Here is a 72,089-nt window from a genome sequence, read left to right as displayed (position 1 = left end):
GGGACGGGTACCGGTCTTGGCATATGTGTGGATGATGCAGGATATGGAACATAACCGGGCATAGGTCCACTCGGATAAGGGCTAGGGAGCGGCACGCGAGGAGCATAAACAAGTGGTACAATTGGAGGTGTGGGGGCCATGTGTGCATAAGGGGCTAGAGGCACATACGGTCGAGGCCCCATATTAGGTACTACAACACTAGGTAGTGGCACTGCGCTAACCGTAGATGTCATCGGTACATTCTCTGTCAGGTCTATCCCTGGAGTGAGCACTACGTTTTCCTTAATAGAGGGTTGAGCCAAGTTAGGGAAGCTAAAGTTGTCGCTCGGAGGCTCAAATTGCATAGAGACCCCAGGTGAAATGACGTAAGATGGGTCCATGGGACTCATTAGAGGAGTCTCCATTTGTGATAGAGTAGGCTGTTGAGCCTTGCTCGTATCCAGAAATCTCATGGGGCCAGTTGAGAGTATATTTACCCCTCGGTTTTGCCTTTCTGATTGAATAATGCCATGGATAACATTACAGATCATTTTCTGTTGATCTTCGATGCTCGTGGCACTAGAGGTGGATTGTACAATCTCTATCCATCCTACATGGTAGGTGTGGCCAGAGTGTAGATCCGTCAACACCTCAGTGTGGAGGTCGTATGTCCAATGATCATTAATGAACAATCCTTCTAGAGTCGACGTGTTAACGGTTTCTTGTGAGGTAGAAGCAATGTTGCTCCCCGTGGTTTTACTTGTCACCAACTGTACTCTAGAGGGAACTTCTGAAGGAGGCAGCTCAACAGGTCCTTCTTGGTAAGAAGTTGGCAGGATATCCACATGGACACTCTTTGGGGGTGTGGGGTCCACGTGCGATGTGAAAGGAGAGTCCACTTCCCCACCCCCTTCGTGTGCTTCATTTGCATCAGGTTCCGAGCGAGTAGCTCTACCTAATGTTTCCATGAAACGGCTAATCATACTAGTGCTAGGCTGTGGAGCTTCGGGAGGTGCATGGCCTTCTCTCTCAGTGTTTTGGGTAGGGTATGCTTCCATGATTTCTGAGTCGGAGGAGGAATCACTAGCGGCTATTTTAGGGTCTTGGGTGGTGCTACCTTGTGTCCCCGCTGAGGGTCTAGAGCCTATCGTGGATGGGTAATGGGTGTCCGTATGAACAGAGGCACCCTCAATATGCTCGTGTTCTAGCACCCGCCCAGAGCGTAAGTGCATGTGCTTTTGATACCCTCAGGTGTCAAAAAGCTGCTCTAGGAGGCCTTGTGACTAGTTTTTTGCGTGTTTTTTGTTTGTTTTTTTGCTAGATTTTTTAGAGCGTGTCGTGGAATGGTCCGTGTGATAGCTCGAAACGAGCGTATCGCTAGGAGGGACGCGCTGTGCTTTACAGCCCACCGTTTGGTTCTATTTTACTCCAGAAAAGCCCGAAACAGTCTTTTCCTAGCTGGGGAACTAGGCTCCAAATAGCAAGTCTAAGGGTGCAAGTGGGAAGAGAAGGGAGGAGAGTGGAGGACCTGCCCCACATGCTCTCATTCCCTCTTGAGGGGGTAGGGTATATATATAAGAGTGAGTCTAGTATATATCATAAGATTGAGGACTGAGGCCTGGGCTTGGGCTTGGGCTTGGGGAAATGATCCCGAATATTTTCGATTTTTTCCCGTCCGTTTTTATAACCTCCCCCTCACTCACATTTTTATTTTTCGGATTTTTTTTTTTTTTGGATATTATTTGGTACGCGTTTTGGTGCGCGTTGACCTCACCTAACTATTTACTGTCTCACCTACCTACTGACCTGCTAATCAGTGGTTCACCTAATTACTAGCCTACTTAATTAACTAACTGTGCGCCTAACTGTGCACAAACCAGAAAACACAGAAAATGCAGAAAATTGAAACTTGACAGAACTGTGCAGTGCAAACCAAAAAATGCAGAAAACGCAGAAACGCAAGAAATGCTAACTGTGTAAGCTGAAATCTGAGCTTAATAGAACTAGCAAAACAGAGCTTAACAGAACACAGAAAACTTGAATGCAGTCAACAACATTGTGTCTTTCTCTACTGTTTTTGCATAACAACAATAATCAAACTTAAGTCGCGCCTTTCCTACATAAAAAATAGCTTCAACACAATTTACAGGTCGCCATTGGAGCTTCACGCGCAGCAGCTCCCCGGCAACGGCGCCAAAAATGTCACGGCTAGGGACTTGCTACGCGCCGTGTGCGAGCCACAAAGGCTCCTAGCACAGAGTCATACAACAGACAAGCTCACAAGGAAGAATGGTGTGTCACTCACCTTCCTGCATAGTTGCGAATGAAGGATTCCCGCGCCGCGAAGAAGAGGGAGACGCCGCTACGCCGCGCTCAACCGCCTTGCCACCGTCGTGCTGCCGCAACGCTCTCTCTCTCTCTCTCTCTCTCTCTCTCTCTCTCTCTCTCTCTCTCTCTCTCTCGCGTACACACACACACACACAAGGAGATGGTGAAGGAGAAGGTGGAGATGGAGCAAGAGCAGCTTCTATTGCACAATGAGAGAATGAGTAAAAATTAGGTTTAGTGGCTTTTATATGAGCTCACCCCATTCACACTTGGGCGCCCATACTTAGCCAACTAACTCCTTGAATATTCCAGTTAGAGTGCGCCTGTCATCGGCGATCACCCTTACCCTGCTCCTATTGGTCCGACAAGCCCGGTACCTGACTCTAAATAATACAACGTTTATAGATCATAGGGTGTCCGTGTGCCGTGAGGGTTAACAGGTGTCTTTTTAACCTCCCCACTGTACCAATGCCATACTTCAGTGAGGAAGCACTACTTTCTCTATCACCTTTCGTACAGGGCCATCCTTGCATCCAGAGGTCATTGATGATATCCTTCCACGAGTAGAAATGGACATAGATTCAACAGTAAGGCAAGAGTAAGCACAACAACACCTAATAAGATCAACAAGCCAGGGTACTTTTCTCCCACTGGATCTTTTCCCCTCGGCTATATTGAGTGGTTAGCACCAATAACAACTTTTCTTTTTGTCTCTTCTCTTTTTCATTACTAAGAAATTTTCTAGGGATCTTAGCTTAACAAGAGCATACAAACACCCTCCAGCAATCAACCAACCATACATCCGCACCAGTTTTGGAATTAGGGTTGCAGAGAAACACACACAGCTTGGAGAAGACGAAGGAAGCTCAAGGCACACAATAGAGAGTGTTTTACTTAGTGTGCAATGGAAAGATGGATAGCCCTAGAGTGATGGGCGTATATACAATGCACGGGGGAAAAAACCTCCTAAAGAGGGAAAAATGCCCCGGCGGTCCTAGTGTGTTCACACACATCACTACCACATGTATATGGTAACAAATCCCCCCTGGAGTGATGCGGTGAACGGGAGCTGGCACATGAGTAAAGGGAAGTGCCATGCCCTGAGGACAGGATCAGTCCACAAAGGGGAGTAAGCCCAAAGCTTTGCGGAAAGCTTCAAGCTTCTCACGAGACAATGCCTTTGTGAAAAGATCTGCAAGGTTGTCCTGTGTTGGCACATAAGCCAAGCTGATCTTTCCTGCTGAGAGCCTCTCCCTGACATAGTGGTAATGCACCTCAATGTTCTTTGTGCGAGCATGAAAAACTGGGTTCCTCGCAACTGCCAATGCGCTCTGACTGTTAGTGTAGATAGTGTTGGCAGTGTCCTGTCCAACACCCAAATCATCCATAAGGCGTCTGAGCCATACACACTCAACCGTAGCTGTGAAGACTGCCCTGTACTCAGCCTCACAACTCGAAGTGGCCACAGTAGGTTGCTTCTTGTTCCACCATGATATACATGAACTGCCAAGCATGAAACAAAAACCACTTGTGGACACTCGCGTGTCAAAACAAACAGCCCAATCTGAGTCTGAAAAAGCATGTAAGTCTGGCGGCAATGATCCCCCCTTGGGATAAAACAAGCCAAGATGTAAAGTGCCACTAAGGTAGCGGAAAATCCTCTTGAGAGCCTGCCAATGCTTAGACCCTGGGCTATGCATAAATCTGCTGACCTGTGAGACTGCAAACTGAATATCCAGCCTCGTGTTGCATACATAAATGAGGCAGCCAACAGCAGTTTGGTAAAGAGTGACATCAACACGATCACCAGCATCATGTAGACTCAACTTCAAACCTGTTTCCATGGGAGTGGCAATAGGTTTGCAATCCTCAAGTCCAAACTTACATAGCAATGTCTCTATGCAACTTTTCTGACACAAGGCAATACCACCATCACACTGCTTAAACTGTATACCCAAATAATGATGCAACAGCCCCAAATATTTCATCTTGAAAGTAGCATTCAAATCAGCCTTAAATTCAGCAATATGTCTCTCATTTGGTCCAGTGATCAGCAAATCATCAACATAAAGAACCACAATGAGAAGTACATCACCCTCACGCTTTACATACAATTTGCTTTCTATTGGACTGTTACGAAAGCCTTGTTTGACCAAATGAGTGTCAGCTTTCTCATACCAAGCACGAGGAGATTGCTTCAACCCATACAAAGCCTTGTTACATTTGCACACTTTGTCCTTTTATGACAAAACCGCGAGGCTGCGTTACATAAACTTCCTCAAATATGTCACCATTCAAGAAAGCAGTAACAATTCTGATTGATGTACATCCCAACCAAAATGAGCTACCAATGCACATAGAAAATGCACAGTAGTCATACAACAAGTGGGAGCAAAAGTCTCTTCATAATCTATGCCTTTTTGTTGTGCATAACCCTTTGCAACAAGTCGAGCCTTATGGCGATCGATCTCACCATCCGGCTTGCGTTTCAACTTGTAAACCCACTTCGTACCAATGGCCTTTTTGCCAGGAGGCAAATCACATAAAGTCCATGTGTCATTCTCTATAAGTGCATCATATTCTGATTGCATGGCAGCCATCCAATTTTCTGAATTCTGTGCTTCATCAAAAGATAGAGGCTCCTCAACATCATGTAAACTAGACATAGCCAACAAAGCATAACAATCTGATGCATAAGATGCATGGCAAGAGCCTGAACGAGTATGACTAGACAAAGGTGCATCCAATTTACTGTCACGCAAAGTGTGCACCAGCCATTTTGGCATACCTATAGCCTGCTCATTTTCAGCCCTTTCCTCATCAAGTACATCATGTACATTTGCATCAGTAATAGGCTGATCTAGAACATTTTCAGAAAGCCCCATAGGCTATACATTTGCCTCATTGGAACTTACATTCGTATTTCCACCACTGAAAAGAGGCAACAAAGTGTCATAAATGTTCTGTGAGCTTACATTACTGTCTCTGGTACATGACAGCAAGGGTTGAACAGAATCTTCCACAAACACTACATCCCGTGAAACCAGAATACGTTTTGTTTGCGGATGATACAACCTGTAACCTTTGCTTTCAGCACTATAACCAACAAAAATACATTTGACAGCCTTATCATCCAATTTTCTGCGCTGCACTTGTGGCACCAAAGCATATGCCAAACAGCCAAAAACACGCATGTGCTCAAAAGAAGGCTTTCTATAATGCCATGCTTCATATGGACTAATAGACTGCAAAGCTTTCGTAGGACACCTGTTAAGTACATAAGTGGCACATATAATGGCCTCAAGCCAAAAAGAATGCGGCAAAGCTTGACTTTTGACCATACATCGTGCCATTTCCGCCAGTGACCTGTTTTTCCTCTCAGCAACACCATTTTGCTGAGGTGTATAAGGCACTGTACATTGGTGTTTTATCCCACGACTAGCCAGAAATGCATTAAATTCATGAGACATATACTCCCCCCCTCGATCAAAACGGAGGGTGCCCATAGTACATTTCGAGAGATTTTCAACCATAGCCAGAAATTGTTTGAAGCACATAAAAACTTCGGACTTCGCTTTAAGCGGAAATACCCATGCATGCCTGGAGTAATCATCAATGAAAGTCACGAAGTACATGTAATTGCCCAAGGACGGAGTTTGCATGGGCCCACAAACATCACTATGCACAAGCTGCAACCTGCATCTGGCCCGAACTGAACCATCCTTTGGAAACTTAGAACGCTGCATCTTTCCCAAAATATAGCCTTCACAAACATTTTTGACAAGTGCTTCAAGAGGTGGCAAAGAAGCAACCATATCAGATTTTTGCAAACGCAGCAAACTGGCAAAATTCAGATGACCAAAACGTGCATGCCAAAGTTTTGCATCTGAAATAGCCCTTGAATCTGCAACAGCATTTGCAAAATTTTGTCCACACTTGTCATACAAAGTGAGCTTATACATCCCACGGCACAAAAAGCCAGATGCAACAATTTCATCACCAAAACTGAGATAATGAACTGTACATCTGTCATCCACAAATTTGACTACAAGGCCAAGTCTAGCAAGTGCGGATACAGACAAGAGATTCTTCTTGATCCCAGGTACATAAAGTGCATCAACAAGTGTGAAGGAACTTCCATTAGCAGCAGTGAGCACAATCTTTCCAACTCCCTGAACTGGATAAGAAGCGTTGTTGGCACAAGTGACTGAATTCCCATGAGGGACAGACTCAAGAGAGGTAAACAATTCACGATGTGAGGTAATGTGCTTTGTAGAACCACTGTTGAAATACCACACATGTGAATCTGCAGCAACTGACAAGCATGCATCATGGACAGCAGGATTGTAAGTGCACTCTGCGCTAAAAGCCCATTCTGCATCAACATCAGCATTACAGTTTCCTTTCATAGAAGACTCAACAATGGCTGCATTTGTAGTGGAACCAGCATTTGCAGTGGAACCACCCTCTTTCTTCTTAGCCTCTTTGGCCTTCAACTTAGGCCACGACTTGATCAAGTGATCATTGGCTTTACAATAATGGTGACGCATCTTCTTTTTGCCCTTATCACCAGAATTGCCAGACGAAGTACTGCCAGCAGAAGCATTAGGAACAAAATTTTTGCCACTCGCAACAGAACCATAAGAAGTGGCTGCATTACTGTTACCACCCTTTCTTTGACAAGCAATAAAAGCCTGTTCAACTGCACGCTGCCTAGTCCTGTTTTTTCTAGAAAGTGACTCTTGCAACAGCAATGTGCATAATGCATCAAACTTGACAACTTCAGGATTTCCTTGGGTCATCAGTCTCCAAGTACTAGCAAAAATCTGGTAGGAATCTGGTAAGGCATCAAGAACAGTCTGCACAAGGGAACTGTCCAAAATGACTTCACCTGCAGAAATAAGCTGCTCATTGATATCCTTGACACTAGCAAGGAAAGTGTCCATATCATCTTCCTCATGCATAATCTTCGACTCCAGCTCTTTACGCAGCAAAGCAATTTTAGCCTCATTGTGGCTTGCATAAAGACCTGCTAGAATATCCCAAGCCTGTTTTGCAGATTTTGCTGAACGGATGTGAGGAACAATGGTGCGCTTCACAGACAATGCAATCAATGCATGAGCCTGCGCATCCTTAACATCCCAACGAGCTTGTTCTGCCGTAGGCAAAACAACTCTAACAGCTGCAATCCTTGCAGCAAGACCTGCAACATCCTCAACATCGCCTACATCCTCAGAACCAGGACGTACATCAATGCCCTGCACAATGTTCCAGACACCCTTTGACACAAGAACATGTTGCATCATATAAGCCCACATAGGATAGCTGTCCCCATCCAACCTGTCCTCAGCAGCAAACATCTTGAACACATCTGTGTTGTTGTTGTCAGCCATGGTAAATGCTGCACCTGATGTGAAAACTGCTCGAAAATAGGAGAAACGGAACGGGAACAACCTGTGCTATATAGCACAAACCGTAGAAGACTATAAGGCACCTGTTATGCAGAAAACGGCACTGACATAAATTTTGCACAAAATGACGAAATAGCCTGTGCAGTACTGCCTGTAGTGGAAACGGAGGCCGAAATGAGCCCAAATCAAAATTCTGAGCATACCAAGCTCTTCGAGTTCCCCCAAAATTTTTGTCGACATGCGAACGCTCACTAAAGCTCACTGAAATCAGAGAAAGTGAGCAGGCGTGTGCTGGAGCAGGTGGCGACTAAGCCCGGGAGAGCGTGACCTGCTCTGATACCAATTGTTGGAATTAGGGTTGCAGAGAAACACACACAGCTTGGAGAAGACGAAGGAAGCTCAAGGCACACAATAGAGAGTGTGTTACTTAGTGTGCAATGGAAAGATGGATAGCCCTAGAGTGATGCACGTATATACAATGCACGGGGAAAAAAACCTCCTAAAGAGGGAAAAATGCCCCGGCGGTCCTAGTGTGTTCACACACATCACTACCACATGTATATGGTAACAACCAGGACGGGGGAGACATGAAGCGACATGAAGCGACTAAGCACTAAAAAGCTCTAGGAAACAATCAGTAGGCCAGGATTGCAACAAAACACACACATAAGGTCAACCAGTGAGAGCGGATTTTTTGAGATGGGGCTCAACTCAAGGCTCCCACCAGACAACCACTCCGTGAGACCCTACACACGCATATTTCTTAGGGGCACCACCCTCTTTTATGGAGAAAGAAGGAAACCAAAACAAACCGCACACACACACACACACACACACCTTCCTTATGTGCTTCAACACAAAATGCCCTTCAACCATTCAACACACACTCCTTAAGCAATCCCTTTGAACGCTGCACAAACTCACATGCAAAGATTGACCTTCACCATATTAGTGCTCATATACTTCTAAGAAAAGCAATCACAAAACTTCAAAACTCAAAACACCACAATGCACAAATACTTGACAACTCCTTTCCTTTCCCAAAAGAAGAGACTACTTACACACATAAGGCGGCATGCATAGAGAGCTCTTCTCCATCTATGCAGCCCCAAGACTTACTTACACACAACATAAGGAGAGAAGCCAATCAAATAGACACCATGGTGCACAAAAAACTTTCTCAACAAACAAGCAACCCAATGAGCACAAAATATGAGAAGCTGCCAAGATAGGCTTACCAATTTTACATGTGTTTAGAGCAAAAGTGTGACGACGACACCCCAATTGCAACAATTTGTTGATCAAACCATGAGATAGATCATTGAACTTGATATCCTTGCTCTCATATAGAATCTACAATCCTTATTTAGGGATGAGTATGATAAGAGAAATGTTTGCAAGAGAATGGTAGCAATAGCATATTGATGCTCTCTCTATGGTGCCGCTTATGATAGCGAGCTTAGGAAATGGATAGGGAGACAAGAGGAGAGAGAGATTAGGGCTTCCCTAACCTTAGAGGAGCTTATTTGCAGCAATGGAGTAGGTGTGTGTATTTTTGTGCTTGCCAAAGGGCCTTTTTATAGTTGTACAAGACCTTGGGTTAGGTTAAACTTGACTAGGGTAGGTAATTAACCATAGTTAGGTTCCCTTTTGACCATTCCTTCAATTATGCAAATAAGGGACTTATTTTTTCATTAAAAATAGCCTTTTAGGTCGTGGAGGCTCCATAAGGGTTGATAATGTATGTGGGCCCCACCATGATGTCCCTCCAGTGGCTCCTGCAGAGTGTCCCCATCCTGTTTGTTGTGTCTCTGGAAGCATCTTGAGCCGACCCCTCCACATGCAAGTGGTTTTTAACTCCCCATTGGTATTTTAGAATGTTGGAGAAGTCAAGAAAACTTTTCACCTTTGTGGTTTACCTGATTGTAACTTTGACCTGCAGTAACAGTGTCCGCAGCACCTTGTTTTCACCATAACTTTCAGCCTGTAACTTAGAATTGGGTGCTGTAAAAGGCAAAGTTGACCTTCTCAAAGTGTTTAAGCTGATTTTGGAGTGTTCCTCAAGTATACCCACGAGCTAAGGCGTTCAAGATGCATCCAAAACATCTTTTGAACCAAGTCTCCTTGTAGGGGGCCCTTTAGCATGCATCCAAGGTGTAGCATGCTTTTTTCAAAAGGGAATCCACCTTAAACAAATGAGGTAGGCTCCAATAAAGTTTGATTTATTGGGGATATACATTATATTTAAGATTTGTTGACCAACACAAGTAAATGATCCAAGACTTGGGTCACATAGTGGTGGGGAAGGGAAGGCCTACAAGGTTAAACCTACCCTTGAGAGAAGATGGGTAAGATAAGTGCCCATAAATTATTTATTTACAAATTATGGGATGTAGATAGCTATTTAAATTAGTAAAGGTAATTAGTTAAAAGAATATACAGTAAAAAAACTAGGAGAGTAGAATTAAGTTTACTATTTACATTTAGCATAAAGAGAGAAATATAATGTAAATGCATAAAGATCTAAGAAGGGTAAGGTGTTTGTATGGAAAAAGGCTATTACGGAAAGAGAGAATGAACACTAGGTTAAAACTTTGATAAAAAATATATACATTTGAGTAGAAATGTAGTGCAAATGCAAGGTTACCATTTAACGCTACTCATATTAGCCCTCCCCCTTCATCTAGGATCATTCATGCTCCTAGATGAAACAAAAGAGTTTTTTTTTTTTTGCTTCTTCTTCTTTTTTTTCTTTTTTTTCTTTTCTTTCTTTTTTTTTCTTTTCTTTCTTTTTTTTTTCTTTTCTTTCTTTTTTTCTTTTTTTTTCTTTTCTTTCTTTTTTCTTTTTTTTCTCTTTTTTTTTTTCTTTTTTTTCTTTTTTTCTTATTTTTCTAAAAAAAGGAGGAGTGATATACACTCTTTTACTCCATTAGACCTGCTTTTCATTACCTCAATCCCATAAATCGGAGATGGGAGGGTTGCCTTGGGTATGTTGAGATTCCAAGGCTAGTTCTTCTTTGCACATCAAAGCTTTAAAAATAGGTGGAGCATTTGCCAAGCCGAAGGGAGCCATGCCAATTTGGATCTTAGACGATGTAGGTAGATGACTTCCTATCAACGGATTGATACGTTGAAAGTAGGGCTTTAATCTCCATCCATTGACTCTGGTCGTGTGGAGTTTTCCTGATAAATCTGCTAATCTGTAACTACCATTCCCAAACTTTGTTTTTATCATGAAAGGTCCCTCCCATCTTTGCAAAAACTTTTTGTCAAGTCGAGTATCAAGTCGGTTATCATAGCGAAGAACCAACATACCTTCCTTCAATCCTTTCCCCTTGAGCTTCTTGTTGATTTTGTCCCTTTGGCTTGTGGCTTGGGCAATGTAATAGTCGATGGACTCTTCTCTATCAAGCTCAAGTCGTTGAAGATCTAAAATTCTTTCCTGCAAAGCTTCTTTTGGCCTCTTTGCTCCCCGTGAGAGAATGCGTAGGCTTGCAATCTCCACCTCAATAGGAAGGAGTGCCTCCTGTCCATATACCAAATGAAAAGGAGTGAATTGAGTGGATACCTTGAAAGATGTTCTGTATGCCCATAGAGCTGCGGTCAAATGACGATCCCAATCGTTTGGTCGATCTGCAACCTGCTTAGAAATGATCTTACATATCATTCCATTCACCTTTTCAACCAACCCATTGCACTGAGGGTAGTAAGGTGTAGAATGCAAATGTTTGACTTTTAACTTTGTCAAAAGATTATCTAAGAGCTTTGCTCTAAACCCTGGACCACGATCTGACAAAATCTCTAATGGTGTGCCGAATCTACTGCATATGTGATCAAAGATAAATTTTGATACCTCCTCGGCTATAATTCGTGTTGTACTTGCTGCCTCCGCCCATCGTGTCATGTAATCTACTCCCACAATGATGAAGACCTTCCCGGTAGATGTGCGAGGTAGGGGGCCTATTGCATCCACACCCCACTTCTCAAAAGGACCATACGAAATTATTGGAACTCGAGGTTCGTAAGTGAGTCGTCGATTTCCAGCAATCTGACAACCTTTGCATGACTTACACCAATGCTGGACATCACGGTGTAGACTTGGCCAAACAAACCCTGCTTGTAAAATCTTCATGTTTGTAATATCATGAGAAAAATGACCCCCACAGACATCATCATGGCATGAAAAGATTATTCTCTCTATTTCTTGAACAAAGGGAACCCTTCTTAGCACCAAATCTTTCCCTTTATGATACAGATCATCTCCTATGAGTTGGTAAGGAGTTGCCTTTTTTACCAACCTATGCCTTTGCACTTTATCCATGTGTTTAGGGCACTCACCAGTTTGGAGGAAAAATATGATGTCCTTCAATTCCTCTTGGCCTTGGTACTTTGGTTCGTAGAGCTTCACACCTCCCACCATGATCTGAAGTTTCTCATTGGCGAGATAATCTGCTTCCTTGTTGAGGGTTCTCACAACATGTTGTACCTGTGTAGCTTCAAAGTTCTTTATCAAAGCCTTCACCTGTCTAAGCCACTCCACTAGAGTAGGGTTCTTGCACTTCCATATCCCTTGGATTTGCCTATTAACTAGTAAGGAATCACCTCTTATTATAATTCTTTCGATGCCAAGTTTTCTGCATTCTTCAAGCCCCAACTTTAAGGTGACATACTCAGCCTCATTATTAGAATGAACATTTTCCAAGGTGATACCTTTTTTAACAAGAACTTCCCTTTGTGGACTTAGAATAAGAACCCCCCCTGCTGCCTGATCGTGTTGTCGTCGATAAGCTCCATCAAAGCACAAAATGTGTGCATTGTCCATCTCCTCCTCATTATTTTGTGGTGTAACTTTGTCTCCTGCCTTTGGTGACTCTTTCCTTTCTCTCACTTTGTATGTGAGAATGTCTGCAAGACCTGCCCTTGTGCTATCTTCCACAAGAAAAGTGTATTCAAACTCTTGAAGTTCTAGAACCCATTTGGCTATCCTAGATGAGAGGCTCATGTCTTGCACAACATATGGTAAATTGTTTTCCATGGTGAGAATGACAAATGGTGCAGGTAAGAGATATGATCGAAACTTTCTTACCGCAAACATAATTGTGAATACCACCTTCTCCATATCGGTGTAGCCCTTCTCTGCAGCGGTCATGACTTTGCTTGCAAAGTATACTAGCCTCATTAGCATGTTTTTGGGTCTTTTTGCATGAGAACTACACCGATGGCCTCCATTCCTACACTTGGCGTGATGTAATATGTATCCTTTGGATTTGGTGGCATTATTGTTGGAAGAGAGTTGAGAATACCCTTTACTTCAGTAAAGCATAATTCGTGTTCCTCTCTCCATTCAAATGTGGGTTTGTTTGCTAGCTTGTGCAAAGGTGCAATAGCTTCCGCTAGAAGGTGAATGAAACGAGACATGTACCTTACTTTGTGGTTGAAAGTCATGAGCTCCTTGGTTGTCGTTGGTGGTTGTAGTGACAAGAGAGCATTTACTTTTGATGGATCCACTTGAATTCCTCGCAAAGAAACCACATGACCTAGCAATACCACTTGTGACTCTGCAATGTGACACTTCTCAGGATTAAGCTATCCCCCAAATTGATGAAGCCTCCTAAGCCCCTCCTCAACTTTTTGGCAATGAAGTCTTTGGCTACTATAGATACAGAAGTCATCCATAAAAACCCTAATTGACTTTCCAAAGAAGGGCTGAAAGACAAGAGTTGTAAACCTTATAAAGGTACTAGGAGCATTTGTGAGCCCAAATGGCATCACTCTATAGGCAAAGCAACCCCAAGGTGTGATGAAAGTGGTTTTTAACTGATCTTCTTCTGCTATTCTGATTTGAAAATACCCTGAATACCCATCACACACTGTGTAACATTCATAGCCGGCTACTTCGTTTAAGATTTCATCTTGGAAAGGAAGAGGAAAATGATCCCTCTTTCTGGCAGCATTGAGCGGTTTGTAGTCAACACAGACCCTCCATTTTCCGTTCTTTTTAGGGGTTACTACAATTGGGGATACCCACTCAGAGTTAGACACAGGGTAAATGAAACCAGCTTTGAGGAGTCGGTTAACCTCTGTCAAAAGTGCCTCTTGTTGTATTTTTCCTAGGCGCCTTAGCTTTTGAGCCACAGGTTTAGTACCTGGTTTTAATTCTATGCCATGCTCTATAACATCCACACCTCTAATTTGTGAGTAATCAGTGATAAACAAATTGGGATACCTCTTGAGCATATCGATGTAGGACCGCTTCTCCTCAGGGGTAAGATCTTTTGCAAGCATCCTCTCAAAGTCTTCAAAGTGCTTGTGGTCACCTTTGTCATCCTTTGTTTGCTCCTTTGTTGGGTCAACCTCTATTGATGGAGTTTTTGATGTGTTGAAGATGATTCCCATTACCTCCAAAGATGATTCTTCTTCGCTATTGGATGTAATGGTTGAACTTTCCTCATCGCTTGAGCCAAAACTCTCTTCACTTTCTTCATCAGCCGTGGTCTCATAGTTGATGTCGAGCTGCTTTCCTTCATGCCAATCATATACTACATGTTGCCCCTTTTTGAGAATCAATTGTCCTCGTCCCCATTTTTGATCTGCATTCACAGCAATGAGCCAAGGCCTCCCTAGGATGATGGGATAGCCCTCCCCCTTGGCTGGCATAACATACATGTCCACACGTGCATCTATATTACATACAGAAACTTTTACATTCTCGATGATCCCTAGGCACTTCACACTTGCATTGTTGGCCAGCCTAGCTTGACAATTAGAGGATTTAGTGATTTCAAGCCCTAGTCTATTCATGGCTCTTTCCGTGATCACACACATTTGTGCTCCACCATCAACATACACATTGGATACCTTCCTACCCCTTACATAAGCATCTACAATAGGTTCCACATCTTGTTGTGGCTTTGAAGTCAATGCCTTTACTGTCACCTTTTCTTTCTTTCTTGGGAGTCTTGTGCTTACAAGTTTGGACCAGTGCTTTCTCACCTTGGGTGATAGATGTAGGAGTTGAGGCCAAGAAATATTGGGCTTTTGAGTTTGCAAATCTTCTAAGATGTTGTAGGGTTCCATATTCTTTCCTAATGGAAAATCGTTGATGCCGATCTCCTTTCGCCTTGACCTCTACTTCTTGCCTCCTTCCTCCTTCTTTGACTTTTTCTTCCTCTCCTTCCTTGCAGGTTCTGACTCTTCATTCCTTGTGTCTTCATCCTTGTTGTGTGCTCTTGTGCGCTTTTCTGCTGGCATAACATCAAAATGTATAGGGCTCACCTCTATCTCCTCTTCCAGCTTTATGACATTTACTCCCCTCTCTTCCTCCACTGGTGGGACAGGAGGGATGTTTGCCACTGGAGGTGGTGGTGGTCGACGAAGAATTTACGGGGCTTGAGCATGCTCTTGCTGCACCATGAGCGGAGGGGGTCTAGGAGGGTATATGTCCCCTGGAAGCCTTCGAGGGTGAGGGCAATTATACATGCCATGACCAACTTCGTTGCAATTCCAGCATCTCAACTCTTGTGCTTGATGTCGTTGATTGCGATTCCCTTCTCTTGGTTGTCGTTGTTGGGGTAGGCCCTGCACTAGATTCAAGGTGAGACTCTCTAGTTGTTGAGTTAATCTTTGCAAGATCTCTTGTTGTGATCCTTTCCCTATTTGTGAAGTTTGGGCAAGAGAGCCCCTAACTTGTGCTCCCATGCTTGGTGAAGAATCCCTCTCAATGACTTCATTTAGGTCCCTTGTTCTATGTGCTTGAAAATTTAACTTCTTGAATTTGACCATGGCCACCTCACGTGCTTCCTCAAATGTTGATGGGAATTTTAACTCTACCTTGGTCTTCAAAATTGGATACAAGCCAGCCATGAACCTATCTTTCTTTAGAAAGTTTGGTGCACCACCTTGGTTTTGTAAGGTAGCCTCCCATCTATCCCATAGGTTAAGGAAAACGGCCTCATAAGATGGGTAGTCTTCAAGGAATACCTGTTTATGTTGAAGTAGACAATTCCAAAGACCCTCTGGAGTATCTCCTTGCCCAAATTTGGCAAGAAAAATTGCACGTAGCCTCTCCCAATTGGTTTTGTTTTGAGGTTGCAAGGCCTCGTACCATGCCTTAGCCTCCCCTTTGAGAACGAGTGGAAAAGCACGCAGCTTTACCTCTTCTTGATCTCTCCCAAAGATGAGGTGTGCCATATCCAAATTATCCAGAAATTCTTGTGCATCCTCACCATTTTTAGAATGAAAGGTAGGAAAAGTGCTTGACATTTTTACAATACAAGGAGGCTTGTGTACCACAAAGTTTTGACTACGATGAGTGATCACATCAAAATGAAAATATATACATCAAGTGTTAGTTCATAATTTATCATAGGCAAAATAAAAGGGTTGATTGAGGCATTAATTTCATTAAGGCGAGTGGGTCCAAAAATTCTCCTAATGGTTGCTTGAAATCTAAATTTTGTAGCAATTATGATGTGCACAGATTGACGAGCTATGGGTGTAAAAGGAGAAGCAGCTCCAAGTTGGTTCATGTGACAATGTGTTCTCCTTTTTCTTTCTCTTGAAGAAAGTTTCCTTTGAGTGGATCGCTATCTAAGCGCCTCTTGTCCCTGCCTCAAAACAAAATAAAAACATGGACATCAAATGAATCATCATAATTAATGAATGGAAGAATGATGGGATTTGGAGATGCCAAGATTTCACCAAGTCTTTCTGCTCCAAACATAAAAACAATGCGTTGTTGGTAAAAAAAATTGCGATCTACACAAATGTTAATTCTGATGCGTTGTGAAGACTGAAAAGCATATGGTGCAACTCTATTGTTCATGAGGAGAATAGAAGGCAATTAGGAAAGTTCCTCAGTGGGGGCACCACTTTTATGAGAGCGGATTTTTTGAGATGGGGCTCAACTCAAGGCTCCCACCAGACAACCACTCCGTGAGACCCTACACACGCATATTTCTTAGGGGCACCACCCTCTTTTATGGAGAAAGAAGGAAACCAAAACAAACCGCACACACACACACACACACACACACACACACACACACCTTTTTTAACTCCCCATTGGTATTTTAGAATGTTGGAGAAGTCAAGAAAACTTTTCACCTTTGTGGTTTACCTGATTGTAACTTTGACCTGCAGTAAAAGTGTCCGCAGCACCTTGTTTTTACCATAACTTTCAGCCTGTAACTTAGAATTGGGTGCTGTAAAAGGCAAAGTTGACCTTCTCAAAGTGTTTAAGCTGATTTTGGAGTGTTCCTCAAGTATACCCACGAGCTAAGGCGTTCAAGATGCATCCAAAACACCTTTTGAACCAAGTCTCCTTGTAGGGGGCCCTTTAGCATGCATCCAAGGTGTAGCATGCTTTTTTCAAAAGGGAATCCACCTTAAACAAATGAGGTAGGCTCCAATAAAGTTTGATTTATTGGGGATATACATTATATTTAAGATTTGTTGACCAACACAAGTAAATGATCCAAGACTTGGGTCACATAGTGGTGGGGAAGGGAAGGCCTACAAGGTTAAATCTACCCTTGAGAGAAGATGGGTAAGATAAGTGCCCATAAATTATTTATTTACAAATTATGGGATGTAGATAGCTATTTAAATTAGTAAAGGTAATTAGTTAAAAGAATATACAGTAAAAAAACTAGGAGAGTAGAATTAAGTTTACTATTTACATTTAGCATGAAGAGAGAAATATGATGTAAATGCATAAAGATCTAAGAAGGGTAAGGTGTTTGTATGGAAAAAGGCTATTACGGAAAGAGAGAATGAACACTAGGTTAAAACTTTGATAAAAAAATATATACATTTGAGTAGAAATGTAATGCAAATGCAAGGTTACCATTTAACGCTACTCACCAGCACAAAACAAGTGTATTCAAATCCTCTTCTCTTGTAGTTTTTTGTGCTTTTAAATTTCATATAAATTGTTTGCATGCTCATACACTGTTGGTTGAGCTAAGTTTTGATTAGTTGGTTGAGTTAAGTTTCGTAGGTATGGGCGGGCTGCTTGGACTTATAAAGTTATAAAATATATATTTGTCAAAGAAAAAAAAAAGAAAACAACAAAAACATAGAATTCACATAGTATATACTATATGACATTATTTGTTTGCGGCCATGTGAGGTTGCTATAGCACCTTGGGACAGGTGAACGATGTCTATCAGAGAAGGAAGGAAGCGAAGGAAGACCAGCTGGGATTGTTTCAGTTTTGGCCGCATCCATGGTAGTCATATTTTCAGCCGCGCCGATGCCTTGGTTTCCATGGAGTAAAAACTAAAGTCTAAATGATAAAAAGATAACCCGTAAGGGCTCTATCACCTTGAATGATGTTGGTAGGACTCCTGGGTCATTATGGACCTTTGAGGCCAATGCCCTCATCCTCATGGGATAATCCTTATGACAAAGAATTGAAAGAAAAGGGTCTATCGTCCTTGAGATACCTAACGGCCGTTAGATTCTCTTGGCAGAGTTCTCTTGGCGCCATTGCTTGGGTCTCATATTGGGATGAAACCTTACTCTTAATTAATCTAATAATGTTATGTCTAAGTGATTCTTCTATTTTTACACTCAAGAAAATTCTAAGTGTCATGATCTATGTTTAAGGAGTGGGTTGCCACTTAGGAACAACTTAAACCCTTGTAGGACATTGAGATTGCAATCATAACTTGTGGCGCACAAGCACACTTGTCTTCACTTAGCACTGTCTACCACTTAATCTCATTGTGACTAGTCTTAACTTGCTTCTTTTAGCACTCTTTACAAACTTTAACTAGCCTTCCACTTGCATGCTCACTTCCACCTTGTCATTGCTAATTGCACAATCATTTTGCAGCCTTACTTGTCTCCCATTTTTTTGCAAGTTTAGTTTCTACCTCCGGGGGATTCACCATAAGTTCTATATGATTATCACGTGAGTGTAAGGGAGGGGGTTTTTGGTGGGGAGGGGAGGTATTTTTTATAAGGCATGGTCCATATATGGGGGGAATTTTTCCATATATAGGGGGGTAATTTCCCATTTTTGGTGCACTCAAGTGACGTCTAATCCCCAAGGCTTCTACCACGCCCAAGAACGTGCGCAGTTTAGGAAGGGGGGGATGTTCTTCCAACTCTTATGTAATGTGGAACGGGACCGGGTCACGAAGGCAGGAGATGTTATGGGTAAGTCCTGGGAGCTTTTTTTTTCATTTATCCTCATGTAATTAATGGGCTCATAATTATGATGTCATTGTATGTGTTGATGGGCTCATATGGAGTTCCAATTTGTACATTAAGCCTCTTTAAGTCACCTTATGTTTGGCCGGTCAAGTGTGGCTACTTTTTATAAATCCCTATATAAGCAAGTGTGAAGAGGGATTTAGGTACATTCTCACTATTATTGATAGAAGAGGCTATTAAGTAAAGCTCTTGAGCACTCTAGCTCTTTGTAGCTCTGAAGCTCTCTTGTAATCATTTGAGCTTTGGCTCCATTAATCAAAGAAGAAGAAGAGAGAGAACTCCTAGATTTGAGCACATAAGAGAATAATCAGAGAGTGTAATTGTAGATCTGAGCATCTAGGTCTTTTTAGAGTAAAGAGAAAAAAAAATCGTGTTTTTGTCTCAGGGGGTAGATGAGAGAGAGTGGAGGGAAAAGTAATCTCCCTCCAGCAAGTAGAGAATAATTAGAGAGTGTAATTGTAGATCTAAGCATCTAGGTCTTTTGAGAGTAAAGAGGGAAAAAATCTTGTTTTTCTCTCAGGGGGTAGCTGAGAGAGAGTGGAGGGAAAAGTAATTCTCCCTCCAACAAGTAACATTTTCAAATTTTTGGGAAAAAACATGATTCAGAAAAAATAAATAAGTTTTAAATAGATAATAATGTTTAGACAAGGAAGATCATGGAAGCGGTTACGGGAATGGAAGCGGGAACTGGGGATAACTATAATTTTGTATGGGAGTCATTTTTTCTTAAACCCATAACTTACCCGCAAGGTCTTTGTACATTTTGGGGCATTGATTTAAATAGAAGAGGCCATCGGCTCTCGTTTTGTATAGGTTTTGAACCCACAACTTCATAACCTTAGTATTTAAGTCAAAATCCAATTAGAAGAGAACCTCTTGTAAGTGAAGAAAAGAGCAGCACGTTTTGCAAGAGCTCTCATAGCCTATTGTGAAGGATTCTTTGGAGCTAATTGAGCATCAACATTGCTTCCCATTGTGTCTCTAATGAAGTGTAAGTGATTATTGGTTAGGGCTATTAAGCATACTAGTCATGTCAGCTCTCAAAAGAAACTCATAAATTGGGTGTGGTCATCAGTTTAGCACTCAGACAGTTGAAATAGTAGTAAGCACATGATTTGACATACTCACAAACTCCACATTTGAAAGAAAACACACTCAAGAGACTACTACTACTACATGTGAACATCAACTCTAGAAAATCAACCAGTATCACTGTGTATCAGTTCTATAGGGGAGGCACCGCATACTAGCTAGCTAGGTGTGGTTGGGGGCAGGGGATCATCGGCCCCTGCTGTGTAGGGGAGGCACTTCATACCTAGCTAGGTGCGGATGGGGGCAAGGGACGGGTGCAGTGCCTTCCCTGTAGAAGCTCATGATGTTGAATAGGGTGTTGGGCATGTGGAACCACACCTAGCAATATATGTGGCACCTCCCCTGCAGAAGCTCATGATGTCCCACGAGGGGAAATGCCCAAAAGTCATGTGTATACTACATGAAAAAACAAGGGAAAGAGGCACCTTTCCAATGTCCAGAACTTCATGTGTAGACAATTTCACATTGAACACTATAATTCCCACTTTGCGGGTTACGCCAACATCACAAGCTTATGCCTAGCATACCTATCTAGCTAGTATGGTGGGGGGCAGTTGATGTGTATGTGACTTGGGCAATATTGAGGCTACACTTCTCAAAAACTTGGGAAGCAACTTGGGAGGTTTTATGAAAGTTAAGTCTTTGATCTAAGAGCCATTACTTAAGAATCAGGAACAATTTTGTAATTTTTCCCCATGGGAGTTTAGATCAAAAGGAAATTGAGCTTTCACACTTTGAGATTGTCATGCCCTTTTCCCCCTAAGGTTAACATGTGGGATTAATCAACACTACATGGTACTTCTCTAGGGTGATGTTGCCACATTGGAATATAGAAATTAGTGAATGGACATCAGGTTTTGACAGTCACAAAATAACTACAATGGCTATTTTAGAAGCAATTGAAATTTTTGTGTAGGGATGTACACCACCATCGCGCACCTCATCGTAGTACATTTAGATCTTTGATTACTGAGGTATGCCAATTCAGATGCTCACATCAAGCCTCAATGTGCATACACTTTTCCTTCTCAAGGTGGCAATGTACTCTGAAAAATTTTACTTCTAGTCTATTTCTCATGTCTACAGCCAACACATTTCTTTTGATCTCATGATTAGATTCACAATCTGAAGCTTAAGACATAATTCACAATTCTCGCATTATGACTAACATCAAGAGCTCCTCCAAGGTGACAGCAAATACCTAGCTAGGTGCGGTGCCTGAACACTATCAAGGAAATGGGTCTCTTTGCCACAAGGGAAAATGCGCAAAACTTCTTGTTCTCAGCTCGAGAACAGCTCATCACAAAACTTTCATGACTTAACTATCACATAACTACTCAACACTTGGTTACTTGTTTCACATTTCTTGCAGTTTCTAATTTTAACTTGCTTGTTGAAGCACATTTGACACTTTTGCGTGTCCATTCATTGGTACTATGATCGGCCGGCCTTCCATTCCTTGGAGTTCCATTTAGCCAAGAGGCACTATGGCATGTTTAGATGGGGTTGCTCATGATGTTGTAATCCACAAACTGGGGTAAGGATTCAGGAGGTTCATTTTTATAGAAAATTTAAATTTTCTTTAACCCATTGAAGCTAGGATGCCAAGTCAATAGAAAGCTGTGTTGAGCATACCCTAAATTGAACTGTCTTTTAACAAATCTCTTTCTAGAAAAGAAGTGTGAATGTACAAAATGCTGCAAACTTATCTCTTGAAATAGCTCTTGAGAAGTGGGGACAAGGAAAATGTCCATAGAACTCAACGCTCTTTGAAACAGATAACTATGCAAGAAATCCCATCCTCACTACCGCACTCTCGAGCATGGTGGGCAAGAAGCTTGGCCGCCACAAGGGGGTCTGGGATGTTCTTGATAAGGTCCACCGCGTCTTGGTTCGAGGAAAATGCTGTCCACGGGCCATTACTGCCTAGCATTAGAAACTCACACGACATATCGACCAGCAAGTCGCTCACATCCGGCTTTGCACTCATGTGCTCCTTCAGTCCCGCATCCCCAAATGCACGGCTGACAGCTAACTGCCCATCCACCCTAGGCAGATCACCTGCATTATACATCCACACCATGTAATGTTCAATTTACCTAGTAAAAAAATAACATAGCTCCATTTTGCTAGTAACATAGCTTTGTCTTTGCACTATTGTAGAGGACCCAATCCTGTCACATATTGATAGTGGAGGGAAGGTGGAAATCAATTATAAATACATTGCTAGATTCCCACTTTAATGGAAAACTTAGCAACAAGGAAAAAGTATGTATTCCCTGCAAGAAAAAATAAAATCGGATTCTTTAAGATTCAATGTAGCATAAGATGTTACCATAAACCCTATTTTATTCAAGGTAGACATATAGCTCAGCTTCATCTAGGAAAAGTGGTGACTACGCCGCGGTTTTTTTTCAAATCTCAGGATGCAAAGCTTATGTGCAAACACCCCACCTCTTCGAATTACCAGTGAAGGGTGTTTGAGCAAAGTTATGTTCAAACAAAAAAGTGTTTATCTTAGTTTAAACAAAAAAGTCTTCGAACGCATGGCCCTCAGGCTCCCACATGCTCGAATTCAAGCTCATGGCCTCCCACTCGGCGCCGTTCTGCTGTATCCATGCCACCCGTGCAAATGAACGCTGGGTGGGAGCGGCCGGCTGGGTTGACCGGTTGCGTCGACCGATGGACCTGTGCAAAGCACCTGGAGATCTCATGACAGCAGCAACTCATCTCTACATTGGCAGGCTCTACTGGGCAGGAAATTTAATGAAACTATGAAGATTGCAGACCCTATTCACATTGTTATTTGAAGAGGCTTTTTTAAAAAAGAATGTTAGAATGTACTCACAATGAAAAGCATGATCTTACCCAAAGCCCTAATTTTCCAATTTCTAATCAGGTGGAGTTTAGGTTTACCTGGGAAAGTGGTAACTATGCCACCTCGCATCTCTACATTGGTACGCTCTACTGGGCAGGAGGGGCAATGGTCCACAGAAAGCTGAACAGCCTTGCCATCTTTGCAAAGGACAGCACGTGCATCGCCAACATTGGCAACGATAAGGTGGGCGCCTGCGTGTAAGAGCATGGCGGTGACGGCAGTGGCTCCACCCTGTGCACCTGCAGAGAGCAGCATGCGATCAGTGAGCAGATATGCGTCGCGTGTGGCGCCTGCAGGATCAGACCACCACCCTCTTGCATGATGCTGTCGAACAGAGTCGATGCAAGCTGCCGCCCCTCTTTGCCGTCCCCATGATCGTCGAACACGCCAAACATAACTTCCTCTTGGGCGCCGCCAGCTCCTGTTTGCATCTTCATTTCCACCTTCACGAAGTCACGTCGTGTTCTCCTCTCTCCCTCCTGCGCCCTAACCACGCAATATCCATACACAGCCTGCGGCTGCATCCCTTCGTTTGTCTGCCCTTGCCCAATTTCCTCCCCCACCTTCTTTCTGATCATTTGCCCCTGCATCTTCTCTCTCTTACACACATCTTCTCTCTCACACACACCTTTCCGATCATTTGCCCCTGCATCTTCTCTCTCACACACACAGCACACCACCTCTTGGCTCAATAGCTGCTCTCTCTCTCTCTCTCTCTCTCTCTCTCTCTCTCTCTCTCCCCACTCCTACAATCATCAACATGACTCTAGAAGAAGAGCAGCGAAGAAAACTAGAGCTTTGCATATACGAGTAACCGGTCTAAAAGACCGAGATGAGGTAGCGAGGGAAGTCAAAGAACTTCTCCGCATGATGGGGAGTGAGGCTACTCATACAAAGGCATGGAGGGTGGGGAAGAAGACGCAAGGAAATGGGGAGACTTCCAAGGAGAGAGCTTTAATCATGCGTTTCCCATCCATGGAGGCAAAGAAGGACTTCTTGAAGAGGCGTCCTACACTTAAGAAAACGGGTATATTCCTTGGAGATGACCTTACTCTCACACAACTTGCGCATATGAGAGGTAATGCCAGAGATTCAAGCGGCGAGAGAGAAGGGAAAGACGGCCTTCTACAGAGATGGTCGGGTGGTGATTGTAGAGCGGCGCTCCACATGACGGTGCGAGACCTATGGGACCACACTCAAAATTGCCACTTGGAATTGTAATGGATCTATGCGCCTTGATGTGGGTGCGTTTGAAGATAGTTTTATGGGAAGAGACATCGTCTTCTACTCTGAGACACATCAGGCCCCTAGGCAGTCTATGCCTCACATTAGTGGATATAGATGGGAGACAGCCTGTAGACAAGAGACACGATCAGAGCATAGAGGGCGGGGCTCAAGAGGAGTGGCAGTGTTATTCAGGGAGGAGTTGCAACCATTGATACATATAGCTCGCAGAGATGAGCAAGCTAGGTACATGTGGGTGAGATTGAGAGCAGAGACGGGCAGATATCTTTACATTGCTATTTGCTACTTTCCCCCGAACACGTCAGTTTATGCACCACCCAGAGGACAGTCCCCCTTCTCTATTTTGGATGATGACATTTGGGAGTTCTCTAGAGATGGTGATATCATCATTCTAGGGGACTTCAATGCTAGGACTGCCGATCATCAGACAGTATTTTATGATACTTCAGAGGAGATGCTGAGAGAGCTAGATGTTGCAGAGACGGGCCTATCCAGGCTATCACAGGATGGGGAACACACTGAGTATGGACGACACTTGATAGACATGGGGACTGCACACGGATTGGCCATCTTGAATGGCCTGCAGAGATTTCCCGATGCGGGGGGTTTTACATGCTTTCCACACAGACATGGAGCCAGCACAGTGGATTATATCATGGCACAGCCAAGCCTCATCTCTCATATCCAGGATCTCACGGTTGGACCCAGACCTGTGGGTGTGGCAGTAGATCATGCTCTTGTATCGTTTACCATCTCTTTTCAGTTTAGTATAGCACACAGGCCACGGGCAGTAGCCCCTACTCGCTACACCTTCACGCGGGAGACGGACTCTGTATACATAGATGGGATCTACAGACGCCTCTGCGCAGAGGAGCCAGGGCGACCTCTAGAGGAGCTTACTACTATACTGACACAGACACTACATGGGGCAGCAGCAGAGGCATACCCACATACCCAGCCTGAGCAGACGCCGTTCGGGGAGCATGCCCCAGAACAACTGGTATGATGAGGAATGCCGAGACACTAGAGCTAGACTTCAGAGGGAGGTACTTTTGGGGGACATCACTCACAGACAGTCACAGATTGACTTCTGACGCCTAGTGCGGCGGAAGAAGAGGGCATTTTTGGCTCGCCTAGAGCAAGATCTATACCAGCTATTCTTGAGTCAAGACTCGCGTGAGGCATGGCGGCTCTTTCATGAGCACTCCCCCCCCCCCCCCCCCCCGCCATTACTTCCACAGAGGCCTGGGGCCAATACGCATCATCTCTATACACAGTTCCTGAGCAGCCCTCCCTTCCCGACCCCCCCGATCCATGCCCACACACATGTGCTTTTTTCACCGCTGAGATGGTGAGGAAGTCCATTGACAGGATGAGGATTGGGAGAGCTTATGATCATGATGGCTTAGTGGCTAAGCATTTCACGCATGCCAGAGATCTACTAGCACAGCTTCTAGCAGTTATGTTTAACCGTGCCATGTGTGAGGGCTTGCCTGATACTTGGAGCCTATCTACTATTGTACCTATCTTCAAGTCGGGAGACCCTATGGAGCCTGGGTATTATCGCACTATCATGATTGGACACACATTGGCACGGTTGTACGCATCTATTCTTGAGCAGCAATTGAGTAGATGGGCAGAGAGGGAGGGGATACGCGCAGCCGGGCAAGCAGGGTTCAGGAGGGGTTTTTCTACTCTTGACCATATCTTGACACTCAGAGCCATCATTGAGGAGGGCAGATCGCATGGGAGACGGATCTATTGTAGCTTTGTGGATTTCCGCAAAGCATTTGACACAGTACCCAGCTAGATTGATGCGCAGATTACAGCAGATGGGAGTACCCACAGAGCTCATTTGGGGGGTCATGGCATTATACAAGTCAATAGTGGGGCATGTACGCACCTCAGAGGGTCTATCCACATCGGTTCACTCCACTATTGGGGTGAAGCAGGGTTGCCCGCTCTCTCCTACTCTATTTGGTATGTATGTGGATGAGGTTTCTGACTACATTGAGAGATATGGTGATAGAGGTGCACAACTGGCAGGGACATGGATTCCACTATTGTTATATGCTGATGATATTGTGTTGATCTCCGACTCTCCGGAGGGGATGCAACGTCACTTGGATGCTTTGCATAGGTTTGCCCAGGAAAGTGGTTTGTCCGTCAACCTTGGTAAAACCAAGGTCATGGTATTTAATACCACCCCGCAGTGGATCAGGAGGTCAGCGCCCGCATTCACATACGGCCAGGAGACAGTGGAGTATACAGATGCTCATACTTACCTTGGAGTGGTTTTTAGTGGGCCAGCATTTTCATTGAGGAGGGGAGCAGAGACTAGATTGACCAGAGCCCAGGCAGAACTGGGTAGACTGGAAAGGATGTGTTCACAAGTTCAGTTTCAGGAGCCTCGGACGAAGCTCTGGCTCTTTGACACTTTGGTGGCTTCTGCATTGCTTTATGGAGCTAAGATTTGGGGACCTTCATTGGATCATCACGGGAGGACAGGCCGCACTGATGGATGGGGGGACATGGAGAAGCCTCTGGTCTCTATGATCTCGCGGCTCATTAGAGCCAAGGCTTCAGTACCACGTGCCATTGTCCGAGCAGAGCTAGCTGACCCCCCACTAGTGGTTGAGACCCTCACCAGATCTGTCTCCTTCATACACCGCGTGTGGGAACTTCCCAGAGACAGATATGCCCGCCTTGCACTTGAGTCCTCTCGACAGTTAGCCATGCAAGGAGATACAGCATGCTGGTATGGGGAGATGACATCATGGTTTCAGGCACATGGGTTCAGCATAGACAGTTTGCCTCCTTTCCAGTACTCACTGGATGCACCCTCTCTGACTCTTACACAGTCCGAGATCACCAGGCTCATCCGCCAGGACCTGACTCAGCTAGACACGAGGAGGACATGGATACAGCCAACACAGGAGCTGGGCACGAAGATGGCTTTCTACAGAGAGCATCTTCTCCAACTTACGGAGGACGGTTTTGTGACGAGGCCCAAGTACATGGATACCCACTTGTCTCATGGGGTCCGATGTGCTATTGGCTAGATACGCACATCTTCACACCAGCTGCGGATCGAAACTGTGAGATACAACGGAGTACCAACAGAGGCCAGGACATGCCCCCTATGTGACATAGAGCCTGAGACAGAGTTGCACTACACATGCCACTGCCCCGTCTATTACGAGATACGAGGCAGCTTCCACTGCTTGTTCAGAGAGGGCTTTGGACCACTCTCCAGAGTCATGCGGTACGAGGATCAGAGATGCTTGGGTTTGTTTTTGCTCGAGCTGCGCAGACACAGAGAGAGCCTGATGAGAGGAGAGGCTAGCCAGCATCAAAGACAGATCATAGACTTCTTTAGAGCAGACACTGGACACCCGGAGGAGTTACTACCACAGTAGAGCTCGCCGCCTCACGCCAGAGGCACACTGATCGATCGGGCGACCGAGCTGGGGAGATCCAAACGCCCGCGACTACGGAGGACTACACAGCACCGACGGAGGCTGCATCAGAGGATTCGGATCACTTTGGCCCGACATGCACGACGCCTGGTCAGACTACTAACCATGGAGGAGATTGATGAGATCCGCCAGCGACCGATGCTGGATCTCTTGTGATTTTAGCTATCCCAGCTAGCTGATTAGTTCCATTTAGTCATTTTGTCATAGTGTCATTGTCATTTTCATTTCATTTTGTTGCTTTTGTTACTCAGACTTTGTATCAGATCCACCACATTGTAACTTTTAGGTCTCATAGGTCACTTTGGCCTTTTGAAGACGTTAATATAACATTTCATTTCATTTCTCTCTGTGTCCGTCTCTCTCTCTCCCTCATCATTCGTGGCATCTCTGTATTTTACCTCTAGAGCTGCGTGAAAATTTGGCTAGAAATAAGGAGTGTGCACCCCACATTTAAGTCAAAAAAAGTGGAATATTCCTAGAATTTAGAGTAGGTGGCAACATTTGATTTGCTAAAAATATCATTATAACTGCCATCATAACTCTCAAAAGTTGTAAATGCTCCATAAAAAATAATAGAAAAAGTAAAAGATATTCAATAGTGAACTCTTTCAATGCACATTTACACAAGGATTTTGAATATATGGTCAAATTTGAATTTTCTCTAAAAATACAAAATCCCCCCCCAAAATTACTAATTTAAAAAATGTTGCCACATTACTAGCTCCCTTACCCTGTAAGGGCAGTTCTTGTAATTATTCTCCTTTTTGGCCTGCGAAGGAAGGGCTAAGCATTTGTTTTTTGCACTTTTTTTTTAATAGCAATGCTCACTACGTGAGCTGAAATATATTAAACCAAATAGTACATACAAGAAAGCTCATGCACTACTGGTGCCATGAGACCATATACAACCATCACTATACTACTGGGAAGCTGACCCCATACAACAGCGCATAAAACTAAACCAAGCTAGAGAGAGAAATCACTGCCAAAGAGAAGACCACAGACATACCAGGAAGCCACGTGCACACGACACGCTTCTGCCACCAAGCTGCCGCATGTCCAAGCATGTCCCGAACCACCAACGCAGGGCCAGAGATACCATAAGGCCAATACTGCCACCAGGCCCCCTCCACCTACCACACAAAGGGGCCCGCCATCGACTGCACCTCCGCTATCAAACCGCAGAAAAGAAAACAACCGCCCAACCAAATGGATCAAGAGGCCACCACAACACCTTAAGGAATCGACATGATGAGCAAGAACGTCGGGCGAGCCAACCGGGTGTCCCCGCCCCCCGGGGCGGTCTCCTGAACTCGGGGTTGCAACCGCGCCCCCTCTCCCACCATCTCGCCAATCACTCGGCTCCACCCAAGAGATCCTGCCTCAGTCCATATATGGACTGCCCCGCAACATAAACCGGACCGGCATTCCTGACCAAACACTTGAGAGTCATTACCCAACTGCATCACATAACATGCCTCTAGTCAACACCCTGCAGAAGAAAGAGACTTGACAGTTTGCGAGCTCAAGATCAAAACTGTCATAGCAGGCCAGAGGTAAAAAATTGCATGGGCCAAGCGCCACCATGAAGAGAAGAGGAGGGCAGGGCACAGGCGAAGCAAGGAGCCGCAAGGGCATTCACGAACAGGCGTAGAGGCCCTCCACCAAGCTATGCTCCCCCGACGGGACCCTATCTCTCATGGTATCTTTTTAGCAATGCTCACAATATGAGCTATAATATATTAAGAACCAAATAGTACATAGCTGCTCATGCACCCCTAGTGCCATGAGACTCCTCAACACACCTTAATCTATACATCTTGCCTTTACAGGGAGGCATACCCAATATGCTACAACTCGCATAACAAAACAAAGCATAAAAACCTGACACGGGCAGGCCATGCCAATGACGCCACCAGGCCTCCCCCGCCTGCCACTCGAGAGGAGGCGCACCACCAACCACCAAGGCCGAATCACCAACGTGAGCCACAGAAGAAAGACCACCCATCCAACAGCACAAAAAGGCCACCACCACATCGCCAATGGGCCGAAGGGGAGAACAAGGCCGCCGGGCGAGCACAGCCAGGTGTCCCCGTCCCCTGTACTCGGGGCTACAACCCCGCTCCCTTTGTCTCGTCCACACCCTGACCCCTCCCATCAGATCCTACCACAGCCCGCACAAAGGCTACGCCATAAAAAGGTCCCGCACAATCCGCACCTGCTATATGAAGGACTCCTACCGACTGCACCCCCACCGTCCACACAAAATGAAGCTAAGACCCAGCACATCCAAAGCCTGCCGTATGAAGAACTCCTGCCGACTGCACCCCCACCGCCCACACAAAATGAAGCTAAGACCCAGCACATCCAAAGACTTGCCTTTCATATGCATATGAAGATGTGCAAAGAGGAGACAACCCGAACAAGTGCAAGAGTAAGAGCTAAAGCCACATAACAATAATGAGGAGAAAAGAAGACTAGTACCACTGCCAGCCTCAGCACCGAGGAAGAAGAGAAAGTGGGGGGAAAGTGGAGACCAGAGACTGTCCCCTTGCATGAGATCTGTAAATACCAAAAAAGCACTGATTGAGTAAAGACCCTTTTTCTCATATTATACACAAAATCATGAGTTACATGAGCATTAGGGTTGAAAAAATTCAAAGTGTGGCCCTAGGTGCATTGTAAGAGGCTTCAAAGGATATCATAATCTCCATCATGTAGGACATAGTGCTTCCTCACATCCACACCAAGAGGGTCATAACTAAGCCAGTAGATATGGAACTTGCATTGAATATTTACCAAGATCCCGCACTTCATACAAATGAGCATAATACTTAGGTTTACCAAGAATATACATCTTTTTATAAAAGCAACCTTCTATTAGTCTACCCTTGATGTAAGAACCGTTTTAATGTGAAAAACACTTGTTTCGCGTGCTTCATACAAATGAGCATAATACTTGGGTTTACCAAGAATATACATCTTTTTAATAAAAGCAATCTACCCTTGATGGAAGAACCCTTTTAATGTGAAAAACGCTTGTTTTGTGTAAACAATTTTGATTTTGTATCAATTTTATTATGTCAAAGTCTAATAAGAACATAGAATTTTGGCGCGGGAACACCGGAACAGTGCCGGAATAAGCTTTACAGATGATTGGAATAAAAACGGGAATGCAATTACGGGATGTAAAAATGGCTATTTATTATTTTTAGCCATAAATGGAATATACAGAGTCGGATGGACATGTGGGTTCGTTCGTTGCAAAGATAACATTAATATCTTCAATTTGAGTACTCATTAGGGGAAGCTTGAGGTCTATACGGGCCCTTTAAGCTGCCATATTATCTTTTTAATCACTTTCGCTTAAGGTGCTAATCAAACCATATATATATGTACATAGGTCCACCTACTTCTTAGATTTTGCATGCTTCAACAGAAAACACAACTACTCTATAGGGCCTCATGGAGGGCATTTTGTATGGGATCTAAAGCCCAATACGGAAAAATATACTTCAATTGTGGCACTCCTCTCTGTACACAGAAAAAGACCTCGAGTAAGCATAAATGATTTCTTTGCATCTCTCTTGCTCTAGAAGTAAGCCCCATCCGTCAATCCCATTACCATGAAGCCTCTGGATGGATTAGATCCACATAACCGCTGGGTTGACAGTACCTCCTCTCTCTCGATCTGTCGGCATCTGGCTCTCCCAACTCATAACTCTACCTAGAATTCCAAACATATGTGTTATGTGTGAAGCCACCATCATTGCAATGTTGTGGACAGAGATATCATGAACCTTCAAGTCTTTGCAAATGATAAGCATTGTAGGGAGTGTGGTCCGACTGCTTGAACATGAACGCCTGTTGGCTTAACATACACAGCAGTGGAAAGGTACCAATTCATGATCATGCAGTAGCATAGGCCAAAACCACTCACCCTGATATCAAACCAAATAATTGGTTGACACGTGCCTTTCACCCCTCATATTTTGGCTCGGCCACATTGTGCATGCATATAAGGGGAGTTGGGATCAGATTCAGGGTTCATCCATGACCTGCGAGTTCAGACAGACTGAGTTTCTACAGACCTGGGGCAGATTTGAGGTCTTCTTCACTCTCTTGCATGGTAATCATGGAATATAATGAGCCCTGTTTTTTCTGGAAAAAACAAAACCATGTCTGCCAAAGGCTAGGATTTTGCTGCAAACAAGAAGGTATCAAAATGGGGTCAATATACCAATTATTGCCTTCAAGGCAACCACTCTAATGCTCTACTAAGTCGCCCTCAAAGCGATGATCGATGATACCCAATCCCCTTCACGTTTTGATTGATTGAGTAGCTCTATCCCAAACCACTCAGATCCCCACATCAGCAAGGCCATTGAAGCCAGCACAAAAGCATTTGAAAATCGACCTTCGAAGCTAAGAGAAAAGAGAGCATGAAAGGCACATAAAACCATATGTAAGTGCTTACCACTATCATTGTTAAAATGGAGGTTGTCCCAGATGTTGGAGTTGAAAAGAGGACGACCTACCTCTCATGGTTCTGACCATGCAGCATCTTAACTACTCTCTGAAAAATTATTGGAGGTTGGAGTCTTACTTACTCTCAGAAAAATTGTTGGCGCCTATAAACGTGCGTACCTGGTCATGGAAAATGCAATTACACCATCCATCTATATAGACGAGCGCTTCAACTTTACTCAATGCCACCATTTGCTTTCAAGACTTCCTAGTCCTTTCATTTTGTTTGTTGTAATTGTCTCAGCAGCTTCGTAATCATCACGACGTTCATGTTATATAAAACAGTATACCTAGAAAGACAAGTCGCAATTCAAACAATTATGTAAAGAATGCAACAATAATTCATGTAGCAAAACCAGTTTGAAACCGATAAAATACACTAGCACAGACTCTATGCCAAAAAGTACTAAGTATTCACAAGATAAACATTTGGAAATAGAAAAGTCAAACACACTCTTCCCACATCTGTTTGTGTGAGCAACGCCTTGACATAAGTGTCTGACAAGACACATCATCCGCAACTCTCCCTGTGGGGATCACATCTGTTTGTGCAAGCAATGCCTTGACATAAGTGCGAGCAATGTCTTGACATAAGTGTCAGCAGAGACGACATAAAGAATACAATACAAACATCAAAATCATACCAAGTCCTCTCGCTCCCAAGAAAGCGTATGACAATACACATCATCCGCAACCGCAACCTCTCTCTCTGGGGGTCACCATACACAACCAGAAAAAAAGCAAACTAGTAAGCAAAATTGCCCTAATAATGCATTTTAAAACTAGCTACAACACAAACCACAACTAGCAAAAGCAAAGTAATGCAATATATGGTGAACCAAATGCTTTTGTTGTTGTGGCTTGTGTTAATTACAACAAAAAAAATCCGAATCATACAAACTAGTTACATCCAACTCTTCCATGCAACAACAAACAAGTACTCTTAACTACAACGAAAAATCGGTGCATGTGACTCTTCTTGACAACCTAAGCTAACAGCTCTAGCTATATCTTGTGGTGAAACTAACTGAATACCAATGCCCTTGTCTGTTGCAATTTTGATAAGTTCTAAACCTATGTGATAGCACATTCTAAAAAAATTAGAAAAAACAAGACGAATCCAATCATTAAATGTTGTATATTTACCTTGACTATAGAAACCAGCCTGAAAATGTTTAAATATATGCAATTGATCACGCCCTTGTTGAAACATTACGACATGGTGTCATGCATTCGTACTAACATACACACATGGAGCAACATACTTAACCTCGTTCGAAAGTCGACCGGCACCGCTACCGCCTCGCAAGAGCTTCTAAGCAAAAAGCAAATCATCAAGCCACTCTCTCAAGTCCCTGAACGTTCGAAGATCCATACCTACCTAAGACTCCAAGGTAACGGCGACAGGCTGAGCCAATGGAAAATTGCAAGCCATCGTCTTGCAAAAGCTTCAAACTGTTTCCAATTACCATCCGACAGACGAATAGACGGGGGAGGTTTGTTAAACCTCTACCATAACTTCATAACCTCCTGCACAAGCAACCTTGTCATTGAATGACAAGGTTACAAACGAAGGGCACTGTAAACACTAGGAAACTGGGAAGGATCCATTATCGTAAGCTCGGTGCATGAGAGAGAGAGAGAGAGAGATGTGTGTACGCGGGTGAGCAGGGTGCCGGTGCGGGTACGGGTGCGTGGGTGAGCGAGAGAGGAGAGAGAAAAAAAAGAGAGAATTATTTTTCTTAAAAAACATCATTAAATATTCGCTTCATGTGTGTTAAAATTTAACCACGTCCATGCCACGAGGGGCGAGTGCCTCTCTCTCTCTCTCTCTCTCTCTCTCTCTCTCTCTCTCTCTCTCTCTCTCTCTCTCTCTCATGCACCGAGCTTACGATAATGGATCCTTCCCAGTTTCCTAGTGTTTACACTGCCCTTCGTTTGCAACCTTGTCATTCAATGACAAGGTTGTTTGTGCAGGAGGCTATGGAGTTATAGCAAAGGTTTAACAAACCCCCCCCCCCCCCCCCCCCCCCCCCCCCCCCCGTCTATTTGTCTACCGGATGGTAATTGGAAACAGTTTGAAAGCTTTTGCAAGACAATGGCCTGCAATTTTCCATTGGCCCACCCTGTCGCCGTTACCTGGAGCCTCAGGTGGGTGCGGATCTTCGAACGTTCAGGGGCTCGAGAGAGTGGCTTGATGATTTGCTTTTTGCTCAGAAGCTCCTGCCAGGCGCTAGAGGTGCCGGTCGACTTTCGAACGAGGTTAAGTATGTTGCTCCATCTGTGTATGTTAGTACGAATGCAGGACACCATGTCGTAATGTTTCAACAAGGACGTGATCAATTGCATATAGTTAAGTATTTTCAGGCTGGTTTCTATAGTCAAGGTAAATATACAACATTTACTGATTGGATTCGTCTTGTTTTTTCTAATTTTTTTAGAATGTGCTATCACATAGGTTTAGAACTTATCAAAATTGCAACAGACAAGGGCATTGGTACTCAGTTAGTTTCACCACAAGATATAGCTAGAGCTGTTAGCTTAGGTTGTCAAGAAGAGTCACATGCACCGATTTTTCGTTGTAGTTAAGAGTACTTGTTTGTTGTTGCATGGAAGAGTTGGATGTAACTAGTTTGTATGATTCGGATTTTTTTTGTTGTAATTAACACAAGCCACAACAACAAAAGCATTTGGGTCACCATATATTGCATTACTTTGCTTTTGTTAGTTGTGGCTTGTGTTTTAGCTAGTTTTAAAACGCGTTAATAGGGCAATTTTGCTTGCTAGTTTGTTTTTGTTTTCTGTTTGTGTATGGTGACCCCCACAGAGAGAGGTTGCGGTTGCGGATGATGTGTATTGTCATACGCTTTCTTGGGAGCGAGAGGACTTGGTATGCTTTTGATGTTTGTATTGTATTCTTTATGTTGTCTCTGCTGACACTTATGTCAAGACATTGCTCGTACTTATGTCAAGGCATTGCTTGCACAGACAGATGTGATCCCCATAGGGAGAGTTGCGGATGATGTGTCTTGTCAAACACTTATGTCAAGGCGCTGCTCACACAAATAGACCTGAGAAGAGTGTGTTTGACTTTTCTATCTCCAAATGTTTATCTAGTGAATACTGTGCTTTTTGGCAGTGTGTGCTAGTGTATTTTATGGGTTTCAAACTCGTTTTGCTACATGAATTATTGTTGCATTCTTTACATAATTGTTTGAATTGCGACTTGTCTTTCTAGGTATACCGTTTTATATAACATGAACCTTGTGATGATTACAAAGCTGCTAAGACGATAACAACAAACGAAATGAAAGGACTAGGAAGTCTTGAAAGCAAATGGTGGCATTGAGTATAGTTGAAGCGCTCGCCATACAGATGGATGGTGTAATTGCATTTTCCATGACCGGGTACGCATGTTTTTCCCCCCCTTGTAAAGTAGGTCCCCAATGGTGTTTTTAAATGCCAAAGGCTGTATAGCCCCTGACGGCGTTTATAGGCGCCAACAATTTTTCTGAGAGTAAGTAAGACTCCAACCTCCAATAAGTTTTCTAAGAGTAGTTAAGATGCTGCAAGGTCAGAACCATGAGAGGTGGGTCATCCTCTTTTCAGCTCCAACATATGGGACAACCTCCATTTTAACAATGATAGTGGTAAGCACTTACATATGATTTTATGTGCCTTTCATGCTCTCTTTTCAAATGCTTTTGTGATGGCTTCAATGGCCTTGCTAATGTGGGGATCTGAGTGGTTTGGGATAGAGCTACTCAATCAATCAAAACATGACCACTTCCTCTTGGGCGCCGCCAACTCCTGTTTGCATCTTCATTTCCACCTTCACGAAGTCACGTCGTGTTCTCCTCTCTCCCTCCTGCACCCTAACCACGCAATATCCATACACAGCCTGCGGCTGCATCCCTTCGTTTGTCTACCCTTGCCCAATTTCCTCCCCCACCTTCTTTCTGATCATTTGCCCCTGCATCTTCTCTCTTACACACATCTTCTCTCTCACACATTCACCTTTCCGATCATTTGCCCCTGCTCACACACATAGCACACCACCTCTTGGCTCAATAGCTGCTCTCTCTCTCTCTCTCTCTCTCTCTCTCTCTCTCTCTCTCTCTCTCTCTCTCTCTCTCTCTCTCTCTCTCTCTCTCTCTCTCTCTCTCTCTCTCATCATTCGTGGCATCTCTGTATTTTGCCAACTATCCTTCTAGAGCTGCGGTGGTGGTCGGTTGATGCATAGTTAGGGGTTTTCTTGTGGCCGGCTTGTGTGCCTTGTTGTTCCCCTTTTTACTTCGTTAGCGTAGTGGACATTTCGCAATCCCTGGCCTGTCATTAGCCAACGTGGCTCCAACGCTTAAAAGCTCTAAAAAAAACTATGCCGTCAAAAGCCCAGCGCTAAAAATCTCTAAAAAAAACTCCAAGCCTTCGCAATACTGTGGATAGCGCCACTGCTAGGAGCATGTCATGCTTGTTGCTCTGGAACGCCAACGCCAGCAACCACCTCAGCAGGACAGTCCGCCATCCCCGCCGTCTTCTGCTGAGGTATATTCTAGTGAAGCATTGCAATCTGGATGTATAGGTCATCACCAAGTACCAATCATATGGATGCGCGATCCAAAACCGTAGTCCGTGGACACATGAAGATCACTCTAGTATTATCATGTAGTTCTCTAATGTTTCAAGGTACAACAATGCGGAGAAAATGTGGTCATGTGTCCTCCTTGGAATCACTTGTGCCTACTCTACGGGATTATGCATTCAAAACAATGTCACTGAGAAACATTCAAGTGAATGAGGACTTCTTTCTCAAGTATCCATGGGATGTCTGTATAGGTAGAGAAAAGCACATTTTCTTATTTTTTAAGTGGACTTGGAAGTTTTCTAACTTCAGTAAATGTGGGTTCGTCTTTCTCTCATCATATGATGTAGCAAATGATCACACATACTTGTTGGTAGTATGTTGCAAGCCTCGTCACTATATGGCACGACTCTGGTCAGAGGGGATCTAGGGCCCAAATTTGGGGGCGCAAGGCGGCTTTAATCTCGGCCGTCGGATCACAAAGTGAACTGGGGTGAACTAGGGGGTGAACTCGGGGCAAAAATGGCACCCCAAGTTCACTCCTAGTTCACCTGCCTCGCGGGGTGTGGGTCAAACCTGGGACGTCTCGGTTACCACACGAATGCCCTACCACCACACTAGCGCGCGTCGCTGTCCATGTTGGCATGGCACATGATCATACCCTAGTTTAGGCGCCCCAATTCACCCGCCCCTCAGCTCACCCACCCCTAGTTCACCCCTAGTTCACTTTGTGATCCGACGGCGGAGATTAAAGCCGCCTCGCGCCCCCAAATTTGGGCCCTAGATCCCCTCTGACCCAGAGCCGTGCCATATAGTGACGAGGTGTTGCAAGTACACGAGTAAAGGGAAAAGAGTGATGCTTACCAAGGATGACTATCATTGGAAGCAACAAGGGCCACCAGTGGTGAAAAAGAACAGTGACTATACCTTAAAGTATTTCACGTACAAAAAACGGAAAGGGAGGCAAATTGACATCACTAAGCATCATGATGGGTGCACATATTTTATGGAAGAATGCACCGTAGATAGTGTCAAAGGTTACGCGCTCGTAAAACTTCACAAGAGAACCGTCACCCATGATAAACAAGTCAAAGGAAAACCTGCCACCACTGATGGCGAACAATCTGTTGCTGAGGTCACCGATGCGTGTTCGCAAAATACTATGTTATTAAACGGCAATGAGGCGGCTATTGACAGTCTCATGTGGAATCTTTCGGCTCTTGAGGAGCTTCGTGTCCCGAGTGTGGACTCTTGGAATGCGTTGATTGCATGATTTGCTCCACAAGAGCAGGGCCAGCAAGCTCTATTTTGTTTTCAACGGATGCGAAGCGAGGGCCTCTCTCAAGATGCAATCACGTACACATGCATGAAGGCATGTAGCTCTACGGAAGAAGCTGATATGGGCACAAAAAGTGCTTGAGAAGCTTTCTTTCCAGAATGTCGCGTCTTGAAATGCATTGATTACGGGATGTGCACAACAAGAACATGGCTATTGAAAGAAGATGTCATGCTTGGGATTGTCTTGGTCGATATGTATGCCAAATGTGGTATGCTTGAGAGAGCACAAAAAGTGCTAGAGCAGTTGTCTGTCGGGAATGTCGCCCCTTGGAATGCATTGATTGAGGGATGTGTGCAACAAGAGCAAAGAAAGCTCTAGGTTGGTTTTAGCGGATGCAAAGCAAGTATATCTCTCCAAATTCATTCAAGGCATGTGGCTCTACGCAAGTGCTCGAGGAGATTCATGTCGTGAGTGTGGACTCTTGGAATGCATCGATTGCATGGTTTGCTTCACAAGGACAGGGCCAAAAAGCTCTATTTTGTTTTTGGCAGATGCGAAGCAAGGGCTTCTCTCCAAATGCAATCATGTACGCATGCATGAAGCCATGTAGCTCTATGCAAGAAGCTTGTATGGGCACAAAAATTCACAATTATATTGTTAGTCAGAGGCTGCTGAATGCATATGCTTGCACCTTGAAGGCCATTGACCTTTTGCAACGCCGTTGACATGGGTGAGAGAATTAATGAGCCCATACTTGGTCCGATGCTCTTGGGGAAGCGTATCATGCTCTAGGCTGCTTTCAACGGATGCAAAGCAAGTGTATCTCTCCAAATTCAGCATCCTATACTTGTGTCTTGAAGGCTATGCTTACATCTTGAAGGCATGTGGCTCTATGCAAGACCTCAAGGAGCTTCCTTTTTGGAGTGTGGACTCTTGGAATGCTTCGCATCTGGCCTCTCTCCAGATGCAATCACCTAGGCATGCATCTTGAAGGCATGTGGCTCTACGCAAGAAAAGTCATGCTTGCGACTATCTTGGTGAATAAAATGTGGTGTGCTTGAGAGAGCACAAAAAGTGCTTAGGGAGCTTTCTGTCCGGAATGTCGCCTCTTGGAATGCACTGATTGCGGGATGTGCGCAACAAGAGCAGGGACTGAAAGCTCTATGTTGTTTTTAGCAAATGCAAAGAAAGTATATATCTCCTAATTCAATCAAGGCATGTGGCTCTACGCAAGTGCTCAAGGAGCTTCGTGTTCTGAGTGTGGACTCTTACAATGCGCTAATTGGATGATTTGCTCCACAAGGGCAGGGCCAGCAAGCTCTATTCTATTTTCAGCAGATGCGAAGTGAGGGCCTCTCTCCAGATGCAATCACGTACGCATGCATGAAGACATGTAGCTCTACTGAAGAAGTTGTTATGGGCACAAAAAGTGCTTGAGCAGCTTCCTGTCCGGAATGTCGCCTCTTGAACTGCATTGATCGCGGAATGTGCACAACAAGAACATGGTTGTTGAAAAGAGATGCCATGCATGGGACTGTCTTGATCAATATGTATGCCAAATGTGGTGTGCTTGAGAGAGCACAAAAAGTGCTAGAGAAGTTTTCTGTCCGAAATGTTTGCCCCTTGGAATGCACTGATTGCGGGATGTGCGCAACAAGAGCAGGGCAAGAAAGCTATAGGTTGTTTTTAGTGGATGCAAAGAAAGTATATCTCTCCAAATTCATTCAAGGCATGTGGCTTTGTGCAAGTGCTCGAGGAGCTTCGTGTCCTGAGCGTTGACTCTTAGAATGTGTTGATTGCATGATTTGCTCCACAAGGGCAGGGCCAGCAAGCTCTATTTTGTTTTCAATAGATGCGAAGCGAGGGCCTCTCTCCAGATGCAATCACGTACACATGCATGAAGGCATGTAGCTCCACGCAAGAAGCTGATATGGGCAGGAAAAGTGTTTGAGGAGTTTCGTTTCCAGAATGTCGCCTCTTCAAATGGATTGATTACAGGTTGTGCAAAACAGGAACATGGCTATTGAAAGAAGATGCTATGCTTCGGACTGTCTTGGTCGATATGCATGCCAAATGTGGTGTGCTTGAGAGAGCACAAAAAGTGCTAGAGCAGTTTTCTTTCCGGGCTGTCGCCCCTTGGAATGCACTGATTGCGGGATGTGTGCAACAAGAGCAGGCAAGAAAGCTCTACGTTGTTTTTAGTGGATGCAAAGCAAGTATATCTCTCCAAATTTAGTCAAGGCATGTGGCTCTACGCAAGTGTTTGAGGAGCTTCATGTTCTGAGTGTGGACTCTTGGAATGCGTTGATCGAATGATTTGCTCCACAAGGGCAGGGCCAACAAGCTCTATTCTATTTTTAGTAGACGCGAAGCAAGGGCCTCGCAACAAGAGCAGGGCAAGAAAGATGCAAAGCAAGTATATCTCTCCAAATTCAGTCACCTACTCTTTCATCTTTAAGGCATGTGGCTCTATGCAAGTGCTCGAGGAGCTTCATGTCGTGAGTGTGGACTCTTGGAATGCGTCGATTGCATGATTTGCTCCACAAGGCCAGGGCCAAAAAGCTCTATTTTGTTTTTAGCAGATGCGAAGTAAGGGCCTCTCTCCAGATGCAATCATGTATGCATGCATGAAGCCATGTAGCTCTACACAAGCTTGTATTGGCACAAAAATTCACAATTATATTGTTTCTCACCAACCGAAGTCTCTTGGAGTGCTTTTATATCCAGTTATGTCAAGCAAGGACAGGTGAGAAAGCTCTGAAATTAATTTCAAAGATGCAATATGACATGGGCATATTCTTCATGACCATTTTGCCCGAAATGTTGCTTGTCGAATGCATTAAATGATGGGAATGGCGTCTCTTTCAATGCATTGGTAGCGGGATACGGACCGCAGAAGCAAGCGCAGAAAGCTCTAGGCTATTTTCATCTTTTTATCTGTAGTGTCGACTCCTTGAATGCACTCACTGTGGGATATGCGCAACAAGAGCAAGGCCAATGAGAGATACAGGAAAGAAGTTGTGCTTGGCTTTGCCTGGGACTATGTGTACGTCACATATGGTGCTCTTCAGAACGCATGAAAAGCACCCGAGGAGCTTCTTGTGCGGAACGCCGCCACAAGATCACAGGAAGGGTCTCTATCCAGATGCAATCAACTACGTCTACACAAGAATCTGAAAGGCATGCGGGTCAACAGATGCAATCACCATAGATATTAGAATTCACGATATGATCGCTAGTCAACATTTGTTGGGAGTACGATTTCATGCTTGGTGGTGGTTTGATCGATATGTATACAAAATGTGGTGTTCTCACAATAGCATAAAATCTTCTTGAAGGGTATCCTCCCAGGGATGTCGTCTCTTGCAGCGGGTTTAGTGCAGGAAATGCCCAACATCATTGATGCAAGGAAGTCCATTGGCGACAGACATTCAATCGCGCGGTGAGTAAGAATTATCGTTTTCTGATTTTTGACACTGAGAATGCAGTTAATGAACACACTGAAAATTGCACGCTGCCATGGAAATGACACGTTCCCTCGTATTATAAAAATTGGGGAGGACTGTGCAAACTCCCCCATGCAAGGAGACCAATTTATATCCCCTTTGTCGATATGTATGCCAAATGTGGTGTGCTTGAGAGAGCACAAAAAGTGCTAGAGAAGTTTTCTGTCCAGAATGTTTCCCCTTGGAATGCACTGATTACGGGATGTGCGCAACAAGAGCAGGGCAAGAAAGATGCAAAGCAAGTATATCTCTCCAAATTCAGTCACCTACTCTTTCATCTTTAAGACATGTGGCTCTATGCAAGTGCTCGAGGAGCTTCATGTCGTGAGTGTGGACTCTTGGAATGCGTCGATTGCATGATTTGCTCCACAAGGCCAGGGCCAAAAAGCTCTATTTTGTTTTTAGCAGATGCGAAGTAAGGGCCTCTCTCTAGACGCAATCATGTATGCATGCATGAAGCCATGTAGCTCTACACAAGCTTGTATTGGCACAAAAATTCACAATTATATTGTTTCTCACCAACTGAAGTCTCTTGGAGTGCTTTTATATCCAGTTATGTCAAGCAAGGACAGGTGAGAAAGCTCTGAAATTAATTTCAAAGATGCAATATGACATGGGCATATTCTTCATGACCAATTTTGCCCGAAATGTTGCTTGTCGAATGCATTAAATGATGGGAATGGCGTCTCTTTCAATGCATTGGTAGCGGGATACGGACCGCAGAAGCAAGCGCAGAAAGCTCTAGGCTATTTTCATCTTTTTATTTGTAGTGTCGACTCCTTGAATGCACTCACTGTGGGATATGCGCAACAAGAGCAAGGCCAATGAGAGATACAGGAAAGAAGTTGTGCTTGGCTTTGCCTGGGACTATGTGTACGTCACATATGGTGCTCTTCAGAACGCATGAAAAGCACCCGAGGAGCTTCTTGTGCGGAACGCCGCCACAAGATCACAGGAAGGGTCTCTATCCAGATGCAATCAACTACGTCTACACAAGAATCTGAAAGGCATGCGGGTCAACAGATGCAATCACCATAGATATTAGAATTCACGATATGATCGCTAGTCAACATTTGTTGGGAGTACGATTTCATGCTTGGTGGTGGTTTGATCGATATGTATACAAAATGTGGTGTTCTCACAATAGCATAAAATCTTCTTGAAGGGTATCCTCCCAGGGATGTCGTCTCTTGCAGCGGGTTAAGTGCAAGAAATGCACAACATCATTGATGCAAGGAAGTCCATTGGCGACAGACATTCAATCGCGCGGTGAGTAAGCATTATCGTTTTCTAATTTTCGACACTGAGAATGCAGTTAATGAACACATTGAAAATTGCACGCTGCCGTGGGAATGGCACGTTCCCTCGTATTATAAAAATTGGGGAGGCCTGTGCAAACTCCCCCATGTAAGGAGACCTGCATGTTTTCTTTTTTTTTAAACATAAAAATGAAACAACAAACAATTAATAACATTGACATCTTGTATGATCGTGAACATTGAGCTTGACAAAACTCTTTAACACTCCTTGTGGTTTTTGGCGAGGTACCCCTCTGAAGCACTACGATCGGTAACCAATTTATGCGGAGGTACACCACTAAACCGCGACGATCGGTATCCCAAACACTCTCAGGTAAAAAAATCTAACACTCTTTCATGAAATCTCTCTCTTCTCTCTCTCTCCCTCTCTTACTCTCTCAGTTTCCAATATTTTGTTCGATCTCAATTCGATGGAACATAGCTAACAAAGCACTCTAGTTACTGCCCCTTCCTTGTATTTAGGGTAAGGGGGCCGGTTAGAAGTAGAGGGCTAGAAATAAGGAGTGTGCACCCCACATTTAAGTCAAAAAAAGTGGAATATTCCTAGAATTTAGAGTAGGTGGCAACATTTGATTTGCTAAAAATATCATTATAATTGGCATCATAACTCTCAAAAGTTGTAAATGCTCCATTAAAAATAATAGAAAAAGTAAAAGATATTCAATAGTGGACTCTTTCAATGCACATTTACACAAGGATTCTAAATATATGGTCAAATTTGAATTTTCTCTAAAAATACAAAATCCCCCCCCCCCCCCCCAAAATTACTAATTTAAAAAATGTTGCCACATTACTAGCTCCCTTACCCTGTAAGGGCAGTTCTTGTAATTATTCTCCTTTTTGGCCTGCGAAGGAAGGGCTAAGCATTTGTTTTTTGCACCTTTTTTTTTATAGCAATGCTCACTCCGTGAGCTGAAATATATTAAACCAAATAGTACATACAAGAAAGCTCATGCACTACTGGTGCCATGAGACCATATAAAACCATCACTATACTACTGGGAAGCTGACCCCATACAACAGCGCATAAAACTAAACCAAGCTAGACAGAGAAATCACTGCCATACCAGGAAGCCACCACACGACAGGCTGCTGCCACCAAGCTGCCGCATGTCCAAGCATGTCCCGAACCACCAACGCAGGGCCAGAGATACCATAAGGCCAATACTGCCACCAGGCCCCCTCCGCCTACCACACAAAGGGGGCCCGCCATGACTGCACCTCCGCTATCCAAACCGCAGAAGAGAAAACAACCGCCCAACCAATGGATCAAGAGGCCACCACAACACCTTAAGGAGTCGACATGATGAGCAAGAACGTCGGGCGAGCCAACCGGGGTTTCCCCCCCCCCCCCCCCCCCCCCCCCCCCCCCGGGGGCGGTCCCTTGAACTCGGCGTTGCAACCGCGCCCCCACTCGCACCATCTCACCAATCACTCGGCTCCACCCAAGAGATCCTGCCTCAGTCCATATATGGACTGCCCGCAACATACACCGGACCGGCATTCCTGACCAAACACTTGAGAGTCATTACCCAACTGCATCACATAACATGCCTCTAGTCAACACCCTGTAGGAGATAGAGACTTGACAGTTTGCCGAGCTCAAGATCAAAACTGTCATAGCAGGCCAGAGGTAAAAAATTGCGTGGGCCCAAGCGCCACCATGAAGAGAAGAGGAGGGCAGCGCACGGGCGAAGCAAGGAGCCGCAAGGGCATTCACGAACAGGCGTAGAGGCCCTCCACCGAGCTCTGCTCCGGGACCCTATTTCTCATGGTATCTTAACCTTTTTTCCACATTTTTATTTTACTTTTTAGCAATGCTCACAATGTGAGCTTTAATATATTAAGAACCAAATAGTACATAGCTGCTCATGCACCCCTAGTGCCATGAGACCCAACAAGACACCTTAATCTATACATCTTGCCTTTACAGGGAGGCATACCCAATATGTACAACTCGCATAACAAAACAAAGCATAAAAACCTGACACGGGTAGGCCATGCCAATGACGCCACCAGGCCTCCCCCGCCTGCCACTCGAGCGGAGGCGCGCCACCAACCACCAAGGCCGAATCACCAACCGGAGCCACAGAAGAAAGGACCACCCATCCAACAGCACAAAAAGGCCAACACCACATCGCCAATGGGCCGAAGGGAGAATGAGGCCGCCGGGCAAGCACAGCCAAGTGTCCCCGTCCCCCGTACTCGGGGCTACAACCCTGCTCCCTTTGTCTCATCCACACCCTGACCCCTACCATCAGATCCTACCATAGCCCGCACAGAGGCTACGCCATAAAAAGGTCCCGCACAATCCGCACATGCTATATGAAGGACTCCTACCGACTGCAACCCCACCGCCCACACAAAATGAAGCTAAGACCCAACACATCCAAAGCCTGCCGTATGAAGGACTCCTGCCGACTGCACCCCCACCGCCCACACAAAATGAAGCTAAGACCCAGCACATCCAAAGCCTGCCGTATGAAGGACTCCTGCCGGCTGCACCCCCACCGCCCCACACAAAATGAAGCTAAGACCCAACACATCCAAAGACTTGCCTTTCATATGCATATGAAGATGTGCAAAGAGGAGACAACCCGAACAAGTGCAAGAGTAAGAGCTAAAGCCACATAGCAATAATGAGGAGAAAAGAAGACTAGTACCACTGCCAGCCTCAGCACCGAGGAAGAAAAGAAAGTGGGGGGAAAGTGGAGAGCAGAGATTGTCACCTTGCATGAGATCTGTAAATACCAAAAAAACACCGATTGAGTAAGGACCCTTTTTCTCATATTATCCACAAAATCATGAGTTACATGAGCAATAAGGTTGAAAAAATTCAAAGTGTGGCCCTAGGTGCATTGTAAGAGGTTTCAGAGGATATCATAATCTCCATCATGTAGGACATAGTGCTTCCTCACATCCACACCAAGAGGGTCATAACTAAGCCAGTAGATATGGAACTTGCATTGCATATTTACCAAGATCCCGCACTTCATACAAATGAGCATAATACTTAGGTTTTACAAGCAAATCTTTTTATACAAGGAACCTTCACCCTTGATGTAAGAACCGTTTTAATCTGAAAAACACTTGTTTTGCGTGCTTCATACAAATGAGCATAATACTTGGGTTTACGAAGAATATACATCTTTTTTATAAAAGAAATCTAGCCTTGATGGAAGAACCCTTTTAATGTGAAAAACGCTTGTTTTGTGTAAACAATTTTGATTTTGTATCAATTTTGTTATGTCAAAGTCTAATAAGAACATAGAATTTTGGCGCGGGAAAACCGGAACAGTGCCGGAATGAGCTTTACAGATGATTGGAATAAAAACGAGAATGCAATTACGGGATGTAAAAATTGTTATTTATTATTTTTAGCCATAAATGGAGTATACAGAGTCGGATGGACATGTGGGTTCGTTCGTTGCAAAGATAACATTAATATCTTCAATTTGAGTCATTTGGGGAAGCTTGAGGTCTATAGGGGCCCTTTAAGCTGCCATATTATCTTTTTAATCACTTTTGCTTAAGGTGCTAATCAAACTATAGATATATATATATATGTGTGTGTGTGTGTGTGTGTGTGTGTGTGTGTGTGTGTGTACATAGCTCCACCTACTTCTTAGATTTTGCATGCTTCAACAGAAAACACAACTACTCTACAGGGCCTCATGGAGGGGCATTTTGTATGGGATCTAAAGCCCAATACGGAAAAATATACTTCGATTGTGGCACTCCTCTCTGTACACAGAAAAAGACCTCGAGTAAGCATAAATGATTTCTTTGCATCTCTCTTGCTCTAGAAGTAAGCCCCATCCGTCAATCCCATTACCATGAAGCCTCTGGATGGATTAGATCCACATAACTGCTGGGTTGATAGTACCTCCTCTCTCTCGATCTGTCGACATCTGGCTCTCCCAACTCATAACTCTACCTAGAATTCGAAACATCTGTGTTATGTGTGAAGCCACCATCGATGCAGTGTTGTGGACAAAGATATCATGAACCTTCAAGTCTTTGCAATTGATAAGCATTGTAGGGAGTGTGGTTCGACTGCTTGAACCTGAACGCCTGTTGGCTTAACATGCACAGCAGTGGAAAGGTACCAATTCATGATCATGCAGTAGCTGTAACATTTAATGGCCTAATAACTTATGTGTAGCGGAAATTAGCCTGAACATAGTGGGCATTTCATTAGAATAGATTCCTAATGAGAATTACAAGAGTGCTTGGGTGGAGAGAGCAACAAAAAGCATAACACCTAGTTAGATAGCATCGACAATACTTTCAAAAGAGAGAGAAATTAAGCTATTGACAACAGTTGAGGACCGGATTTTCATGGAGCCGGTCCCCCCTCCAAAAGGCTTTGTATTATGGTTTCTCCCATCAAGAGAGAGATTGTACAATACAATTCTTTGTGTTCCTTCAAGACTAGCTAGTGCAATGAAGATGGAAACTTCATGCACTAAGCAAAACACTTAACAAACACAACTTGAATTATCCCCGTTCTCAGACCCAAAACCTCACACACCTTCGAAGATGGTGAGAGCTAGCAGGGTATGAGAGTAGATTGAGAGGAAGAAGGAGTATCTTACGAGAAAGATGTCATAATAATCAATATCTAATTCTCCTAAATGATTTTCTCATATTAAACTGATCATTTAATGTGGGGAAGTGCCAGGGAAGAAAAAGCTAGAATATTGGTTAAGCTAGCAGACCGGCCACAGTAGGGATCCAAAGGTGGGGCCATCTGCAAAAGAGCCATGTGCAACAATGGGCTAAAAAGACCCTGAGGTTTAGCCCATTAAGACTTCCAAAATGCTAAGGTTCCAAAATTCAAAGGTTATGTCCAAAGGTCAACCCTAGGGAAAATTGGATGCTTTGTGTGTGCCCTAAAAGTCTTTGCACATCCCTACATGGGAGGGGGCGAGCCCCAAAGGTAGGGGATGAGAGAGAAATCCACACACACACACACACACACACAAGCTCCCTTTACACAAAGGGAACGAGGGACACATGTCAGCTCCCTAGCTCAGATGCCCACAAGGTGTGCCCAATTCCTATTGGAAGACCCTTGAAGTGGACCAATGAGAATTAAGCTAGAGTAAATTTAGTTTAATTAATTTAAAAATATTTAATAAAAGAAACCAATGAGAATTAAGTCTCCTAGAAGACTATTGGGCAGTCTCCCAAGGGATCCAATGAGCATTCAGGAGCCCAATGGCTTGCCTGATTCCTATTGGCCAAGAGGCAAAGGGGTCCAATGAGAGTTTAGTTTAATTATTTAATTACCTAAAGCTCTCACAAAAGGGGGACACATGTCGGAAGGCTATCACTTATGCTGCTTAACACCCATTGGCTTGAATTGGGGAGGGCCAATGAGGCAAAATCCATACCAAATTAGCAGCAAGGGCTCGCCCAAGAGAGAGAGGGGGCTGATTTTTGCAAGGCATTATCACACACACACTCACACAAGCTCATGTGGAAAGAAAGAATACTCTATCTCCTCCCAAGCTTTAATGGAGAGCTCATCACCTACTCCAAGCTTGTGAGATAGAAGCCTACATCAACATTCTCTTGGCATGTGGATGCAAATCCAACTAAGATCCAAGCTTCAATGCATGCTCATCTTCTCTACCAAGCTAATTACTAAGCTAAGCTATGCTAATATGAGTGATTATGTGAGGAGATGTACATCTTTCTCGTAAGATACTCCTTCTTCCTCTCAATCTACTCTCATACCCTACTAGCTCTCACCATCTTCGAAGGTGTGTGAGGTCTTGGGTCTGAGAACGGGGATAATTCAAGTTGTGTTTGATTAAGTGTTTTGCTTAGTGCATGAAGCTTCCATCTTCATTGCACTAGCTAGTCTTGAAGGAACACAAAGAATTGTATTGTACAATGTCTCTCTTGATGGGAGAAACCATAATACAAAGCCTTTTGGAGGGGGGACCGGCTCCATGCAAATCCGGTCCTCAACTGTTGTCAATAGCTTAATTTCTCTCTCTTTTGAAAGTATTGTTGATGCTATCTAACTAGGTGTTATGCTTTTTGTTGCTCTCTCCACCCAAGCACTCTTGTAATTCTCATTAGGAATCTACTCTAATGAAATGCCCACTATGTTCATGCTAATTTCCGCTACACATAAGTTATTAGGCCATTAAATGTTACAAAGATGTACATCTCCTCACATAATCACTCATATGTAGCATAGCTTAGCTTAGTAATTAGCTTGGTAGAGGAGATGAGCATGCATTGAAGCTTGGCTCTTGGTTGGATTTGCATCCACATGCCAAGAGAGTGTTGATGTAGGCTTCTATCTCACAAGCTTGGAGTAGGTGATGAGTTCTCCATTAAAGCTTGGGAAGAGATAGTCTTCTCTTTCTTCACACATGAGCTTGTGTGAGTGTGTGTGTGATAATGCCTTGCCAAAAATCAGCCCCCTCTCTCTCTTGGGCGAGCCCTCTTGCTAATTGCTCTTGCTGAAGCCTCATTGGCCCTCCCCAAGTCAAGCCAATTACAATTAAGCAGCATAAGTGATAGCCTTCTGACATGTGCCCCCCTTCCCCTTTTGTGAGAGCTTTAGGTAATTAAATAATTAAACTAAACTCTCATTGGACCCCTTTGCCTCCTAGCCAATAGAAATCAGGCAAGCCATGGGGCTCCTGAATGCTCATTGGACCCCTTGGGAGACTGCCCAATGGTCTTCTAGGAGACTTAATTCTCATTGGTTTCTTTTATTAAATGTTTTTAAATTAATTAAACTAGATTTAATCTAGCTTAATTCTCATTGGTCCACTTCAAGGGTCATCCAATAGAAATTGGGCACACCTTGTGGGCATCTGGCCTAGGGAGCTGACATGTGTCCCTCATTCCCTTTGTGTAAAGGGAGCCTGTGTGTGTGTGTGTGGCTTTCTCTCTCATCCCCTACCTTTAGGGCTCGCCCCCTCCCATGTAGGGATGTGCAAAGACTTTTAGGGCACACACAAAGCATCCAATTTTCCAAAAGAGGTCTCTCTCCGATTCGGGAAGAAGAAGAGGATCCTTATGAAGGGCTCAAGAATTTACTTCTTGATGACGCATCTCCTTCCCAAAGGAGAAATCAAGAGCAACCACCGAAGGAACGAGAAAGAAGCGAGTCTCCCGCCACCTCGACGGAGATGGCTCCACGAAGACGGCGGGCTAAACGCTCTCCATCACCACCAAAGCGGAGAAGACCATCACACTCTTCTCCACGCCATAATTCAAAGAGGGATGATAAAAAGCAAGAGAAGAAAAAGGCGAGAAAGAGGACACCCTCTTCTCCATCTTCTTCATCCTCTTCCTCTTATGAAAGCTATGGTGAAGACGACAAAGATCAAGACAAGAAAAAGGCGAGAAAGAGGTCACCCTCTTCTCCACCTTCTTCAAATTCTTCACCTTCTGAAGAAAGTGATGGTGCACCTTTTGAACCATCAAAAAGAAGAGGCCATAGGAAATCCTATGCCGCATGGAAGAGGTCGTCCAAGCTGAAGAAATTCAAAGAGGGAGGGAAGAGCATCTCTTTCCTTACCTATGATGGCACCTTTGGTGCTACGGACAAAGTCTTGGCCTTTATCCAGCAATTTGATGCGGCGTTTGGAGATGAGGGCTTCACGGAGTCCTCTAAGCTACGCCATGTAGCTATGCACTTTCAAAAGTCCGCCAGACAATGGTGGTCTAGCCTACGAGCCAACGGTGAAGCTCCACGAACATGGAAAGCTTTAAGAGCTTCCATTATGAAGCAGTTTTTGGCCACCGATGCCAAAGACAAAGTACTCACCGAATGGCGAAGCTTAAAGCTCTCTCCCAATGAATCTATCCACAAATATGTAGACAAGTTTTGGGACCTACAACTCAAAGCCACTGTCTTTAAAAAGTTGGATTTTGGAGAGCAAAAGCAACAATTTTGTGCGGGCTTAACCGAAGAAATGGCGGAGTATGTCAACTCCCAAAGACCACGTACCATATCGGCGGTAATACACCACACTATGGTCGCCTCTCAAATCAATTTCCAAACGGGGGCAAAAAGAAATAATAAGCCCCCGAAAAACAAGGGTTCCAATGAGCCTAAGGGGAAGGACAATGTCGAAAAGTCTCCTAAGGGCAATTCCAACAAAGCTAAAGAGAAGGGAGTTTACAAAGGAAAGAATAAACTCTCTCCTGAAGAGCTTGAGCGTTATCGTAAGGATAACCGGTGTTTTAAGTGCGGCAAACAAGGGCATGCGTACCGCGCTTGTCCCCAAAAGAACAACCGCCAAGATCCTCCTAGAGCTTCTTTGGTTGAAATCCAAGAGGAGGAGACTCACCAAATTCACCACAAAGGATCTCCTCTATGCCATGCTTGGGGAAAGGTAAGAGAACATGATGCTTTTATTCTCTTTGACCCTGGTTCTACTCACAATTTTATATCTATGGAGTTAGCCACCAAGCTAGGCATACAATCCTACGAGATGGGAGATGTCCTACCCGCAGACGGTGCCTTCAAGGGACAAGAAGCTTCAGTCACTCCCTTAATTGGGAAATTGAGGCTTCATGTCCAAGGCTATGTGGACAAAGAGGACTTCTTTATCTCTCCTCTCAAGCATGAGGATGTAATCCTAGGGGCACCATGGTTTGACCGCCTGGCTGCCGATGTTAAATTTCCTGAAAGGAGAATCTCCTTTAAGTTCAGGGAAAAAGACATGTATATAGATGCTAAGGAAATGGGTAACACCATCCCCATTGTACATACACCAGCTTTCAACAAGTCAATAAAGAGCTCTATTTCCGTGTACATGATTTTTGTTAAAGACTCTCAAAATGAACCTAATGCTTTAGCAAAAGAAAATAAAAGCAACCAAAAGGAATTAGAGTTATCCAATTTTCTCAAGGGGTTTCAAGATGTTTTTATTGACGACATCCCTTGTGAGCTACCTTCTAAACGAGGTAATGATGATCATGCAATTGAACTTCTTCCTGGAAGTTCACCGCCCAATAAACCTCCTTATAGAGTTTCTCAAGCTCAACAAGAGGAGATTATGCGGCAAGTGCATGAGTTAGTTGAGAAGGGTATGGTTAGGCCAAGCTCATCTCCATTTTGCTCACCTGTGCTATTAGTGCAAAAGAAAGACGGCACATATCGTATGTGTGTCGACTATAGAGCACTAAATAGGATCACTATCAAAAATAGGTTTCCCGTTCCACGGGTAGAAGACCTATTTGATCAGCTACAAGGATCGACCTACTTCAGTAGGGTTGACCTAAAAAGTGGCTATCATCAAATAAGGATAGTTGATCAAGACATTGTAAAGACCGCATTTCGTACTACATTTGGTCTTTACGAATACATTGTCATGCCTTTTGGCTTGACCAATGCACCAGCCACATTCAACCGCTTGATGGAGAAGCTGTTCAGGCCTCATCGAACCTTCACTGGAGTGTTCTTTGATGATATTATCATCTACTCTAATTCATTGGAGGAACACAAGCAACACCTCCAGGTAATATTTCAAGTTTTAAGAGAGAATAAACTTTATGTTAATCGAAAGAAAAGTGATTTTTTCTTTCAAGAGATTCAGTATTTAGGTCACATTATCTCTCAAGATGGCATCCAAATGGATCCATCCAAGTTAGAGGTAATAAAAGGATGGCCTAAACCAAGGAATCTTCATGAATTAAGAAGCTTCATAGGTATGTGTGCATACTATAGACGCTTCATAGAAAAGTTCTCACAAATTGCGGGACCATTACATGACCTAACAAAGAAAAGCGTTAGGTATACATGGTCTGCTAAGGAGAACAATGCTTTCGAAAAGCTTAAAGAAAAGCTTATCTCTCAACCTGTGCTTACACTACCGGATCTCTCAAAACCATTTGAGGTCCAATGCGATGCTTGTGGTGATTGCCTTGGAGCTGTTTTGCTCCAAGAAGGGCACGCCATAGGCTATGAGAGTCGAAGGCTCGACCCTGTTGAGCAAGCTCTAGGCATATACGAAAAGGAACTCCTTGCAGTTCTACATGCCTTAGACTCATGGAAGCACTATTTATTGGGGACTCCTTTCATTCTGCGAACGGATCACCAAAGTCTTAAGTACTTCATGACGCAGACCAAGCTCTCTGACAAACAAATGAGGTGGGCAAATTTCCTTTCGCAATTTCATTTTCATATTGCTCACATTGCTGGCAAGCATAATCAAGTAGCCGATGCACTCTCAAGACGACCGAGAGTGAATGCGGTTTCCATAGAAACTCACAATGATCTATCTTCAATGATAGATGAGTATGCTATTGATCCCGATTTTAGAGATGTGATTTCAGCCCTTGCATTAGGGAAGAAAGAAGAACCATTTACTTTACAAGATGGTTATCTTCTCTATGGCAATAGACTATGCGTTACTAACTCACTACGTGAGAAAGTAATGTATGAATCTCATGCTCCACCTTATGCGGGGCATAGAGGGATTCAGTCTACCTTAAAGGGAATTGAAACATATTTCTATTGGCCTACCATGAAAGTGAGCATACAAGAGTATGTTTCCAAATGTGTGGTATGCCAAAAGACAAAATTTGATAGAGGGAAGCAACTTGGATTGCTTCAACCCTTGCCAATCCCTAATTCACCATGGGAGAGCATATCCATGGATTTTATCTTTGGATTGCCTAAGTCTATCCATGGGAATACGGGAATATGGACGATAGTAGACAGGTTCAGTAAACAAGCTCATTTTATACCTGTCAAAAAGACTATCAAAGCCCATCAAATGGCAACCCTCTTCATTTCACAAATTTTCAAATACCATGGCTTGCCAATGTCCATAGTGTCGGATAGAGATCCTAGAATGACCAGTAATTTCTGGAAGGGTCTCTTTGAGAATTTAGGAACAAGGCTAAACTTCTCTTCGGCCTATCATCCACAAACTGATGGCCAAATTGAAATAGCTAACCTAACCATTCTCGATCTACTAAAAGCCTATGTAACGGAAGTAGATCAAAGATCCCAATGGGAGAAGTACTTACCCTTAGTGGAGTATGATTACAATAACACTGTACATACTTCCACGGGAAAGGCACCTTTCGAGGTAATTGAGGGAAGACCAAAAAGTCCCTTGCTACTTAAGGTACATGGGAAGATCTTCGCTGCAGATGAGTATAGCCGAGACCTACAAGAATCTTTCCAAAAGATTAAGGATGCTATCTCTATCTCACAGCAAAGGCAAAAGGCTGCTGCTGACAAGCACAGAAGAGCCCAAGCCTTTAAAGAAAACGATTGGGTCTTGTTAAAGTTTCCCAAGGCTCGATTAAGGCACACGACGGGCAAGAATCCTACGGGCCACCCAAAGTACTATGCTAAACTAGCAAAAAGGTACTATGGTCTTAAGTTGCCCAATCATTGGCTCATACACAATGCTTTTCATGTGAGCCTATTAAAGCCTTATAAAGGAGAGCCACCTCAAGAACCAACTATTGAAGACCCACCGGAGATAGAGGGCCAAGAGGAGGTGCTGCAGCCCGAGTCCATTCTCCGACATGAAGACAAGGTATTAAGAGGCGGTAAGACTATCCGACGATATCTTATTAAATTTAAGAATTATCCTTTTGAAGATGCTAGATGGATGCAAGGCATACAATTAAAGGATAACCTAAACCTTGTCAATGCTTACAATGCTTCCCAAGAGTAAGCAAATGTACAAAATGTTAAAAATGAACAAAATTTTTGTCTTATAAGACTCTCTCTTTTTCTTTATTTGTGCACAAAAATAAAGTAGTATGCATGCTTAGATCAAGTTTGTGGAGACGACGTCTCCCAAACACCAAGTAGAGCTTGTCACTCTACTATGGAAGACTGATAGGACTGATGTGCAGACATGCTTGCGACAGCCTCAGGCTCTCAAGCGCCAAATGGACTAGTCATCCATTGTGGAATGATATCGTAGGGTAACATAGGGATCCTCTACCCGCTAAGAAAAGGACTCATGAACATGCTTTATCTTCTCTACACCATAGTCGAGGACGACTATGATTTCAAGAGAGAGGTAATGTCATAATAATCAATATCTAATTCTCCTAAATGATTTTCTCATATTAAACTGATCATTTAATGTGGGGAAGTGCCAGGGGAGAAAAAGCTAGAATATTGGTTAAGCTAGCAGATCGGCCACAGTAGGGATCCAAAGGAGGGAAAATAGGGATCCAAAGGGGGGGCCATCTGCAAAAGAGCCATGTGCAACAATGGGCTAAAAAGACCCTAAGGTTTAGCCCATTAAGACTTCCAAAATGCTAAGGTTCCAAAATTCAAAGGTTATGTCCAAAGGTCAACCCTAGGGAAAATTGGATGCTTTGTGTGTAGCAGCAAGGGCTCGCTCAAGAGAGAGAGGGGGCTGATTTTTGCAAGGCATTATTACACACACACTCACACAAGCTCATGTGGAAAGAAAGAATACTCTATCTCCTCCCAAGCTTTAATGGAGAGCTCATCACCTACTCCAAGCTTGTGAGATAGAAGCCTACATCAACATTCTCTTGGCATGTGGATGCAAATCCAACCAAGAGCCAAGCTTCAATGCATGCTCATCTTCTCTACCAAGCTAATTACTAAGCTAAGCTATGCTAATATGAGTGATTATGTGAGGAGATGTACATCTTTCTCGTAAGATACTCCTTCTTCCTCTCAATCTACTCTCATACCCTGCTAGCTCTCACCATCTTCGAAGGTGTGTGAGGTCTTGGGTCTGAGAACGGGGATAATTCAAGTTGTGTTTGATTAAGTGTTTTGCTTAGTGCATGAAGCTTCCATCTTCATTGCACTAGCTAGTATTGAAGGAACACAAAGAATTGTATTGTACAATGTCTCTCTTGATGGGAGAAACCATAATACAAAGCCTTTTGGAGGGGGGACCGGCTCCATGCAAATCCGGTCCTCAACTGTTGTCAATAGCTTAATTTCTCTCTCTTTTGAAAGTATTGTTGATGCTATCTAACTAGGTGTTATGCTTTTTGTTGCTCTCTCCACCCAAGCACTCTTGTAATTCTCATTAGGAATCTACTCTAATGAAATGCCCACTATGTTCATGCTAATTTCCGCTACACATAAGTTATTAGGCCATTAAATGTTACAAAGATGTACATCTCCTCACATAATCACTCATATGTAGCATAGCTTAGCTTAGTAATTAGCTTGGTAGAGGAGATGAGCATGCATTGAAGCTTGGCTCTTGGTTGGATTTGCATCCACATGCCAAGAGAGTGTTGATGTAGGCTTCTATCTCACAAGCTTGGAGTAGGTGATGAGTTCTCCATTAAAGCTTGGGAAGAGATAGTCTTCTCTTTCTTCACACATGAGCTTGTGTGAGTGTGTGTGTGATAATGCCTTGCCAAAAATCAGCCCCCTCTCTCTCTTGGGCGAGCCCTCTTGCTAATTGCTCTTGCTGAAGCCTCATTGGCCCTCCCCAAGTCAAGCCAATTACAATTAAGCAGCATAAGTGATAGCCTTCTGACATGTGCCCCCCTTCCCCTTTTGTGAGAGCTTTAGGTAATTAAATAATTAAACTAAACTCTCATTGGACCCCTTTGCCTCCTAGCCAATAGAAATCAGGCAAGCCATGGGGCTCCTGAATGCTCATTGGACCCCTTGGGAGACTGCCCAATGGTCTTCTAGGAGACTTAATTCTCATTGGTTTCTTTTATTAAATGTTTTTAAATTAATTAAACTAGATTTAATCTAGCTTAATTCTCATTGGTCCACTTCAAGGGTCATCCAATAGAAATTGGGCACACCTTGTGGGCATCTGGCCTAGGGAGCTGACATGTGTCCCTCATTCCCTTTGTGTAAAGGGAGCCTGTGTGTGTGTGTGTGGCTTTCTCTCTCATCCCCTACCTTTAGGGCTCGCCCCCTCCCATGTAGGGATGTGCAAAGACTTTTAGGGCACACACAAAGCATCCAATTTTCCCTAGGGTTGACCTTTGGACACAACCTTTGAATTTTGGAACCTTAGCATTTTGGAAGTCTTAATGGGTTGAACCTTAGGGTCTTTTTAGCCCATTGTTGCACATGGCTCTTTTGCAGATGGCCCCCCCTTTGGATCCCTATTTTCCCTCCTTTGGATCCCTACTGTGGCCGGTCTGCTAGCTTAACCAATATTCTAGCTTTTTCTCCCCTGGCCTTCCCCACATTCAATGATCAGTTTAATATGAGAAAATCATTTAGGAGAATTAGATATTGATTATTATGACAGTAGCATAGGCCAAAACCACTCAACTTGATATCAAACCAAATAATTGGTGGACACGTGCCTTTCAACCCTCATATTTTGGCTCGGTCACATTGTGCATGCATATAAGGGGAGTTGGGATCAGATTCAGGGTTCATCCGTGACATGCGAGTTCAGACAAACTGAGTTTCTCCGGACCTGGGGCAGATTTGAGGTCTTCTTCACTCTCTTGCATGGTAATCATGGAATATAATGAGCCCTGTTTTTTCTGGAAAAAACAAAACCATGTCTGCCAAAGGCTAGGATTTTTGCTGCAAACAAGAATAAATGGAGTATACAGAGTCGGATGGACATGTGGGTTCGTTCGTTGCAAAGATAACATTAATATCTTCAATTTGAGTCATTAGGGGAAGCTTGAGGTCTATAGGGGCCCTTTAAGCTGCCATATTATCTTTTTAATCACTTTTGCTTAAGGTGCTAATCAAACTATATATATATATATATATATATATATATATATATATATATATATATATATATATATATATATATATGTATGTATGTATATATATGTATGTATGTATATGTACATAGGTCCACCTACTTCTTAGATTTTGCATGCTTCAACAGAAAACACAACTACTCTACAGGGCCTCATGGAGGGGCATTTTGTATGGGATCTAAAGCCCAATACGGAAAAATATACTTCAATTGTGGCACTCCTCTCTGTACACAGAAAAAGACCTCGAGTAAGCATAAATGATTTCTTTGCATCTCTCTTGCTCTAGAAGTAAGCCCCATCCGTCAATCCCATTACCATGAAGCCTCTAGATGGATTAGATCCACATAACTGTTGGGTTGATAGTACCTCCTCTCTCTCGATCTGTCAGCATCTAGCTCTCCCAACTCATAACTCTACCTAGAATTCGAAACATCTGTGTTATGTGTGAAGCCACCATCGATGCAATGCTGTGGACAGAGATATCATGAACCTTCAAGTCTTTGCAATTGATAAGCATTGTAGGGAGTGTGGTTCGACTGCTTGAACCTGAACACCTGTTGGCTTAACGTGCACAGCAGTGGAAAAGTACCAATTCATGATCATGCAGTAGCATAGGCCAAAACCACTCACCCTAATATCAAACCAAATAATTGGTGGACACGTGCCTTTCATCCCTCATATTTTGGCTTGGCCACATTGTGCATGCATATAAGGGGAGTTGGGATCAGATTCAGGGTTCATCCATGACCTGCCAGTTCCGACAGACTGAGTTTCTCCGGACCTGGGGCAGATTTGAGGTCTTCTTCACTCTCCTGCATAGTAATCATGGAATATAATGAGCCCTGTTTTTCTGGAAAAAACAAAACCATGTCTGCCAAAGGCTAGGGTTTTGCTGCAAACAAGAAGGCATCAAAATGGGGTCAATATACCAATTATTGCCTTCAAAGAAACCACTCTAATGCTCTACTAAGTAACCTTCAAAGCAATGATCGATGATACCCAATCCCCTTCACGTTTTGATTGATTGAGTAGATCTATCCCAAACCACTCAGATCCCCACATCAGCAAGGCCATTGAAGCCAACACAAAAGCATTTGAAAATCGACCTTCGAAGCTAAGAGAAAAGAGAGCATGAAAGGCACATAAAATCATATGTAAGTGCTTACACTATCATTGTTAAAATGGAGGCTGTCCTAGATGTTGGAGCTGAAAAGAGGACGACCTACCTCTCATGGTTCTGACCATGCAGCATCTTAACTACTCTCTGAAAAATTATTGGAGGTTGGAGTCTTACTTACTCTCAGAAAAATTGATGGCGCCTATAAACGCCATCGGGGGCTATACAGCCTTTGGCATTTAAAAACACCATTGGGGACCTACTTTAAAAGGGGGGGAAAAACATGCGTACCCGGTCATGGAAAACATGCGTACTCTCCCTCTCTCACGCACCGAGCTTACGATAATGGATCCTTCCCAGTTTCCTAGTGTTTACAGTGCCCTTCGTTTGCAGCCTTGTCATTCAATGACAAGGTTGCTTGTGCAGGAGGCTAAGGAGTTATGGCAAAGGTTTAACAAAACCCCCCCGTCTATTCGTCTACCAGATGGTAATTGGAAACAGTTTGAAAGCTTTTACAAGATGATGGCCTGCAATTTTCCATTGGCCTAGCCTGTTGCCGTTACCTGGAGCCTCAGGTGGGTGTGGATCTTCAAACGTTCAGGGGCTCGAGAGAGTGGCTTGATGATTTGCTTTTTGCTAAGAAGCTCCCGCCAGGTGCTGGCGGTGCCGGTCGACTTTCGAACGAGGTTAAGTATGTTGCTCCATCTGTGTATGTTAGTACGAATGTAGGACACCATGTCGTAATGTTTCAACAAGGGCGTGATCAATTACATATATTTAAGCATTTTCAGCATGGTTTCTATAGTCAAGGTAAATATACAACATTTAATGATTGGATTCGTCTTGTTTTCTCTAATTTTTTTAGAATGTGCTATCACATAGGTTTAGAACTTATCAAAATTCCAACAGACAAGGGCATTGGTATTCACTTAGTTTCACCACAAGATATAGTTAGAGCTGTTGTTAGCTTAGGTTGTCAAGAAGAGTCACATGCACCGATTTTTTGTTGCAGTTAGAGTACTTGTTTGTTGTTGTATGGAATTGTTGGATGTAACTAGTTTGTATGATTATGATTTTTTTTTTTGTAATTAACACAAGCCACAACAATAGAAGCATTTGGGGCACCATATATTGCATTACTTTGCTTTTGCTAGTTGTGGTTTGTGTTGTAGCTAGTTTTAAAATGCATTATTAGGGCAATTTTGCTTGCTAGTTTGCTTTTTTTCTGTTTGTGTATGGTGACCCCCACAGAGAGAGGTTGTCGTTGCGGATGATGTGTATTGTCATACGCTTTCTTGGGAGCGAGAGGACATGGTATGCTTTTGATGTTTGTATTGTATTCTTTATGTCGTCTCTGTTGACACTTATGTCAAGACATTGCTCGCACTTACGTCAAGGCATTGCTTGCACAAACAAATGGGATCCCCACAGGGAGAGTTGCGGATGATGTGTCTTGTCAGACACTTATGTCAAGGCGCTGCTCACACAAACTGATGTGAGAAGAGGGTGTTTGACTTTTCTATTTCGAAATGTTTATCTGGTGAATACTTAGTACTTTTTGGCATAGAGTGTGTGCTAGTGTATTTTATGGGTTTCAAACTGGTTTTGCTACATGAATTATTGTTGCATTCTTTACATAATTGTTTGAATTGTGACTTGTCTTTCTAGGTATACCGTTTTATGTAACATGAACCTCGTGATGATTACGAAGCTGCTGAGATGATAACAACAAACGAAATGAAAGGACTAGGAAGTCTTGAAAGCAAATGGTGGCATTGAGTATAGTTGAAGCGCTCGCCTATACAGATGGATGGTGTAATTGCATTTTCCATGACCGGGTACGCATGTTTTTCCCCCCCTTTTAAAGTAGGTCCCCAATGGTGTTTTTAAATGCCAAAGGCTGTATAGCCCCCGACTGCGTTTATAGGCGCCAACAATTTTTCTGAGAGTAAGTAAGACTCCAACCTCCAATAATTTTTGTGAGAGTAGTTAAGATGTTGCAAGGTCAGAACCATGAGAGGTAGGTCATCCTCTTTTCAGCTCCAACATCTGGGACAACCTCCATTTTAACAATGATAGTGGTAAGCACTTACATATGATTTTATGTGCCTTTCATGCTCTTTTTTGTCTTAGCTTCGAAGTTTGATTTTCAAATGCTTTTGTGTTGGCTTCAATGGCCTTGTTGATGTGGGGATCTGAGTGGTTTGGGGTAGAGCTACTCAATCAATCAAGACGTGAAGGGGGCTGGGTATCATCGATCATCGTTTTGATGGTGACTTAGTAGAGAATTAGAGTGGTTGCCTTGAAGGCAATAATTGGTATATTGACCCCATTTTGATACCTTCTTATTTGCAACAAAATCCTAGCCTTTGGTAGACATGGTTTTGTGTTTTCTAGAAAAAACAGGCCTCATTATATTCCATGATTACCATGCAGGTGAGTGAAGAAGACCTCAAATCTGCCCCAGGTCCGAAGAAACTCAGTCTATTTGAACTCGCAGGTCATGGATGAACCCTGAATCTGATCCCAACTCCCGTATATGCATGCACAATGTGGCCGAGCCAAAATATGAGGGGTGAAAGGCATGTGTCCACCAATTATTTGGTTTGATATCAGGGTGAGTGGTTTTGGCCTATGCTATTGCATGATCATGAATTGGTACCTTTCCACTGCATGATCATGAATTGGTACCTTTCCACTGCTGTGCATGTTAAGCCAACTGGCGTTCATGTTCAAGCAGTCGGACCACACTCCCTACAATGCTTATCAATTGCAAAGACAGGTTCATGATATCTCTGTCCACAACATTGCATCGATGGTGGCTTCACACATAATAGAGATGTTTGGAATTCTAGGTAGAGTTATGAGTTGGGAGAGCCAGATGCCGACAGATCGAGAGAGAGGAGGTACTGTCAACCCAACAGTTATGTGGATCAAATCCATCCAGAGGCTTCATGGTAATGGGATTGACGGATGGGGCTTACTTCTAGAGCAAGAGAGATGCAAAGAAATCATTTATGCTTACTCGAGGTCTTTTTCTATGTACAGAGAGGAGTGCCACAATTGAAGTATATTTCTCCGTATTGGGCTTTAGATCCCATACAAAATGCCCCTCCTTGAGGCCCTGTAGAGTATTTGTATTTGAAGTTTGATGAAGTAGTAGCTAAGATAGACACATGTTACGACACTTGAAGATTATAGAAAGAATTTAGCTTTGTCTGTGGTAAGACTGCTTAATCAGAGGATTTGCAGACGTTAATAATCTCGGAGATGAATCCAAGGCTACAGTAATTGTGGATGAGTTGTGGATGAGTTGTGGACTTGATATGTAAAGATCAAGAAGGTGATTTGCCAGATCTCTTGTTACTCGTTGGGAGGTGACCATGCGCAATAATCTAGTGATTCTATGTGGCCTCTGAGAGTGCACGTGCAGAAGCATGGACAGGAAGAGAGAAAAGAGAGCAACTCTATTCAGCTCCAAAAGGCAAAGAGGGTAAATGGTCTCTGATGTGTGGAGCATACATTGATCACATGTACTCACAACATCCAGACCGTGTCGGTGTAGGGTACTACATACCGATATAAGAAAATAGCCCACGACCAAAAATAGCCCATAACCTATAAAAAATAGAGGGTATCCCCACAAATGAAGGGGAAAGTGGACAAAAAAGATGGACATAAGGGTGGCCAACCCGCAAACAAGGGCTGGAGACAAAATGGAGGAGCATGTTGGGGGGCAGCGCGGGGATGAAAATGCTAACACCATCTTCAAGTCTGACCGAACACAAACAAGCTGAAGAAGTGAGGCCAAGGTACACTTCTGGACCACCTTGGTCACAATGTCTGTTGCGTTGTCTATGAAAGGATAATACTCCAATCCCAAATCTCTAGCAAGAACTCACACTCGTGAGTTGTACAGAATGGTACTGAATCTTAGTGTGCTTCGTGCGAGCATGAAAACTCAAGATTCTTCGCAATAGCTATGCGACTTTGGTTGTCATACCAAAGTAGAGTTGAGCCTGATTGTACAAAACTAAGCTCCGCCAACAAGCGCCTCCTCACAGGCGGCATAGCAAGCTGCTTTGTATTCTGCTTCTGTTCATGAAGCGCCAATGTAGGCTACTTCTTGCTGCTTCAAGAGATAGCGTGCAATCCAAGAGAGTGTCAAGAAGTGCAATGGAATGACCAAGAACGAGGGTGCAAGAGTGAAAGAGAGGGGGGGGGGAGAGAGATCAAGAATACATACACATAAGAGAGACCTTGAGTAGGTGTAGCACACCTGTGGGTAAGGGCTCAAGGATACAAGAACTAACTCAATGAGCAGTGCCTATAAATAGGCCTAATAGGTGTGGGTCAACCCTGTAGGCCAAATGCACATGACCTATAAATGACCACGACCTAAAAATAATAGGTAGGACTAGAGGAAAAATACAAGACTGACTAATACTGGGTGGCCAACCCACAAACAAGGGCCTGACACACTGGCATATCTGGGAAATGCCCTCTCTCTCTCAGATCCTAGATGTGGAAAGCACCCATGGGATCTACAAAGCACCCGAAACAAAGTCAGCATGGGTGAACCAATAGCCTATCGCTCAATCTCTTGGAAGAACGGTCACTCGTCCAAGTAGAATCTGTCCATCCTCTCAAATGTAGGTCATCATCTCGAGTCCCTCGCCGCAGATACCACAAGATCCAAAATTCTGTCTGCGAATGAGTTTTTCTGGGCGCATATTTCCAACTTGATCAGAGATCCACCAAGCTTCCAATATCCAGAAGCATCCATCAACTCAAAAACAACAAGAGTTGAAAGCGTCAAACTCACATCCATTGGAGAAGATAAGGGTTTGCACTGTGCAGTCCTACACAACAGAGGCCTAAACCTACTAACTGTCTGGTCCAAGACAATAAAGGAGATCCATGTACAATATCTTACATTCTGAATGTAATGACTGTCTAGTCTTCCTGATGTGCCCAAAATTGCCATCAGGGCCGATGACCACAATGAGCGTCAGAATGCCATTCTTTGAGTGAATGTAGAGATGCGAATCTACAATAGACCGGTGAAGTCCATTCCAGGCTCTGGAAGCTAGTAAACCATACCAAGGACCCAAAGAAATTGAAAACGTAAGTACAAGAAGCGCCCCAAGGGCTGAAGTCCACTGCCACAAGCTTTTACTATTGCTTTCTCCCAAGTCTCCTTATCACCTACATGAGTAGGCTCTATGTCCACCAAAGCATGTGATATCAACCCGTAGTTTGACATGCAAATCACCAATGCCGCGTATCGGAACAGTTGAATTATCCCTAGTGAAGACCTTTTCATAGACCAGTAGAGAGTTCTTCGCTAATCCTTATGTAACCATCCCTCGTTACTTTGCATAGTTAATGCTTCTTCCTTCCTTGAATGGCACTTTCTTGTTTCCCAAGTGTCGTCCCCCTCCTCCTCAACTATTATCACCCTTGATCCTTTAAAGAGATTAAATCAAGAGATGGACAATAAAGATAAGGATACATAACAAATATCTACATAATATTGGCTTCAAAACTCATAGCCCACAAGATTGGCGCACGCTCATGCATTTTGGATATTTAATGGTTTATTTAATATCAGCCCTTGTGCCTAAAAGTGCTTACATATGCATGGGCTTTATTTACATAGAGTGGAGGCAATAGAAAGGACCTCCATTTCAGCATTTTGTGGTGAATGTCTCTTTGAATTAATGATGCTCAATTAACATGAATATAAACCTAAGGCTTGATCAAATCAATTCATGTAATTGATGCTAAAACCACATGTACCATAATTTACTGCTCAAAATACAAAATGGGCAATATAAAAGGCTTTACAAAATTATTCAATCTAAGGTAGTGATTCTAAATTAAATGAGTGGCGCAACCAATGATCCTCACCTAGCCTGCTAGTTATCCTCCATGTGTCACTCTCTCCAAACTACACATGATCCATCACACACAATTAGTTACACACTAATAACATAACAACATCCATGTAAAACAATGTAAGTCTAGCTATCCCTAAATCATATGCTTGGCAATTAACCAAGACCAAACACATAGCTTAGGGGGTGGGAAGGTCACTCTCATAACATCCCTCCTACTTGGGATCACAACTATCCTAACTTGCTTATTATCAAATGTCTACTATGAGACTCTAAGTAGTGAGGAGGTCAGGATAATTATGAAAAAAGAAAAAAAGATATCCAACTTGCATCTTCTCTAAGATGACCTTTTAAAAGTCAAGAGATAACAGGTGTAGACTTTGTAACTCCAGACAGTAGTGGTATCTTGGTCTACACTAGAATTGGGAACCAAATCTTCCCTCTAATCAACCAAATTAGGAGGGCCATCAAACACAGGATGAGAAGGAAGAGACCCATTAGATGGCCACAAAATACTAATATAAAATGAATTGTAGATTTGTTGAAGAGAAGGTAAATCAAGATGGTATGGAGCTTCATTAATTTGTTCAATGACTTTAAACTGGCCATAAAAACATTGAGCTAATTTTACAAAAAGTTGTTGTTAATGCTCTATGTGCAACACTTCTCAATGCAAAGGATCACATAGTCCCCTAGAGCAAAAACAGATCTAACAAAACCTGCACAAAGCTGCACATTGCAACACTAACAAATCTAATCAAAACTCAGAAAAAACCAAAAAGGAAAGAAATGAATGGTTTCACGAGGTAGCACATAGTGCTTCTCGAGCTTGGTGCAGGGCATTCCCTGACAGTGGCGCAAAAAATGTGCATTTCTATCGCACGTATCGGAGGCTAGGGATTTGCCAAACATTGTGTGTGAGCCATGAATGGTTGCAAGCACACAACCAGACTATCCTATTAAGCTCAAAGGGGCCAATGGTGTGTCACTGATCGCTCTACACTTGCCGTCGTGAAGGATTCCATGCCGCAAAGAAGAGGGAGCCGCCACCACCACACTCAACCACCATTGCAATGCTTGATCACTCTCTCTCTCTCTCTCTCTCTCTCTCTCTCTCAAGCATACACCCACACCCACACTCGTGAGCACACGATGAAGAAGAAGATAGAGGTAGAGCAAGAGCACTTCTTTAGCATGCACCTCCAGAATGAGGATTTTAGGTCAAAATGGACCTTTTATATGAATCTGATCCATTCATACATGGGCGCCCATAGTGGTCGATCATAGCAAAAATAATATAAAAATGAGATAAGTGGTGCGTTTCTCATCGGAGATCACCTACACACCTATAGGACCGACAAGCCCGGACCATGACTCAAATAAAGTGATAAGGTGTCCTTAAGTGGTTAAGACACATGCATTTATGAATAAAGTGGCTTTCTTTCTGTGTTACAATTTGATGTATGAGTATCATATGGGTGAAGTGACTTGATGGAGTGTTAGTCTATATTATGGAACTGAGCTTGATGCATTGGGTTGAGATCAAACACATTCATTTGCATGTTATGTATGCTCCCAAAAATGGCAAAAAATCGTTTTTTGTATATGTGTGAAGTTATGGTTTATGGTCGACCTAAGGGTCGGAGCTGTTTTGCATCATGATTATGGTGATGAATGATATCACAACCTACGGATAAATGTAGATGCCTCATGTGCATGGGTATGATTGCTTTCCACCTTTCTAGGTCAAAACTAGCTCTCTGTGCTAGAGGGGTGAAGTGCAAATATGATGCATCAACCTTGCATGATTAGATTTTGTCAAAATTGGATTTTTATATCATGTTTAGTTGCTGGTTGGACTTATTTTATGCATAAAAAAGCTCATGTCTTAAGGGCCATGTGTGTGGACTCTGGTTGACTGCAATGGATATGTCAAACTCCAAGTGCTGTGAATATGATTTGTGGTTAAGGACTGAGATTCCCTTATGGATTATGGTTGTGAATTTTATGGTGGAAGCCGGTGTGGCTCTTGGCTTTTTTTTTTGGATATGGTCATGCTGTCAAAATGCTGCTGAAATTTTTACAGCCATGTTATGTTCTAAAGTGATTATGTAGGATTGGTTGTGCCTCACCGGAGTTGGGTGGAGTGCTCACCCGTGTGATGTGATTGGGTTATGGTTTATGGTTTTGGGATTGGATCATGAAGTGATTTGTATGGTTTATGGTAGACGTGTAAGGGTAGAGACCTTGTATAGTCTAAGTGCTTGGAAAAGATTGTTTGTGCATATGGAAGATGCTATTGCGATTGGACTCACGTGTTATGTTTCTCATGGTAGCGTTGCTACAAGACTAGGACTACCTACATCTCGTAGCCTTAGATGAAGGGGTTGTTGACCTGGGGCTTTGCTAGATTGAGGGTGTTGCCTAGGGCTTCTTTTTTGTTAGGCTCATCTACATGATTAGTGTGTCGGGGGTTGAACGACCTACATGGCTAACGCATCGAGGATTTTGCCTTGGATTTGCCCAAACATGCTTGGCATCAAAGAGGAGTGGCATCTAAACTGGTATGGTTGTTGTCAATACCCTACCACCTACTGGTATTTGGAATCCTTTCAGAGCTTGCGTTCGGTCCGTAGTAGAGCAGAAGTGGATGGGTGGACCGATCGATCCCTACACAGGGTCCGAAGCTCTGCTAGTTATTTTGTTATACTCTTTTTGATGTTATGGTATACCTAGATTTGGTTATTGCATTAATACATGGTTGCCTGTTTCATTTAGATGGGGCATTTAAAGATTCTTTGTTGTCATTCTCTTGTGTCTCTGTGCACTCTATTTCACCCTCCACTACTCTCTCTCTCTCTCTCTCTCTCTCTCTCTCTCTCTCTCTCTCCGCAATGCGGTGTACACATATATTCACCCTCCACAATGTTTTTTTTTTCTTGAGTATGCTTTTATTCATCACACCCATTCAAGGGTAGCACTAGCCATTAGGTGCCTCTGGATGCAGTCCTGGCATGGCCTAGACTGCATGCTTGGTCGAGCTCTGAGAACTCCTCCCCTATGCAAATGCTTTCGCAACATTGATGCATATTGAAAATGTATATGAAAATTTGTATAAAGGCACATATTGTGCATAGACTCTTGGGGAGGGTATCTCTCAATTTTCTATGTCAATCCTAGCCTTGGATGTGAAGCACTAGGAGCATTCTTGATGCAAAAAGATCCAAATACACTCCTGATGAGATTGATGTACTTTTCAAGTAGGGTTATGACTGTAGCCGAGGGGGGCTTCACCTCTACAAAGAAATTAGTCTTGGCCTTTAAATTTGTAGTGGAAGAGTTTAGGGCCTATTTGTTGCCTAAAAGGATTGTTGTGCTTACCAAAAAAGATGTTTTCTTGTATGCTTTACAACACATCCCCAAGGATGGAAATTTGGGTGGTGCAATTACAAGAATTCAATTACACGCTACAAGTTGAAAGGTCCACACAAGCATGCTTAGTAGATGTGCTAACACAATGAATCTATGAGGCTTCAAAACACATTAGTCAAAATGAGCGAAGGTGGTGCTGCATTCTCTCTTGAGAAATGAGCGCATAAAACACTTGAAATAGATATTTGAGAAGTGCATAACCTATTTTTGTCTAGAAAAGCCAATAGGAATTGTGTGGTGAATGAGGATTTGTATTGCAAGGGGAAGGATGCATTATTAAAGAAAGTGACTTCTAACAAGGAGATAAAAGGAATTCTAAGGAATTGTCATGAGGGAGTCTATGGTGGGCATTTTGCTCAAGAGATCATCAATAGAAAAATTCTCCAAGTTGGGTTGGTTTGGCCAAGTTTACATCAAGATGTGCAACATTGGTGCTACACCAATGAGATCATTTTAGAGACAAACATAAGAGGCTAACATATGAGAAACAGAGTCCCGTCATAGCATATGGTCCATTTGAGGAATGGGCATTGATGCAAAAGGGCCAATACCATGCACACAATCTGGAAAAGAGTATGTAATTATGGGGGTATACTAAAGGACTAGATGGGAAGAGTCACACTCCACTAAAAAGAATCATCACCAAAGATGTGATTGGTTTCATGTTTGAGTTCCTTTGCTGCAGATTTGGTATGACTTTGAATATACTTTCTAAGACAGGGCCAATCTTTTGAGAAAAATTACTAGGAAAGTTAATGAAAAAGTTTAAAATTAAGCACAAGCACTCTATTCCTATTATCCTCAATGCAACAGGCTAGTTGAAAAAGTGAATGGGCTTATTTGTAAAATCTTCACAAAACAAGTGCATGCATAAGCATGTAGAGATTCATAACAACCCCTATTAACCATCCAAAATTCTAGTCTCTCTCATTCTAAGAAACCCCAAAAACTTAGAGAAAACCTTATCCCTTCACCTCTCTACTCCCATGTGTTGCACACACTCACCCACATACACATAGCTCACTATTACTCCTCTTTCTTTACCTCTTTCCACCATAAAATCATGAGATGGACTCAAATAATTCAAGGTTAAAGCCTAGCTCCATCAAGTTAAGTGGTGAAGATAATCATTTCAAGTGGAAGGGTGAAGATTCTAGGAGGCATCCACAAGACAAGGTTGTCATAAAATATAATATCTAACTTTACCAAATGATTTTCTCATATTAAACTGATCATTTAATATGGGAAGATAAAAGGGGAACAAGAGCTAGGATATAGATATGTGCTTTCAGACCTATCTCAATAGGGGACCAAAAGGAGAAATAGTTGCATCTCAATAGGGGTGACGGTCTACCAAAGAGCAATGTGCAATAAGCGCTTCTAGATTTACCTCAGCAAGGGACCAAGAGGAGAGATGGTTACATCTCAATAGGGTCCAAAAGGAGGTATTCTATCAAAGAGCAATGTGCATCTAATGGAGCTTAAAAGACCTTAGGGTTAGCTTCATTAAAGACCTCCAAAAATTAGTGCTAAAAAGTCCTTTCACCTTAGGCAAGCTAGGGCTGACCTTTGAGGTGGGAATCCTACCCAAGGATGAGGTTCTTGTTGTGCTTGCTAACTAAAGTACTTAAAGAACCTTTCCCAAGCTTGAGGTGCTTCTCATGCTTAAATGACTAAGTTTCTTGAAGTGTTCAATTCAAACATAAACTCTCAAGAGGCATAAACGGTTTCCATGCTTAAATGACTAGGTGCTTGAAGTGTTCAATTCAAACATGATATCTTAAGAAGCATAAAAGACACATGTCGGGGTCCAATGAGAATTTAGATGCATAAAAATAAATAATTAAGCTCTTTCTCTCAAAGAGGAAAAAGAGGACACATGTCCAAATGATATGATTAAATAATATGAGAGAGAGAGAGAGAGAGAGAGAGAGAGAGAGAGAGAGAGAGAGAGAGGTGTGGACCAAGAATGAGAGGGGTTATACTCTCCCCCCCCCACACACACATACTCTCATTGTGTCTGAGTGCAAAGTGCAGAGCTCCATCTCCTTCTTCAAGCTTGTTTAGAAGTTGAGAGCCTACACCAACACTCTTGGCTATGGAATGCAAATCCAACCAAGAGGCATGCTTCAATGCTTAAGCTTGCCATCTTCTTCATCTTCATTACTATGCTATTATGCTATCCTAAGCATGCAAGAAGAGTGATGATAAGTGAGGAACTATTTCTTTCTTCTATGGATGATTCTTCTTCCTCTTCCCTACCCTCATTCCCCGCTAGCTCTCTCCACCTTCGAAGGGACTGAGGCTTTGGATAGTTAATGATTTTTGCAAATTTTATGTTATGCAAAGATTGTATTGTATCGTCTCTCTTGATGGGAGAATCTATAATACAAATGCCTTTTGGAGGGGGGACCGTTGGCTCCAAGTAAATCCGGTCCTCAACTATTGTCATGTTCTCTAATACTCTCTCTCTTGCAAAAAGTATTGTTCATGCCAGGTTAATTAAGTACTATGTTTATGTTTCTACCATCAATTAAGTTCACCCTTTATGTTCTCAAAATAATCTCACAAAAATGCTCACTCTAATTCTCTTAATTCCCCTATTCTTAAAGTTCATAGGCCATTTCCATTACATTGGTATTAGAGCATTTGGTTTCTCTTTTCTTGCTTAAGAAGACTGGTCCTTAAGTAGCCTATTAATGGCTGATTTTGTTAATTATATTAGGGTAAGTGGGACTGGGATCTATTATAGGTTTTGTTGAGGCCACTATGTGGGATATGGTGCACACCTCGAGAGCTTTGGTCTTAATAATGGGGTCTTTTTAGACTTGCCCACGGCTTTACCATTATTGAGCCATAAGAAGTCCAAAAGGAGCTATCCCTCGGCAATTCTGCTATGTTAGACCCACCCCACTATACTCTATAATTAACCAATTCGAGCCGTGTGTGCAGATGCTTAAGTGATGATTTTCAAAGTCTAAGAGGAGTAGCAACTAAGGTTTTGAATTGCCAAAGAATACACTAAGTAAACACATAAGTATAATTAGCATGGCTGACAATAACCAAGAGGATAGAATGAACATGGATAGCTTTGATTTTTCACATGAAGGTGCTAATGATGATGCCCCCATGTGTGGGACGCATGTATAACCTCACCACCCTATCTTATTGCAGTATTAGTGAGAACCACGATTAATTTGTCAATCCATGGGATGAACCTGATTTGACTAGTGCATAGAGGCTACAAGAGGGTGTCAATCTCTTGGAAAACAACTAACAACTCGCATCTAACTCAAGCTACACTCAAGTGACTGAAATCACCAAAAGCCAATCGCTCATCGGCCAACAAATCACATCCGTTTACAGCATCAAACAACATCCAAATGTAACGAAACCTCTAGGACAAGTTTATAATACCTAAGCACACATGCTTAGGGTCTCAAACCCCAATTTAGGTCAAGTTCCAAAATCACGATTATTAACAGTAGTGGATTTTTGACCTAGTCGTTTTCGACCCGGAATGCATCTAAATGCTTAGCAATGATGTCCCAATACCCCGCCTATGCTTAGTTTTTTATTTGAAAGTGTAAATTCCTAGTTATAATGAAATTAAGCCACGGGTCGGTGACGCCAAAAGCTACGAATTACTGTGAACTGCTTACGTCAATGCGTAGAGCTCTTACCTGCGGTTGCAATGCAACAAACACGACTGCAATGTGACAACCGGGGAGGGAGTAGGAAGCACGAGAAGGAGAGGAGTGAGTTCCGTAAGCTTACACTGTGTATTTCTTATCCAAAACTTATAAAAAACTTATAAAAATTGGCTTTTATAACTTAGCCAAGGTTTTTGGGTGGTCAAAACTAATAATTTGGAGTTCTCCCAAAGCTGGGTAATGATTGGCTGATACAATCTGGAAGCTTGTAGCCCCGGCTCATTAATTACAGAGTATATCCAAGAAAATAGGAGTTACAATATTCCTGATTTATCAAAATAATAAGTGTTTTACAAAGAGAACTCCGAAAAATGGTGTCCGTGTTAGCTTGCTGCTAACATTCCCCCCCTCCTCGCCTATGTCATC

At 43.3% G+C, this 72,089-nt stretch overlaps 1 long non-coding RNA gene and 1 pseudogene across 2 annotated transcripts; both read right to left on the bottom strand.

Moving 5' to 3' along the window:
• Positions 1 to 21,666: 21,666 nt before the first annotated feature.
• On the bottom strand, positions 21,667 to 44,661 carry LOC147439864 (putative protein phosphatase 2C 20; annotated as a pseudogene). The gene is made up of 4 exons (XR_015184653.1): positions 43,917 to 44,661; positions 30,121 to 30,198; positions 22,951 to 23,564; positions 21,667 to 22,095 (listed from the first exon to the last, which is right to left on the bottom strand). The product of XR_015184653.1 is annotated as a putative protein phosphatase 2C 20 (transcript).
• Positions 30,206 to 32,706, bottom strand: LOC147439865 (uncharacterized). Its single transcript, XR_015184654.1, has 3 exons — positions 32,627 to 32,706; positions 32,284 to 32,453; positions 30,206 to 32,212 (listed from the first exon to the last, which is right to left on the bottom strand). It is a non-coding gene; the product is annotated as an uncharacterized LOC147439865 (long non-coding RNA).
• Positions 44,662 to 72,089: the final 27,428 nt, after the last annotated feature.

This window comes from Adiantum capillus-veneris, chromosome 16 (assembly GCF_014529385.1).
Source record: "Adiantum capillus-veneris isolate H3 chromosome 16, ASM1452938v2, whole genome shotgun sequence".
NCBI classification, from domain to species: domain Eukaryota; kingdom Viridiplantae; phylum Streptophyta; class Polypodiopsida; order Polypodiales; family Pteridaceae; genus Adiantum; species Adiantum capillus-veneris.
The sequence above is the reverse complement of the archived record's forward strand: the minus strand, read 5'-3'. Positions and strand labels throughout refer to the sequence as shown.